General features: G+C 58.3%; 1 protein-coding gene across 4 annotated transcripts; it reads left to right on the forward strand.

The window, feature by feature from the left end:
- The first annotated feature begins 14,452 nt into the window (after nt 1–14,452).
- On the forward strand, nt 14,453–53,079 carry Ass1 (argininosuccinate synthase 1). Of its 4 annotated transcripts, none has more exons than XM_048345008.1 (15): nt 14,453–14,570; nt 16,471–16,583; nt 17,872–17,940; nt 20,464–20,652; nt 24,085–24,141; nt 25,579–25,653; nt 28,476–28,546; nt 28,982–29,012; nt 32,689–32,779; nt 34,815–34,899; nt 35,244–35,308; nt 43,924–44,055; nt 48,211–48,367; nt 51,995–52,060; nt 52,860–53,079. In XM_048345008.1, exons 2-15 carry the CDS (start codon nt 16,479–16,481, stop codon nt 52,903–52,905), a joined length of 1,239 nt encoding a protein of 412 aa, XP_048200965.1. In that variant the 5' UTR covers nt 14,453–14,570; nt 16,471–16,478; the 3' UTR covers nt 52,906–53,079. The 4 variants fall into 4 exon arrangements, with proteins under 4 accessions (XP_048200965.1, XP_048200973.1, XP_048200982.1 ...); XM_048345016.1 differs by having other exon boundaries at nt 14,467–14,617; nt 16,478–16,583; XM_048345025.1 differs by having other exon boundaries at nt 14,472–14,558; nt 16,474–16,583.
- The last annotated feature ends 16,147 nt before the right edge of the window (nt 53,080–69,226 follow it).

Below are 69,226 nucleotides of genomic sequence, written 5' to 3' on the forward strand. Positions count from 1 at the left end.
CGCGGACCCAGGGCCCTGCGGAGCCCGCCAGCGAGGCTGGGTGGGAGCCCACCGCTCCCCGGGACCCCTCAAGGGGGAGCCGGGCGGGGCCACAGCGCACCCCACCCCCACACCCCCGCTGAGAGGCCCTGGAGCCCGGGTGCCTAAAAATGAAGCATTCTTAACCAACTTGGCTGCCTCCAGTAGTTTTCTTTTTGCTTTGGCTGGGGTGCTCTGGGCGCCACCCCCCCCCCCAATGTCTCAGTATAGGGGGCCCTTGATCTGAATTAAATGCGCCACACAGCCATCTGCGGTACCAAAATTAAGCACATGCTCACTGCAGTTCTTAAGAATCATATTTAGGGCTGGGAATATGGCCTGGTGGCAAGAGCGCTTTGCCTCGTATACATGAGGCCCTGGGTTCGATTCCCCAGCACCATGTATACAGAAAACGGCCAGAAGTGGCGCTGTGGCCCAAGTGGCAGAGTGCTAGCCTTGAGCAAAAAGAAGCCAGGGACAGTGCTCAGGCCCTGAGTCCAAGGCCCAGGACTGGCCAAAAAAAAAAAAAAATCATATTTTATGTAAAGCTAGGTGCCCGGAGCTCACACCTACATAATCCTAGTTGCTCAGGAGGCTGAGACCTGGAGGGTCAAAGGCTAAAGCCAGTTGGGGCAGAGAAATCCCCAGGACTCCATCTCCATAATCAGCAACAAAAAGCCAAGCTTGGTGGTATGGCTGGGGGGGGGGAGGGGGTGCTCTCCTCTCCCCTCTCCTGGGCTGGCAGGGCGGCTCCCCCCCCCCCCCCCGGCTCAGTGGGGCACAGCCACGGCCTGCCCCCCCCCCCCAGTCTCCCATGGGTAAGGGAAGCCCAGGAGAGACCAGATAGTCCCCGGACTGCTAAGTGACTGGTTGAAAATGGACACTTGAGTGGGGAGGAGGGTACTGGAACTTGAATGCAGGGTCTCTGGTCTTCCCTTGGATTCTTGCTCTCTGCCACTTGAGCCACACCTCTATTTCTGGCTTTTTGGTGGTTCGTTGGAGGTAAGAGTCGTCCGTCTGGATTCCCAGCCCCCATCCTCGGGTCTCAGCCTCCAGTGTGTGGCTGGGATGGCGGAGGCGGTTCACGCGGCCCGGGGCTCTGCTTGTTTTTCTTTAGCAAAGGGTCGGGCGTCAACCGCTTGGGGCTTCTCAGAACGTCCAGTCTCTGTTGCAACGATTGCTCTGTCCTTGCTGAGCAGGGCGGCCACAGAGGACGCGCCACTGTATGGGTGTGGCCCCGTGCCAATAAAACTTTATTGGTGGAAGCTCGCTTTCAAATGCACGGTCATTTTCACACTCATTGATTCCCTTCTTCTCCCCCTCCCCCCACCCCCAGTCCCTTACAATCTCCCCCCCTCCCCTCCCCCATGTGGAGGAATTCCAGGCGGGGTGGAGGTGAGGTGGGGGCGGGGCTTACCAGGTTCTCCACGCCCATTGGTCCAGGCCCCACCTGTGAGAACTGCTCGGGCTCCACACTCCTCCTTGTGTAACCCTAGGGACCAGGGGTCAGAACTCTGCTTTCTGCTGGGCTGTTCATTCCTCTCCCCCCCCCCCCCCCCCCCCCCCCCCCCCCGCCAGACTTTGCAGCCCAAGACAAGAGATCCGATTGGCCCTGGGTGCCGCAGGAGCAGGAGGAGGGAGGAGCCAGCTTCCTTCTCCGGGGTGCTTTCTGGCTGGATGCTCTCTCCACCTGGGGGGGGGGGGGGCGGCCTTTCAAGTGTGTGACACACTTATTGGCTGACTGTCTAGCGTCTTAGGAACTTGATTTTACTCTCCCAGGAGCTCCAGACGCAGGATATAATGTCCCCATGTCACAGACAAGGGAATAGAGGGCTCAACCGGGCCCTCCTGGCCCCCAGGGACACGGCTGAACCCCCCGGCATTTGGGTGGCCCCCCCCAATCTGTCTGGAGCTGGGACACGCAGGCCAGGAGCTTGGCCTGGACCGCGGCGCACACTGGCGATGGCCTAGGCTAGACTCTGCCCCGACCCACTGTCCTCCCCCCCCCCCACCACGGGGGTGGCCGCCTGGCAGAGGCCCCGCCAGCCCTGAGGAGGTCATTGGCCGGGGGCGTGTCCAGCCGCCCCGGCCCGGGGCCACCCGGTCTCCAGAGCAGGAGTGGAAAACAGCTCTGCGTGCGGTCACTCATTAAACGCCCAGACGCAGCGTTTCCGAGAACCCGCCGCTGGACTCCGTGTTCTTCTGGGTGGGGAGTGAGGTCATCCCGGCTCCGGTCATTCTGGGGGGGCCCTGGACAGTGGGGAAGGAGGTTCTGGCCCTGACCGGGAGAGGTCAGCGGGGACTGCGTGCCCCTGGCGCCCTTGGGGCGGCTGAGGACAGTAGTTTTGCGCAGGGCACGGACGTCACGGGCCGCTGGGAGACGCCATGACATCGCATTGTTGAGGGGGTCCCTGGGCCGTTCGGACAGAGCCCGCTCTTCTTCCAGGAGCACCCCTCCCCCCCCCCCAGGCCAGCTGCAGTTGTGAGAGGCAATTTACAAGCTGCTTTTCCTGGGCTGGTAAATTAACTGAACGCTAGCACCCAGCCCCCCCCCCCCAACACACACACTTTGCATCCACATCCTGGGACACACCCCCCCCCCCCAGCCTTTCCCTCCTGAAGTCACTTTACAACCATCTGGGGCTCCAGGAAAGATGGGGTTCGCCGACAAGCACTCCATGACAGTCAAAAAGGCCTCTCAGACCAATGTTGCATTCGGCTTCAAGATCCCCCAAAAGCTACAGACCACCAACCAGACAGCCGAGAGGAAGATGGAGCTGAAGTCAGCGGGGGCCACCCCCTGGGCCCTGAGGCCATTTTGACTCCAAAGACCTTTCCACCCCTTCCCGCAACTCTCCCTGTTTGGCTGAATCCTAAAGAAGGCTTGAAGATGGGCTGCCAGGGAATAAATCTCTCTCTCTCTCTCTCTCTCTCTCTCTCTCTCTCTCTCTCTCCCCCCCCCCCCCCCAGTTGGTTGAACTCAGGGCCTCCGGCTGTCCCTGAGCTTCTTTTGCTCAAGGCTAGCAAGCTACCACCCTTGAGCCACAGCCACTTCCGGTTTTCAGGCGGTTGATTGATAACCGATAAGCCCTGCTGGACCGTCCGTGCGAGCCGGGAACCCCGACGATCCTCAGATCTCAGCCTCCCGCGCAGCTAGGATTACAGGGGGAGCCTCTCGCGTGGGGCTCGCCACGCCTCTTTCCAGGCCGAGCGGCTGGACCTCACACAGGACTTTGGGCTTGGGGTCTAAAATCCTAGTTTCACAATGAGGATCCGGCACTGGGGCGTGGGGAGGGCAGGCAGGAAGGTCACCGGATGCAGGTGATGTTAGGAAAATGGAGGAGAAAGGGAAAGGCCTGACTCGATCCCCTGCGGGGGAAGACAGTTTATTGCCAGCAAGGGGCACAGGCCTTCCTGCGTGTTTGGAGGTTGTACGAGGGACTGGATTATGTAGGGCCTGACGAGGAAACAGAATTTTTTTTTTTAATGGGTTATGGTCTCCTGGGGGCCCAGAATGGACTAACCTGCCCTGCGGTCAGGCATGCGGTTAGGCCTGTTCACGTGCACCCGGTGTCTTGCTTGACCTGGGGGAATAAGGTATCAATCAATCCTTCAGGTGAAGGTTTCCCTCTAGAAGTAAGGACGGTCACTTAGGGCCCTTGACTTCCGTCGCAGAATGCTTTCTGCACAAGTCATAATGGTAAGAACATTTGGCAGAGCTTTATTAGGTAATCAGGCAGACAAAAAGCAGACAGAAGGAGCAGAAAGGCGGAGTGAGGGCGCTCCCAAGAGAGACACAGAGCTCTTGGCCTTTTGTGGGGATTTACATGATAAGAGCAGGGGGGGTCTGACCTCAAAGTTATGCAATGGTAGGTGCTCTGAGCGGTGATCTTTGTTCTAATCATTCCCAGAAGAACTACTACTCTAGAGGTCCAGCTCTTTGGGACGTTTTATGGCATCCTGCCATAAAACAGATGCTAATCCTTGAGATAAGGAAGATGTTTCCTCATCTCTCTCAGAAGCAAAGAACTCTGCTTGTGTGTCTCTAACTACCTCCTTTCTCTGAGATGCCTTCTCCAGGTGTCCTTTCCTCTGGGCCTCATTTGCCCCCTAAAACAACTTGGGTCCCCTTAATCTTCAGCTAATGGGTGAAGATCAGGGCCCTCCGGTATTTGTCTGAGTTTTTTTGTGTCTTTTTTTATTCCTAGCTGTTGTTGACCACGCCTCATTGTTCTGCCTCTGGAACACAGGGAAGGTGTCCCCAGCTGGGACCGCGACGGCCAGGCGGGCAGAAGGAAGGAGGGAAGGTCTGTCCTGTGGGTGAACACATCTCTGCTATGGTGGCAGCAAGCCAGCTTGAGACAGGAGCTGATGAGGACAGGGAAGGGACCAGACCACAGGCTCATCTAAGGAACAGCAAGCCAGGAGACCACAGGGCGGGAAAGAGCCTGATAATGTCATTCAGTCCTTAGTATCTCTGGGTAGACACCTCTAAAATGGAACAGGTTTCCCCCCCCCCCCCCCCCCCCCCAAAAGTAATTACAGTATCATGCCTATTACACCTAAAAAAAAAAAAAATGAACAGCAGTTCCCTGACTATCATCAGTTGCCCTGTCAGAGTTTAATTTGTAGTTGTTCGTAAAGATGCACACTTAACGAAAAAAATACCAGCCAAGTGTTGGTGGCACATGTTTGTAACCTCAGTACTTCAAAGGTCAAAACCCGGACCACAAGTTCCAGAACAGCCTGAATGACATGATGAGGCTCTGTGTCAAACAAACAAAAGGCAGGATTCAATTAAGTCTACACAACCACAACATATCTAATTATATCTTTAATGTCTCTTTTTAATCCCAAAGTTTCCGCCTGCATGTTTTTTGTTATAAAAATATTAAAATTCACTTTGACACACAATTATTCCAGGAATGTAAGGTTGATTCAGTTCCTGGAAGCCAATCTATGTATCTCACCACATTTGTAGATTTAAAGCACAAAGTATACTTCCAATGAATGTAGAAATAGCACTTAACACATTTTAGCATCTACTTATGATAAAAGCTCAATAAACTGCGACCAGAAGTCAACTTAACCTAGTTTAATAAAGAAAAGATCTTTGAGTCCGGTGTTGGTGGCTCGCCTGTAATCCTATAGTTCAAAGCCAGCCTGGGCAGAACAGTCTGAGAAACTCCATCTCCAAGTAACCACTAACAAGAAGGCTATAAATGTGACTCAAATGGTAGTGTGGCACCTGAGGAGGCAAGTCCAGAGAGCCCAAGCCCCTGCGTCTAAACCGCAGTTCTAGCAAAGGTCTGTGAGAACCCTACACCCAACATCTTACTTGAAAGCAAAAGACTAAATGAATTCTTTTCCCAAGGTCACGTACAAGGCCAGGACAGCTGCCTTCACCAACCAATTCAGCCCTACTGGGAATCGGTACCACTGTAGCAAGGCAAGAAAAAAAAAAAAAAGGCACAAAGATAAGGGAAAAATAAAACTCTCTGTTCATATTATTGTCTACATAGAAAATCCTAAAAGGAGGCTGGGAAGGTGGCTTAGTGGTAGAGTGCTTGCCTAGCATGCATGAAGCCCTGGGTTCGATTCCTCAGCACCACAAACACAGGAAAAGCCGGAAGTGGTGCTGTGGCTCAAGTGGCGGAGTGCTGGCCTTGAGCACAAGAAGCTCAGGGACAGTGCTCAGGCCCTGAGTTCAAGCCCCAGGACTGGCAAAAAAAGAAAAAAAAGGAAAATCCTAAAGTAATTATTTACACAATTCTACTAGAATTAATCAGTAGAATTCAAGGCTAATATATAAAGTCCAATGGCAAGAAACAGTTACAAAATGGCGTTTAAAATTTCATTTGCAGCAGCACCCAAAAAATAAGAAGTAGAGATGTGGCTCAAGTAGTAGAAGTCCAGCCTTGAGTGCAAAAGGCCAAGTAAGAGGAGTGCAAGGCCCTGAGTTCAAGCCCCAGTACCAGCACACACGTGCACGCACGCACGCGCACGCACACACGTTAAAATATTTAGAAGTGAATTTGGAAGGAGATGAGCAGGAGCTGTACGCTGACAACCACAGAGCGTTGCTCAGCCAATGTAGCGCTGAGGTCTCTGGGCGCTTCCGTGGGAACTGCGGACTTCATAGCGCCATCAAAGCCGCCCCGGCACGCCAGGCCTCTGCCTGAGAACAGGTCTCCGCCTGTCAACCCACCCGCGGCACCCGAGGAAGCAGAACTGCTGGGTGCAACGTGCCTAACCCAGGAGAGTGCTGTCTCACGGGACCGTGTTGTTCACGCCCGCGTCACAGACCCCAGGCCTTTTCCGAGGGTGTCCACCCAGCGCGGTGGTCCATTTAGAGCACTCACGGGCTGAAGAAAACTTGCAAAGCCCCAGCTCTTCCAGTTCTGGATCTTTCTACCTTGCTTGCTGAGATGTGGGAGGCAAGTTCTTCATAAAGGGGTTTTGGATACATAAAAAAAGTGGGGCGGAGAGGGGAGACCGGGGGAGGGGGCTGGCGGTTGTCTTTCTGGCTGCTTCCTGCTGACATGGGGGCGTCGAGGAGTCCCTGGGGCTGGGGTCTTCAGGGTCCGGGTCTGCTCTGGGCAGGGCAGGGTGGTGTAAGCGAGGCGTCTGTGGCCTGCAGCACGGCCTCCACGTGCTCCTAGGTAGCGTCCCAAGTGCGGGCGGTCACCCTGCTAAAGAGAAACTTGAAAAAGGCGAGACCAAGCAAAAGGCTGACAAGGTGGCAGGACCAGGTGACAAGAATGACCCAGGCCTTGATCACTTCCTGCAAACAGCAGGTAACAAAGGCAAGAATGCCCCATTAGAAGGCTGACAGGTATGGACGCGAGATGGGCGAGCTCATTACTGCTTTCCTTTGGTCTCCCAGCTCTGGTTAATTTTTGCAAGGGCGACTCCATTTAGGAGGTGACACCATCCCCTCTTGCTCCAGGACTAGCTTTTGTCCCAAGGGTCTAGGTGCTTGTTGGTGGGATGGCCTGTCCCAGTGGGCACGTCTTGTGTCACTCATGGGGTTTGACTTGCGGGCCTGGGCGCTGGCCCCGAGCATTTCTGCTCAAGGCTAGTGCTCTACCACTGTGAGCCACAGCACGAGTTCTAGAATTCTGGCACAGCACCGCTTCCAGAAATTTGCTGGTTATCTAAAGATGAGAGTCTCTTGATTTGCTGGCTAGTTGGGAGATGGAGTCTCAGAGGGGTTTTTCTGCCCAGGCTGGCATTGAACCAGGATCCACAGATCGCCCCTTACTCCCAATTAAAGCAATGCGGAGATCAAATAGAAATACAATTTTCATTTTTATTCTTCATTGCATATAACATTTTAGGATACTAGTTGAAGTTAAGACATGGTAGGTGTCACTAAGCCTTTGTGATGACAACGGAAGAACGCAGGACTTGGTGCCCTTTACCGAGCTCCATACCCAACGGAGCTTACATATTAAACAGGGGGGAAAATGACATTTGAGCTAAAAGGTGTTCATTTGAAGGATCTTGACATAAACAAACACTCAAGTGAACTTGGTTTAGATAAGCAGTTACTTTCACAGATGGGACGTAAAGAATGAGATGCTGGTTTTCAGTGTAAATCGCAGCCAACTGAATTACGTATTAATTTTACTCATAAGCTCTATCTTTTAAGACATAGTCATACCACCTGCTACATACTCAAATGTTCTGGGGTTTGTCTTCCTCCCTTTTTTGGAACGAACATTTTAAGACATTTTTTACTTTCCAAATCCTTTCTTATCCAGAGGAAATCATTCTTGTTCCCTCAATTCCTTTCCCAAGGTTTTCCTTACTAACTTTCCTCTTTCTTTACCTTTCTCCTCACTGGTTTTTTCCATCACCGCTGGCTAGGAGTGTCTAGGAGCCGGTCTGGGTGTGTAGGGGACCCTCAGGCCCCTCCTCATTTCCCTGGAGAATTGTTTAAATCAGCAAGAGTAAAATCGAAAGTTCCTAACAGCAGGCCAACCCGACCATTGTTGACCAGATAGTGAGACCAGATTTTGGTAGATAAACAAATCAGTTTTCTTTGACTGTAAATCAGTCAGCTCAAGAGCAGTAAGATTAGTAGACCGCAGGCAAGCCGATGGGGTGTCTTTGGGAACAATTTGGAAAATCTAGCAAGACGAAGGAGCCTGTCCCATCGCTTCAGGCATCCCTGAGGCTTTGGGAGACAAACAGAAAGATCCCAGCCATTAGGAGAGGGTGTCCCCAAGGTCTTAACTAAAGGGTGTCAGGGGGTCAGCCTCTGGGGATCCCACAGGAAGGAGGGGGCTCCTGGAGTCCCTGGGTCAGGGTGGGAGGCGCCTCTTCCATGGACCCGGCTGGTTACCTTGTCGGGAAGGCGTTTAACTGATGGGTGGAGTTGGTCAAACCTCGAAGAGCCTCCTGCCTGGAGATCAAGAGTCCAGGGACAGGAGAAGGGGGGGGGGGTGGGAGGATGAGGCCTTTTCTGGATTTACACAGGGGGCCAATAAGACCTCAAGGCACGGGAGGTGGCCGTCCACCAGGCATGCACCGCTTACAGGAGGCAAAGGCCACCAGGTCGGTTCAGGCGGTTTAGCCCAAAGTAAGCTCGGAGGGCTCTGCGCTCCCGACGGAGAAAGGCCTGGGCAAGAGAAGGAAAAAGGCTCCATGAGAGGCGGCCAGGAGGCGGGCAGAGGGGACCCAGTCACTCCTGCCACTTCTCCTCTCCCAGGTGTTGGCACAGTGTGTTAGGAAAATGGACAATGGAAAAGGAATAGGCCAGACTCGATGGTCCATAGGTGAGGACTAGTTTATTGCCGGTGAGGGGCACAGATCTTCCCACGGGTTTGGCGGCTGTGAGAGGCACTGGATTTTGGGGTGGGCTTATATAGGGCTTAGCAGGAAGCAGAAAATAATAAATGGGCTATGGTGGGGGGGGGAGTGTTGTCAAGGTCAGAATGACCTGCCTGTGGACAAGCACGTGCTTTGCTTGACCCTGGGGAATTATGCAGGACTCAATCCTTCAGCTAGGATTTCAGGCATGTGCTACCAAGCCCATTTCAGTCCGTTAGGTATTTGCATGCACGTGCGTGTGTGTGTGTGTGTGTGTGTGTTAACTGGGGGCTTGAACTCGAGGCCTGGGTAACATCCCTTCCCTTTTTTGCTCAAAACCACTTGAGCCACTGCTTCATTTCCAGCTTTTTGCTAGTTAATGGGAGATAAGAGTCTCACAGACTTTCTGCCTCGATTGGCTTTGAACTTTGATCCTCAGATCTCAACCCTCTGAGTAGCTATGATTACAAGGCATGAGCCACTGGTGCCCGGCAGAAACCATTTCTGCAGCAAGGAATAAAGACCCAAGCACTCCAGAAACCTGGGGTTGGAATCTCAGCTCCATTCATTGAGTCTGAGCAGAGGCCAGAGGGCCAGAAAATGGACTTTAGTTCTGTTACACCACTTAGGGAGCAGGTGACCTTGAGAAACACACACACACACACACACACACACACACACACACCCATACTGTGGTTCCCACCTATAAGACAGGGATGATCATAACAGCTATTTCCTACAGGGTAATCTGGAGACAGGAGGTGCCTCCCTCACCCTGGGCCCTCGTGGTTACCACGTGGGGCTGGGCGCCCCTGACCCCTCCCCGCTCTTAGACGGCAAGGGCTGGCTGGCTGGGCCCCGCTGGCGTCCGCATGCAGTCTGACGGCGAGGCGGGCGGCGGCCGGGCCCGTGGGCCCCCACGGCCCAGGCGCAGGTGCCCGGTGCGCTGTGGGCGTGGACCGGGCCGTGGCCGGGGTGCGGGGGCCGCGGATCCGGGTCTGTCTGCCTCCGGTGGGCACAGCTCCCAGACTCGTTTTTAACAAGCCGGGCTCCGCCCCTGTGAGCCTCAGCCTCCCCCCCTCCCGCCCGTGGGTCAGCGCCGGCCAGCCTTAGTCACCACTGACTGGGCGCCCTGGGGCATCTGGGCAGATTGGGGCAGTGCCGGGCCCGGGGGGGCTCAGAAAGGAAGGCGCAGCTCGCCCGGAATAAAAGCGGGCGCGAAGCTCGCGCGGTGAACGCCTTCCAGTCTCCAGGGGTCCAATACGTCGCTAGACGGCTTCGACCGCTGCTAGTTACGCGGGTTCCGGGGAGCCATCGGACCCCCAGGCAGGGCCGCGGGCTCGCTGCGAGCGCCCCCGCCGCCCGTGCGCCCGAGGAGGCGGGGTGGGCACTGAGCCCCAGGCCCGGACTGGAGGGGGGGGGGGGGAGAGGCGTGGGGAGGGGCGGGGCCGGGCCGCGGAAAGGCCTGGCCACGCCCCCGGGCCTGGACTCCTGCTCTCAGCGGGAGAGGAAAGGCCTGGCCACGCCCACCCGGGCCTAGACTCCGGCTTTCATTGGAAGAGGAAAGGCCTGGCCACGCCCCCCGGGCCTGGACTCAAGCTCTCAGTGGGAGAAGGGGGCGGAGCCGGGCCGCCGAAAGGCCTGGCCACGCCCCCCGGGCCTGGACTCCGGCTCTCAGCGGTCCAGAAAGGGCTGGCCACGCCCACCCGGGCCTAGACTCCGGCTTTCAGTGGGAGAAGGGGGCGGGGCCGGGCCGAGGAAAGGCCTGGCCACGCCCACCCCGGCCCGGACTGCGGCTTCCAGCGGGGGCAGGGGGCGGGGCCGGAGGGAGGGAAAGGCCTGGCCACGCCCACCCCGGCCCAGACTGCGGCTTCCAGCGGGGGCAGGGGGCGGGGCCGGAGGGAGGGAAAGGCCTGGCCACGCCCACCCCGGCCTGCACTCTGAGAGGCTCCCCGCGGGGGCCCGGCCGGGGCGGGGCCTCGCGCGCGCGTGTCCCCACGTGTCCCAGCGCCCCCGCCCTGCCCCGGGCCCTGCTCTTATAATCCGAGCGCTTGGCTCTCTTGGCCTTGTTCTGCCGCTCTCCTCGGCCACCTGCCTCCCGGTAAGGATCCCTCCGGCCCCTCCGGCCCCTCCGGCCCCCGCCGGCTTCCCCTCTGCGCGACCCCAGCCCGAGCGGCGCGGAGGCCGAGGCTGCGCGCGGCGGTCCGCGGGGTGCGCGCAGGGCGAACCCCTCCGGGCTCGGGCACACACCTGGCACCTGGGTCCTGACGGCGCCCGTCCTGGGTGGGGGTCACGGGCCCCGGGGCTTGGGGAACAGGTGGGGCCACTGGTCCCCTGTGCCAGCCGGTCCTTTCTGGATCTTCCTTCCTCGGTGCGGGGTGTGCGTGTGTGTGTGTCCCCAGATGGAGGCCCTGGGGGTCCGGAGCGTGTGGGGGCTCCAGATTCCCACGCTCCCGCCCCCCCTCACCCTTGGTCCCTCTAACCCCCTCCTCACCCCCACCCCCCGCGTGAGAGCAGAGCTCCCCCATCTCAGCCCCTTGCCCTCTGGGGCTCGGGCGCAGTGCCTTCCCCTGAGCCTCAGTTTACCCGGGGTTTACGACTGGGCTCCCCCACCCCTCCCTGTCTCGGTGGGCTCCACCCGTCTGGTTTCCCGCCGGGCCGGGCCTGGCTCCGTGGGAGGGGCAGGAAATGTCCACCTCGGGGCTGTTTTTTTTGCTTTCCGCCCCGGGGCGGCTTCGCCCGCGCCCTCCCGGGAGGCCGGGACCTTGCGAAAGGAGGGAAAGCGCCCGGGCCGCGCTCTCCCCCCACCCCAGGGCGGGCGGCCGGCCTCGACGGTCCTTTCGGAGAGGTGGGGGTGCGGGTAGGAGCCGGACCCGTCCTTACCCCGGAGATGGGCCGGCAGAGCCGTGGCTTCCAACCCCACGGCTCTCCCCACGGCCCCAGGCTGGGGCTCTGTCGGGAGGCGCTGGGGCGGTGGAGAGCCGTGAACTGGACTGACAGCGTCCCCGGCTCTGGGGTAGAGCTGATGGAGGGGGGCGATAGCGCAGGCCGGCCGCCAGAGGTGCCGTCCAGCCGGAGCCTTGGGGAGCCCTGGGTGGAGTCAGCCCCAGACCCACCTGCTGTGCCAGCTCTTCACCGTGCACCTCTGCTCCCCCCTACCCCCCCACCCCCGGTCCTGGGAGGGCAGCCAAGGCAGCCAGGAGCCTTCTCCAGAGTCCTGAGCACAGTGACTGGCTTGCCTGCGGGCAGACACGTGCAAACAGGCTCCGCACTGGATTCTGGGTCTGAAAGGCTCTGTCATTTCTCTTGTTCATTTGCTTTGGGCAAATTAATCTGGCTCCCTCCCTCAGCAGATTTGGAGGAGGCCGGGCTGCCACAGGCACTTTGTGTATTAGTAAAATAAATAAATGAAGAAAGATCAAAGTGCTTTTCAAGCCAGGACCTGGAGGCTCACACCTATAATCCTAGGCTGAGATTTGAGGATCTCCAGTTCAAAGCCAGCCCAGACAGGAAAGTCTGTGAGACAGTTATCTCCAGTTAACCACTAAAGAGCTGCCAGTGAAGCGGGGCTCAAGTGGCAGAGCACCAGCTTTGAGTGGACAAAGCCAACTGAGAGAGTAAAGGCCCTGAGTTCAAGTCCCAGTACTGGAGGGAGAAAAAAGGATCAATGTGCTTTCCCTTTCTCCTGTTCCTAGGAGATTGTTCTGAATATCTCTCACCAGTCAGGTGACAGGCACCTGCTTAGTCTTCTTGCCTGCCACCGCGGGGCATTTCTATAAAGTTTGGTTAGAAGCCAGACTTGGTAAAGAGATGCAGTTCTTCCAAGAGAAAGTTTAGGATTCTTTAAGAATGGTCACATTTTTAAATTATCTTTAAGTAGTTGTCACAATTCAATGTGGTTACTATTCAGCACGTCAGTTTATGAATAGAATGCATCTTGAATCACATCACATTATTAGTATCACGGTATCCATTATTCTCTTACGCTGTATTCTGATAGGATGGTGTGCCTCCTTCTGGTCAGCGTTGGAATTGCAGCCTAGCTCTGTCAGACACAAAGGAAGGCACCAACCTTCGGTGCTAGGACTGATTTCCAAGAGGGACGGGGTTGGGGGCCTGGAAGATCGGTCTAGACAGCTGCAGTTCTGAGCTGGGCCCTGCAGGACCTACAGAGAAGCAGAAGACCATTGGTGACAAGTCATTCAGGCCTGGGCTGCGTGGCAGAGGGGTGAAGTGACGCGGAAAGGGCCAAGGCCTCCTCAGGACCGGGCCTGGGCACGCACCCCCCTGGTTCTTGTTTGCGACTAGGTGGCAGTGGGACTCTGAACCTGGAGGTGACATGCTTGTGACTCCAAACACTGCCATGCTATTGCCACGCCAGGAGAGCTTTCCTGGGTGCTGAGGAGCGTCTGGCACACATTCCCTGGGCACTGGCCAGGTGATTCTGGCAGAGGCCCCAGGAAATACCCCACCTTGCCAACTAGAGCCAGACTGGCAACTGTGCGCTGCCGGTGAGGGCCGGTGAGCGTTCTGCACCTGCCTGCGGAGCCGGGAAAACCCATTCCGGTCAGCAGTATCTCAGCCCCAAGGCTCCGCTTTGCCCGGCACTTCCCTTCCTGAGCCTCCCACAAAGGCGGGAGGGGCTTGTCCCTACGAGGCTGGCGAATGGGGGTTTGAGTCCTGGGTCTGCAGCCAACCAAGCAAGTTTCTTAACCCCAAGCCTCAATTTCCCCGTCGGTACAATGCAGATAATTCCAAATGGAAGGGCTGTCCAGATTGGGTATTCACAAAGCTTGCCAACAGGCTGGGAATGTGGCTTAGCGGTGGAGTGCTTGCCTAGCATGCAAGAAGCCCTGGGTTCGATTCCTCAGTACCACATACACAGAAAAAAAACAGAATTGGTGCTGTGGCTCATGTGGTGCTAGCCTTGAGCTCAGTCCTTGAGTTCAAGCTCCAGGACTGGCCAAAACAAACAAACAAACAAAAATCTTGCCAACCTACAGAGGGCTGGTGGCTCTCACACCTGTAATCCTAGCTATTCAGGAGGCTGAGATCTGAGAATCATTGTTAGAAGCCAGCTTGGGTGGGAAAGTCTGACATTTTTATCTCCAATTAGCCACTAAAAAGCAGCAAGTCGAGCTGTGGCTCAAGTAGTAGAGCACCAACTTTGAGCAAAAAAAAGCTAAGGGATAGTGTCTAAGCCCTGTGTTCAGTACTGCCCCCCAGCCCCCCAAAAAAGCCAAGTTAGACACTTTAAATAAAAGAGGCATGGCTTTACATGGTTCCCAGTGCCTCCTAGGGAGGGAGGCTGCACTGGTGGCTTTGAGGCCCTTGGGCCCCATGGCTCCCGGCTCAGTGAGATCCTCAAGATTAGGGGGGCCACAGGGGCCAGGCTCAGGGCCCCATGTCACTTAGCTGCAGTGCCGGGCTGTTAACTTTTTTTTTTTTCCAGTCCTGGGCCTTGACCTCAGGGCCTGAGCACTGTCCCTGGCTTCTTTTTGCTCAAGGCTAGCACTCTGCCACTTGAGCCACAGCTCCACTTCTGGCCTTTTCTGTTTATGTGGTGCTGGGGATTCGAACCCAGGGCTTCACGCATGCTAGTCAAGCACTCTAGCTAGCACTGAGCCACATTCCCAGCCCAGTTGCTTTGTTTCTGCAGAGTGGTTTGCTCATCCGTGAAGACAGACTCTGACACCAGGAACCCAGCTGTCAATCAAGCCCAGGTACTTCCTGCCTTGGTTCTTCCTGCTTCCTCCCCTCCTCCATCCATCTTCCAAGGCCAGTTGCCTGGCTGTTGTTGCCAGGGGCACATCTGCTGACCTGGCAGCCCATGTCGGGGCAATCTGACCCTGCTGGGGTGGGGACAGCGATTGTTGCCCCTTGGAGGGAGGGGGGAGCTGTCGGAACCAGCCCCTGTCCCAGCCTCTTTATTCCATCATTGTTTTCCCCTTAAGTCTGAAGGGCAGCGGGCCTGAGGCCCGGGGCTGGCTGGCAGGACCCATGGGCTCGGGCTCCAAAGTCCGCCTGCCTGCATGTCCAGGCCTGAGGCACCATATTGAGCACCCTGGGAAAGCCCTTTGACCCGGGGTGGCTTTGAGCTCAGGCAGAGAGAGGGGTACACTGGGCCGCAGCCAGAGCAGAAGTGGTGGCAGGTATTGAGCCTTCTAGGCTCCCGTAGATCTTCCCTAAGGAGCCCAGTTTTGGCCCTGCCCTTGTGCCCACAAAGTGGGAACATGCCTCAGCCGTACCCCCCGCCCTGCTGCCTGCTGACCTCTCTGACCTGTCTCCAGCAATGTGCAGCGTGAGGGGTCAGGGAGAGCCTTCTGGAAGCTTGTAAGGAGCTGTGGCACATCTAAATGGCTCCTGGGAAGGAGCCCCTCCCACCTCCTGTCCTCTCGGGGCCTCGGTTTCTCCATTTGCCTAGAGTGGAGCTACAAGGGTTCATGTCAAGGCCTCTGGGTCCCCCTCAGTCACTTGCATTTGAAAACACAGGTTGCCTGAAATTGCGGTCAGTGACCAGGTGGGAGACACAGCTGGGGTGTATGGCTCCGCCCCTTTCTGTGCCCCTTGCCAGGTGGGGGACATGCTGAGTAGGAACCCAAGCTTCTTTTCGAGGCAAGCACTCTTGCCACTAGGCCATATCCCCAGCCCCCACGCTTCTTTTCTTTCTGTTTCCAGTGGGGCTTGGACTCAGGGCCTTGGGGCTAGCGCTCTACTACTGGGAGCCACAGCTCTACTTCTGGCTTGCGGTTGGTTCGTTGGAGATGAAACCGTCCCATAGATTTGTCCATCTGGGTTGGCTTTGAACTGAGATCCTCAGGTCTCCGCCTCCTGAGTAGCTAGGATGGCAGGCCAGGTTTCAGAGCCAGAGAGACATTCACTGGGGCCTTGACCACCGGACCTCTGAGTCTGCGGTTTTCCTCCCAGCCCGATACTGTAGATGGGGCTGGGGCGGTTCAGGACAGGGCACCGAGGCCCCTGGGGCCCTGCCTGGCACTGCCTTGCGTGACATGGAGCACTTCCCAAGCCAGCCTCTGAGGCTGGCCACACCCGGCTGATGAGGACACTGAGATCTCAGGATTGTAGTTCAAGGCCAGCCTCTGACACTGGCTACCCATGGCTCACGCATACTCCTGGCTAATGAGCCTGAGATCTCAGGATCGTAGTTCAAAGCCAGCTTGGGCCGGAAAGTCCCTGAGACTCTTACATCCAATTGACCACCCAAAAAGCTGAAGTGGGGCTGTGACTCAAGTAGAACACTAGCCCTGAGTGCTAGGAACTTAGGGACAGCTCCCAGGCCCTGAGTTCAAGTCCCATAACTGGTATATACACACACACATAATTGGGCCTTTGATGCTAGTTAGCTGCAGCCCTGGGGATCGGTCTGAAGATGTAGGTCGCCCCTGGGGGCCTCAGACCGCGAGGGTCCTCCGGGACTTGGACAGCGCAGAGTGCAGGGTCAGGGCCCTGGGGACGAGGTGCGTGCACGAGGATGGACCAGCCGTTCCTGGCTCCCCAGGGGCGGCCTGACCAGGGGCAAGCTGCCCGAGGCCGAGGGCAGGGCGTAGGGCCCGGCCTTGTTCCTGTGCGAGGCCGGGAGGCGGCCCCAGGCATTCACGGGCTCCTCTCTCCCTTCAGGCAGCATGTCCAGCAAGGGCTCCGTGGTTCTGGCCTACAGTGGGGGTCTAGATACATCCTGCATCCTGGTATGGCTGAAGGAGCAAGGCTACGACGTCATCGCCTACCTGGTGAGCACTTCCTGCCATGCTGTCTGTCTGTCTGTCTGCCTGTGTGTCCTGCTGCCCGTCCAGCCTGCCCCTCAGTCACCTCCCCTCCCCGTGGCTAAGCCCAGACTTCTCTACACCTGCCTTGAATCAGAAGTAGGAAAACAGCTTCTCGCTGGGCTGCTCAGCTTCGTCATCTAAAAGATGGGTATTCTTGAGAGGCCTGCCAGGCTCGGGCCGGGACTGGCTTGCACGGAGGGGGTGCTGGACCCGCGGAGGGGGTGCTGGACCCGCGCAGAGCTTCTCCTCTCCCTGTTGGGCTCCACCCACCGTTGAATCTACTTCCCTGTCGTGAGAAAAGTGTGTTGCTTCCGAGCCCTGCTGTGGCCTGGTGGCTTGGCTCTTGCTGAGGGAAAGAGGAACTGCTTTGGGATGAGGAAGGGTTTTTGTCTTAAGCTGGCTTCTTTCCCAGGTGGAATTAAGACACACCTCAGATGGTTCAAGAAATAGCTGGGGGTATAGGCATGTTTTTTTGTTTGTTGTTGCCAGTCCTGGGGCTTGAACTCAAGGCCTGAGCACTGTCCCTGGCTTCTTTTTGCTCAAGGCTAGCACTATACCACGTGAGCCACAGAGCCACTCCTGGCTTTTTCTGTGTATGTGATACAGAGAGGAATCGAACCCAGGGCTTCATGGGTGCTAGGTGGGCGCTCCACCTCTTAAGCCACATTCCCAGCCCTGTGGATATGTTCTGAGATTGTGCTAGCACTGTAAATATTATTTCAAAGTTGTTTAATGGTCACCTTAGGTAAGTATATCCCTATTCAAACTAGCCAATCACTGGCAGATTGTACAGCCGAGCACAACCAATCGGAGCAGGGGGGCGGGGCCTGCAGTGTCAGGAATAAATAGGGAGCAGCCTGCCTGCTCTGTGTCTGTGCCTGGTGTCTTTTGCTGATGGCGCACCCTTCTGCAGCCGTAAATGTTGCCTTGCTCGGACAGTTCCTTACTTTCCTGTCTGTGGTGTGGCTCTAGCGGTTCTTGGAGAGCGTGTCTATACCAGCATGCAGCCTCTGAGTCGTCACCCACCCTCACCACAGGGAAGCCACTGCCCACCCAGAACACTGGGCTGTGCGGCCCCAGGCCTGCCCTGCCGCAGCACCGCAGACTCCGCGGGCCCGGCCTGTGCTGGCTCCTCCCTATCGACACCTCGCTGTCAAATGCAAGGAGCCGCTGGGTGTGGGCCAAGCAGCCCCCCCAAGGGGCTGACCTCCGCCCCGCCCTCAGCTCAGTGCCTCTCTCTTGCACCTCACAGGCCAACATCGGCCAGAAGGAGGACTTCGAGGAAGCCAGGAAGAAGGCGCTGAAGCTTGGGGCCAAAAAGGTATAAGCAGGAAGCAGAGCTTGGGGCTGTAGGTGGGGTGTGACATGGAGGATGGGCGGTGGGGACCCTTCCCCCGCTCCCTGTCCTCTGTCCATTGTCTTCGTGCTTGAGATCAAGTTTTGATTTTCAGGTGTGTGCAGACCACCCATATTTCATCAACCCATCATCCATCCATCCACCCATCCATTCATCCATTTACCCATCCATTCATCCATCTACCCATCTATCCACCCACCCATCCATCCACCCATCCATCCATTCATCCATGCACCCATCCATCCACCCATCTACCCATCCATCCATCCATCCATTTATCCATCCACTTATCCATTCACCCATTCATCCACCCACCCATCCATCTACCCATCCATCCACCCACCCATCCATCCATCTACCCATCCATTCATCCACCCACCCATCCATTCACTCACCCATCCATCCACCTACCCATCCATCCATCCACCCATCCATTCACCCTCCCATCTATCCATTCATCCACCCACCCATCCATCCATCCACCCATCCATCCATCTATTCACCCACCCATCCACCCATCCATTCATCCATCCACCCATCCATCCATCCATCCATCCATCTATCCATCCACCCATCCATTCACCCACCCATCCATCCATTCATCCACCCACCCATCCATCCACCCATCCATTCACCCACCCACTCATCCATCCATTCATCTACCCACCCATCCACCCATCTATTCATCCATCTATCCATCCACCCATCCATTCATCCATCTAACCATCCATCCATCCACCCACCCATCCATTCATTCATCCATCTATCCACCTACCCATCCATCCCTCCATCCATCCACCCATCCATTCACCCACCCATCCATCCATCTACCCATCCACCATCACTGATCTACTCATCCATCCATTCAATCATCTATCATCCAACCATCCACCCATTATCCCTCCATCCATACATCCAATCATCCACCCACCCACCATCCGTCCATCTTCTATCAATCCATGTCTTAACTATCTACACATCTATCCATCCATCAACCCATCAGACATCTACTTATCATACATCCATCTGTTATCCATCTAAACATCATCCATCCATCTACTCATCCATCATCCTGTATCATTCATCTATCCACCACTCATCCACTTACCTAGCCATCCCATCCATCAACCATCTAGCTATCCATTTACCCACAATCCAGCTGTCAAGTCAGATATCCATCATCCTTCCATCAGCCAGTCATTATCCACCTATCCATTTATCTACTTATCCATTACCAATCTATCCACTATCCATTCGCCATCTCCCATCCATCATCCATTTAAAGTATCTATCATCCACCCTTTCATCTGTCCTTTCACCTTTAATCCATTCAACAAGATCAGAAAGTTGACTTGGACTGGATGCCAATTTAATCCTAGCTGCTCAGGAAGCTGAGATGTGGAGAATCTTAGTTCAAAGCCAGCCCAGGCAGAAAAGTCTGAAATTCCATTTCCAACTAGCTAGCCAAAAGCAGGCTTGGAGGTGCGGCTCAGGTAGTAGGGCACCTGCCCAGCAAGTACAGGGCCTGTTCAAACCTCAGGACTGCGGGCTAGCCTTGAATCCCTTCCTCTAGGGAAGAATTTTGATCCTAGGACCCCCTCCCTCACCCCCACATATACACATGATTATTTAGGGTACACCCATCATTGCTGATGCATAGTCACCATAGGTTAAAAAAAAAAAAAAAAAAAAACAGCCGGAAGCTGGTGGCTCACACCTGCAATCCTAGCTACTCCCAGAGACTGAGATCCAAGGTTGGTGGCTTGGAGCCAGTCTGTGAGACTTAGCTCTAATACAGCCACCAAAAAGCCAGAAGTGAAGCTGTGGCTCAAGTGGTCGAGCACCGGCCTTGAGGATAAAAGCTCAGGCAAAGCAGCCAGGCCCTGAGTGCAAGCCCCAGGACACACATACACACCCACACACCCACGCGCAAATAACATCCGAACAACATTAAACAATGTTAACACACAGTCTCCCGGAAGGGTCTTGGGACCCTGGGGCCCGCATTTTGGGAGCCATCCTTGTGAGGGGTTTCTCAGCCTTAGCCGTGTGTGTGTGTGTGTGTGTGTGTGTGTGTGTCTGTGTGTGTGTCTGTGTGTGTGTGTGTGTGTGGCTGGCTGCCCTGGGCCTTGAAGGGCGTTGGGAGCGTCCTACCACATGTCCCAGACCCTCCCCAGGTTCAGTGCCCCCTGGGGCCCACGTGGCAACTGTCATCTGTCCTGTTGGGAAGGGTTTAGGAGCTACATCAGTTTCATCGGGATGGATGAGTAATGTCTGTCCGGAGTGCAGGATGGAGGGTAGTAGTAGCAAGGGCTGCTGGAATTGATTAGTGCTGTCTTCCTACGGCTGGGCTCGCTCGCTGTGCTCCCTTGCTCTGGGCCCCTGAGCCGTCTCCTGAGCGGTCTCCCCCACCAGGTTTCTGAGTTCAAGTTGGTTCCCCCCCCCCCCGATTCTTTCTGACCCCCGTCATGGGCCCCTCCCCCATAGGTGTTCATTGAGGACGTGAGCAAGGAGTTTGTGGAGGAATTCATCTGGCCCGCCGTGCAGTCCAGTGCCCTCTACGAGGACCGCTACCTCCTGGGCACCTCCCTGGCCAGGCCCTGCATCGCCCGCAAGCAGGTGGAGATCGCCCAGAGGGAGGGAGCCAAGTTTGTGTCTCACGGCGCCACGGGAAAGGTGAGGAGAAGGGTGGGCCGGTGACAGGGACCGCCCCCCCTCCCCTGCGTCAGAACGGAGCAGAGCAGAGGGGCACCCAGCCGTTCCCGCCTGTGATCCTGGGGCCCGGTGTCTCCCCAGAGAAGGCAGAGGCTCCATCTGGGCCGCGGTGATGGGAGGCGGAGACCGGGGAGCACTTCCTGTGGCTCCCATTTCCCCTGGTGCTCCGTCCTGCGTGACGGGGCGCTGGGAAACTGGACAGAAAGGCTGGGCTGGCTTTGTGGGGGTGCTAGAAGCAGAAGGCACTGGCGTGGCACCCTGCGCTCGGACTCCACACAGCCGAGGGACCCTAACGCCATGGCTTCCCCATGCACAGCCATCTTCCCATGAGCCTCTGCTCCTCCTCCTCCTCCTCCTCCTCCTCCTCCTCCTCGGCAAATGGGGATAAAAATAGCCCTGAGTCATGAGATGCTTAGGAGCGTGGAGCAAGAATAATTGGAAGAATGTGCACAGCATGGGGCCGCACACATGGCAAACGCTCCGTGTAGCAAGTGTACAAGACCTGCGATTATCAGGCAAGATGAGGTCAGTGCAGAAGAAAGCAAAACTCCCGAGGCTCGGTGCTGGTGGTTCACATCTATAATCTCAGCTACTTGGAGACGCGCAGATCAGGAGAATTGCAGTTCCAGGAGAGACCGGGCAAAAAAAAAAAAAAGTTTGCAAGACTCCATCTCAGTGGAAATGCCATTTCCGTGGTGGTGCGCGGCTGTCACCCCCAGCTGCAAATGGGAAGTGGAAATAGAGGGTTGCAGTATAGTGCAGGCCGGCGGCGGGGGTGGGGGGGGGTTAGGTTGGGTTGGGGGGGGAGTAATGAGACTATTTAAAAAATAACCAGAGCAGCCAGGGGCAGGTGATTCATGCCCATAATACTAGCTGTTCAGGAGCCTGAGATCGGAGGATCATGGTTCAAAGTCAGCCTAGACAGAAAAGTCCTTGAGACTATGTCCAATGAACCACCAAGAAGCCAGAAGTGGCATTGAAGAGAACGTGTAGAACACCAGCCTTGAGTGAAAAAGCTCAGGGATAGCACCCGGTACTGCACACACGCGCGCACACACACACATACACACACATGGTTAGGGGCCTGGCTCAAGTGGTAAAGTGCCTGCCTAGCAAGCACGAAGCCCTGAGTTCAAAAGGAAGAAAGAGGGGCTGGGAACGCGCTCGCCTCGCATACATGAAGCCCTGGGTGCCATTCCTCAGCACCACATACATAGAAAAAGCCAGAAGTGACGCTGTGGCTCCAGTGCTAGAGTGCTCAGGCCCTGAGTTCAAGTTCCAGGATTGGCAAAAGAAGGGAAGAGGAGGGAGGAGAAGAAGAAAGGAAGAAGGAAGTCGTTCCTGACTACACGTGTCCCAGTGGAAGGCGCCAGCGGGCACTGGGAAGGGCCCTGTGCCGGGCGGGTCCTCCACGGTGCCCTCTGGGTCCAGTTGAGCCACGTTCAGGCTGGAGGAGAGGCTGGCTGTGGTTCTGGCTTGAGCCGCTCTTGGGGTGCAGGCAGGGCCGCCCCTCCCCCTGGGACTGGCTGGCGGGTCTGCCCCCAGCTGTGTGCTGGGCGTCTGTGTGGCCACCAGAGGGAGCCAGAGGCCTGGGTTTGAAGAGGCCCCGGAGGCGGGGCAGGGACGGAGCTCCGCCGGGCTGGGTCCCTGGAGCTTCTCCGTTGGGGTGGTTCATACCAGGCAGCTCAGGCCTGGCGAGGTTGACAGGGCTGGGGCTCCAGGCACCTGGGGGGCGGAGGGGGGAGGGTCCCCTCACTGTGGAGGGACACACAGGCCATGGGGGTGCCGGTGTGGCCTCCAGGAGGTGGGCAGGGTCCAGCTGGCTGGGGAGCCGGGCGCCGGCCCGGACCCGGCCTTCTGCCCCAGGCGTGGCGTTTGCTGTTCTGTTCTTGTTGTTTGGGGTGAAGTCTCGCTGTGGCCGGGATTACAGGGTGGGAAGCCCTGTCCCGACACCTCGCACGGCTCCTGGCACACTCCTTGCACACCGAGCCGTCCCTGACCCCCCCCGCCCGAGAACACGCGAGCTGGGGACCCCCAGCCCCACGCAGAGTCAGAAGAGCCTGGGGTGGGAGGGAGTCGCTGTGCACACAGCGGCACCTGTGAGGAGCCGTGGGCAGGTGGGCGTCCCCCAGACACCCCCCTCCCGGCAGGGGCTCCCCACCGCCTCGCACACGCGTGTGCGCCTGTGCGTGTGGACACGCGTGAGTGACGGGCGTGGGACGCCTGAGGGTGGGCGTGCCGGCTGTGTGGCCCGGGATCGGGGCTCCCCTTTCCCGTGGTGGCCCGTGTGGGGGCGCGCAGGGGGTCCCCGCGGCGGGGACGGGGCTGGCGGGGCGGCGCGGAGGGGGGGCCGGGGCCCCGCCGGGCGGAGCGGGGCTGGAACCCGCGTCGCCAGCCACGCTGGGAAATGACATGTTATTTCCGCCGCCCGGCTGGGCCGGCAGTTTTCACAGTAGGTGGAGAGGCGCCTGTTATTTCTGCCGAGGCCTCGCTGGGCCCGAGCCGACAGGGGGAAGGCGGGCGCCCCGGGGCCCCGCCGGGCTGTGTGGCGGGGGAGGGGGGGGCCCTGTCCCCTCGCCCCCCACCCCAGCCCCGCGCTCTCGACCACCACGGTCAGCGTGGGGCGGGCCGGGCGGCCAGGACTTGGTCCTGTTGTTTGCGTGTGCTTGGACGAGGCCCGTAACCACCCTGGGCCTCGGTTTCCCTGTCTGCACAGAGGCCTCGTGACCCTTCCTGGTCACCTGGTCCTGTCCCTTCCCCCTACCAGCCACCATAGATTGGAGAAACTGAGGCTGGGAGGGCGACAGGACCCCCGCCCACACACACACACACTTGATGGGCATGGGGCGCAGAGCCGGACGATGCCCCGTGCGGACATGAGCTTGGTTTCTAGGTGGGGTCTCGGGGGTGGGGGGGGGGGACTGTGCACACCTGCCCTCCCCACATGCACACATGTGTACTTGCATGCACACACGCGCAGTCCCACACTCCCTGGGCATCCACAGCCCAGCTGTGGACTCAGAGGGTCCTGGGTTCGAGTCTCGTCCTCCCCTGTGGAACAGGAGTCGCTCCTTCAGCCTCCGTCTTTGTTTATGTAGCCAGTGCTGAGCTTGGAACTCAGGCCTGCTTGTTTGATGGGCGCTCTGCCACGGAACCACCCCTTCAGTCCAGCCTTTCGCCTGTTCGTGGAGGTGGAGGCTCAGACCTCTCTCTGCTTAGGCTGGCTTTGAACCGTGGTCCTCCAGATGTCAGCCTGCTGAGCGGCTAGGGTGACAGGCGGGAGCCACCAGCGCCCAGCAGCAGGGCCCCCAGCCTGCTGTGCACTGTCCCCCGGGGCCCCCCTACCCCACCCCGCCCCCAGCCCTGCCCTGACACTCCTGTCTTCTGTCCCAGGGCAATGACCAGGTCCGGTTTGAGCTCACCTGCTACTCGCTGGCGCCCCAGATTAAGGTAAGGTGTGACCCTCCCTCCACGGGGGGGGGGGCGGGGCAGCAGGCAGCCAGAGGGTGGGCTTGCTACACGGTTGTGCTGGGTTTGTTTTACGCCGGACCTGGGGCTTGAACTCAAGCTGTTTTACTTACTCCAGGCCAGCACTCCACGCTTGAGCCACGGCTCCACTCCTAGCTCTTTGCTGGTTGACTGGAGACAAAAGTCCTCGGGGCTTTCCTGCTCCGGCTGGCTTTGAACTGCGGTCCTCGGGTCTCTCAGCCCTGAGCGGCTGGGATTCCAGGCGTGAGCCACCGTTCTTGCTGTCCCTGTGGGGAGTTCTTCCCTAGAGCTGGACCAGCTCGGAGCGGGCCGGGCGGGCCTGCACCTCTGCCCATCCTTCCTTCACTCACCCACCCCTGCATGCAGTCAGCGCCTACTCAGTGCAGGCCTGGGCAGGGCTCCTGGGCCAGAGCAGGGGATCAAATGCCAACCTGGGGGCCACTTCCAGTTTTCCCTGGTAGACACATTCTTTTCATTTAATTTTTTTTTAAAGCCAGGCACCCGTGGCTCATGCGTGACTACTTGGGAAGCTGGGAATGAGAGGATCAAGGTTCTAGCCCAGCCCCGACCAAAAGGAAAAGGGGGGCGGGGGGGGAAGCAATGAAACTCAACAGGAGAAATGGGGCATAGTGTGTGGGGGGGGGCGCCTGTCACCCCAGAAGCTCTGGGGAACCTCAAATAGGCAGATCACAGTCCAGGCACACACTTGCGCAGGAAGCGAGGCCCTGTCTCCCAAAAATGGGACCACAAAACAAACCTAGTGCTTTTTCTTGTATCTTATTAGACCCCACATAGTCACCCCGTGACCTGTCGCTCTCTGCGTGGAAGTGAAGCCCCCCCCCCCCCTTGGTGGCCCCCGGCCCTCTGGAGCCGGCGGTGTGGGTTTGGGGGGCTCGTGTGCTGTGGAGAACTCGTGTCCCCAGCGGGGTTTCTGCCCTTGTTTTGTCCATGGAGGCCGAGCCGAGCTGCACCCCAGAGGCCGGAGGCCACACTAGTCTCGGGGCGCCGGGCCAAGGAGCAGTGGTCTAGCAGCTGTGTGTTCGAGGGCTGGGGGCTGAGGGTCACCCCTTGCTGAGCCCCTGCAGCCCAGTAACCACTCCCCTGTACCCCGACACCTGAGTGCGGCCAAGGTCCTTCCCCACCACCCAGAGCGGCCTGCAGGGGGCGCCCGAGCTCCAGCAGGGGAGGGGGCGACGGGTCCACAGTGCCTCGTGCCTGTGATCCCAGCCGCTCGGGAGCGGAGGGCGGAGGATCCCCCGCTTCAGGGCGAGGCAGGAAAAGTCCACAGGACTCCCACGAACCACCAAAAAGCTGAGCCCCAGTACCGGCACACACACGGGCCAGCCAGAGCCGGTCCTGACCCCTGACCCCTGACCCCCGACCCCTGACCCTGTCCAGGTCATCGCTCCCTGGAGGATGCCGGAGTTCTACAACCGCTTCAAGGGCCGCAACGACCTGATGGAGTACGCCAAGGTAGGAGTCTGCCTCCCACCCCTCCCTCCGCACCCCTGCCCGGGTCCTTCTCCCCACTGTGGGTGCAGGCTGGACCTCCCCCCTTCACCCCTCCAGCAGCCTGGGGTCCCCTGGGCTGGCCCCACGGGAGCCGCGGCCATCTGTCTGTTTCCCGAGTGGGCTCATCCGAGGGGGGAAGCACCGAGCTCCGATCTCCAAGGGAGGGGGTCAGAGGGGTGAGGGGGAAGCCCCTTCCCCTCTCCATCACCTGGTTGGTTGCTCGTGGTTTGCTGGGCTTTCTTGGCGAGGGGGTACAGGTAGGCATCCTGGGGGCCCCGAGACAGACAAAGCCTTTGGTGACGCCAGCCTTTCCCTTTTTCCTTTGAAGTACAAGTTGCAATAAAACATATTAGAAGTTTTGTATCAAGATCCTTAGCCTCTCCGCGGGGCACCTTTCTTTGGAGCCACTCCATGGCAGCATTTGACAAACGGGCTCAATCAATCAGCCGGGAGACAAGCGACTCGAGCGCACGCACCAGAAAATTGCCCGGGTTTTTAAATAGCAATCGCCAGGGCTGGCTGTGCGCGCTGCAGCCGGGGTGCCTCCCGGTGGCAGGGGACGCGGCCGGCCCGGCCCGCCGGCAGCCCATTAGGCACCGGAGCGCTCCACGGAGGCCCTCCCCCGCCATCTGTTGTTTTATTATTAAGAGAGGAGTTTACATGCGCAAACCCATATGTTACCAAACAAATTGTCACATAGGGCTGGCGTCCTTCCCCCCCGCCCGCCCCCCCACCTCCTTGAAGATATAAAATAGGAAGCCGTGTCTTAGCTCGGGGAATAATGGATGACCAACCCAGCGCCCCCTCTGCCCAGCTCTCTCCCCTTCAAGGCAGGCGGGCCCCCAAAGAGAGGGGGGTGGCTGACCTTCCCCTTCCAGCCCCCTGCAAAGATGGACTTTAGGAATCCTGCTCTTCCTCCTTGGATTTTGGATATATAATATGTGGGGGGGTTCTTGATTTGCCTTTTACCCCCAGATTTTGGATATATAATATGTGGAGGGGTTCTTGATTTGCCTTTTACCCCCAAATAACCTTTGCCATAGGAAAAGTTAGGGGAGGGGTGCGTATACCCCCCCCCCTTTTCCTTCCTGGGGGCTTGGATTTGGGACTGAGCAGTAGTAGGGCATCTGAGCACATTCTAGAAGGAAGGTAGAAGCACACTGGAAATGACCAGAATATCTGAGCAGCTGCCAGGCTTTGTCCAAAATTCAGAACCAGGCAGGATCCGAGACCGATGAAAGAAAAATCAATGGAACTTTGGGGGGGAAAAAATCTAGTTTTTAACTAGCTGGAGCCAAAATGTGCTGGCGCCAGTGGCTCCCGCCTGTCATCCCCGCTGCTCAGGAGGCTGAGATCTGAGGATCCCGGTTTGAAGCCAGCCCGGCAGGCAAGTCTGTGATGTGAGCCTGGTCTTGAATCACCAAAAGGCGGGAAGTGGAGCTGTGGCTCAAGTGGCAGAGCACCAGCCATGCGCCAGCAAGCTCAGGGGCAGCGCCCAGGCCCCGAGTTCGAGCTCCAGTACAGCACTAGCGTGGACGCGCGTGTGCGTGCACACACACACACACACACACCATCCATCCTCACCGTTGCTCCCATATTTGGCTTAAAGAAAGTGACGTCAGTGTTCAAGGAGGGGCCCTGGGAAACGCTGCCACCTGCCCCACAGAGAAGGGGGTACAGGGGTCATTGGGGGTGTTTGTGGTACTGAGGTTTGAGTACCAGAGGGACTTGTTTGCTTGCTTGGCGAGTACTCTACCTGAGCCACGCCTCCAGCCTGACTTTTTGTTGATGGAGTCCAGTGAGGTTTTGGGGTGTTGTTTTTTTTTTTGCCCCTGCTGGTCTCAAAGGTTGATCCTCTAGTCTTGCTGTTAGTCTCCTGGGTAGCTGGGGTGACAGATGTCATCACTTGAACTGGAGTGGGGGGAGAGCAAAGGGGGGGTCAAGAAACTGGGGACACGACACAGACATTTGGCTGTCTGTGGAGTGGCGGCCACCCAGCCTGCATGTCAGTCCTTCCTTTCCTCACCCCGTTCTGAGATACCCCAGCACCCAGGAGCAAAGTCTCCCAGGAGCCCAGGCCCCCCCCCCCGCCCAGGCACCCCCAGGGCTGTGCTGCCCAGCCCCGTCCCAGCCGGGGTCCTGACCCCGGCGTCCACAGGTAGAGAGACTACACTCGACCTGGGAAAGGTCGGGGGACACGTGCCCCAACATCGAGTAGCCTGGTTGCGTGTGCAGCTTAAACAGGGGAGCACGGGAAGTCCGCAGTGGCTCTCGGCCTTCCTTCTCCACGTGGGGGGCTCCGTGGACCACAGGACACCCCACCCCAAGGTGGTGCTCCCTTTCTGCCCCGTTGAGCCTCTTTTAGTTTCGAGGTGGTGAGGAAGGGAGGCTGGACACACAGACACAGACACAGACTCGGGCCTCCACGCCCCGGCGGGGCCTGGACGCCAGCCTGCCCGAGAGCCACACTGACCGCAGGACTCGGGGCCAGCGCACTGCCCCTGACCTTCAGTGCTCAAGGCTGGCGCTCTACCGCTTGAGTCACGGCTCTACTTCCGGGTTTGGGGTGGTTCATTGGACACAAGAGTCTCATGGACTTTCCTGCCCTGGCTGGTTTCGAACCTTGATCCTCAGATCTCAGCCTCCTAAACAGCTAGCACGAAAGGCGCCATTCTCCACGCCCATCAGTAGTGGGGTCGTCCCCCCCGGCAGGCTGGAAGGGGGGCTGAATAGGGACTGGAGTTCGGGGGGGCGTCTGACATCCCCTTGTGTCTCTCCTGCAGCAACATGGAATTCCCATCCCCGTCACCCCCAAGAGCCCCTGGAGCATGGACGAGAACCTCATGCATATCAGGTAGGAAGTCCCTACTGGCCGTGAGGCTGACCTCGAGCCCCACACCCAGGCCCTGCCCAGTGCCCTCAAGGAGGCTGATGGGGGCCCCCCAGCACCTGCAGTGACCATGGTTAGCTAAGCGTGAGTCCCAGCAGAGCCCCCAAACAGGGAGCATCTTGGAGAGCTTCTCTGAGGCGGATGAAGGCTGTGGAAGGTAGAGGGAACAGTGTGCAAAGCTGCCTGGAGGCTAACGCCCCCTTGTGTGCAGTCCTGGGACTGCAGTCTCATTTGCTGCGGGGGGGGGGGGGGGGGGCGCTGTACTGGGTTTTCTGGAACCTTCCAGGCAGCATTGGCCGGCAGGTGTTTTGTTGGACAGACTTGTGAGCACGTATCAGAGCGGTGGAGTGTGAATGGAATTGTTTCTCCCCATTTCACGCCATCTTTTTGCACCCACAGCTACGAGGCTGGTATCCTGGAGAACCCCAAGGTAACCCCCATTCTTCCTGCCCGGGGAGGGGTTGGGCATAGCCAGCCGGTGCTATTGTTTTGTTTGTAGGCTGCTTTGAAATTTCACGAGGGAGGGTTTGGGGGCGCTGAGCCGTGTCTGGACCCCCCCCCAGCCCCTGGCCTGTCCCCCCCACACTGCATTTGAAGCCCCCCCACCCCGTTATTCTGTCTAATTGCTGCGCGATGAATGGGGAAAGGAAATATTTCAGAGCAGCGAGCCAGTGTGTGTGATTATGAGACCATAAAGAAGTAATTAGGCAGATGAGCCACTTGTGGGAGGGCCCGGCCTGCGGCCACCAGCCCTGGCCGAGCTGCCGTCTGGGTGGGGGGAGGGAGCCAGACCCCCCTCAGGACTGCCCGGGCACCCTGCTCCTGGCCCCAGCCTCCCAGGCCCGGCCCCCGGCCCTGTGCGGAGTTTCCTGTTTCTTCCCTGGGGGTTTCTTTGTGTCTCCCCCTGGTCGCCGGGAGAAATGGAGGCAGCAGGGTGAGATGGGTCACAGGAAGAGCAAACTCCGGCCCTGGCCCAGCCCCACCCTCTGGGGGGGCAGTTTGCGGGGGGGGGGGGGGCTGATGATAGGAGCCTCAGGCAGCTGGGCCTGGGAGATACCAGAAGGCAGCTGGAGGGGGGGGAGGGGGTGAAGCCAGAGCACCGCTAGGCCTGCATGCCCCCCATCCTCCCCCCTGTGCCAACCCCAGCAGCCCCAGGCCCCCACCCTGAGGCAATGCCAGAGACCACCAGCCCTGGGCCTGGCTGTGGGTGGTGTGTGGGGAAACTGAGGCCCAAAGTCCTCACTCCTCACAACCGCAGGCAGGGATCAAGCCCTTGGCTTCAGTGCCCCCCTCCCCCCCCACACCACAGCCCCCTCCCCCTGCTCACCGGAGGGCCCGCGCTACCTGCGGCCACAGGTTTTTCCAGTTTATGCTCTGCTGACCCCACGACACTTGGGCCAGCCACCTCTCATTAGCCAGTCAGTCACACCGCCCAGGGGGGTGGGCGAGGCAGACCTGGGCCAGGCGGGGTGTCCTGCCCGCCCCAAGCCTGCAGAGGAAAGATTCCCACCTCCCTTCTTCCCTCTCTCTCCTCCTCCCCCCCCTTCTTTACAGGGAGGGGGGAAGTCACTCTACAGACAGCTGAGGCACTGAGACTTGTTACTAGTTGGGGTGTGTGTGGGGGGGTGTCGTTTGAACTCAGGGCCTCTCTTGCTTGGCTTTTTGCTCAAGGCTGGTGTTCCACCGCCTGTTGCTAGGTAATTAAGCCTCTCACGGACTTTTTCTGGAGTTGAGGTCCCATGGACTTTTTCTAGCCCAGTCTGGCTTTGAACCGGGATCCTCAGATCCCAGACTCCTGAGTATAGCTGGGCTGACCGGCGCAAGCCCCTGGCCCCAGCTCCACTGCCTTGTCACTTCAGTCAGGTCCTGGTCCTCTCTCGGGCGAGGGTTGGGCGACTGCGTAAGCACTGTGTCCCAGACACCCCAGTCCCGGCCCAGCGGCTCCTCGGCCCTCGGCCCTGCTGTCTGCTCCTCTAGCCACGGGGCGTCCCTCAGGGGCAACTGGATTCCAGGACCCGCGGTGTGGATCTCTAGCTGGCCTGTGTGGGGCAGAGAGCTTCAGGGAGCCAGTGCCCTTCCCCCTCTCCCCCAAAAAAGGCCCAGAGACCAGAGCCTTGCAGAAGGGAGGGACCGAGGCAGATGGCTGAGCCATTTTCTGCCTCCATGAGAGCTGATTGAAGGGCAATGAGGCAGCTAATGCGAAGAAAGATAGAAATTTACTTGCTTTAACTTCATACGGCCCACGGTGAAAGAGCTCATTCAGCCGCCGGCCGCCATATCTGATGGATGAATAAACCATTTTCAACATTGATCATGCCTTGTACATCATGGCTCAGTTCATGGTCCATTTGCTTCCAATTTCTCCTTCTCGGACCCTGTTCTGGGCTTTCTTTCGCCCTCTCTCCCCCCATACTCCCACCCCATTCTCGCTCTCTCTTCACCCCCCATCCCCCTACCCACAGCCCCCCCCCCCCATGACATTGGAAGTGAGTCCTCCCGCTGGTGTGGACACAGCACCGGTACTCAGGAACAACGATTTGTCATTTGAACTGGGCTTTTAGGAGGGAGGGAGGCAGGCAGGCAGGCAGGCAGGCAAGTGAGCCTGGCTACCTCAGAATGCAAAGCAACTGTCCTGTATAGTTCCATTTGATTATTTTATGTAATCAGTGCCGACAGCTAGCCTGCCTCCTCCTTTAAGTTGTGGAGTTGGGTAGATCTTCCTCCCAAATGCCAGGCTGCCATCTTCCAAGGAGGGTGGGACAAAGTGACAATGCAGCAAGCCGCGGCCAGCCGCGGGCAAGCCCAGGCCCAGCGCGGTGGCGGTGGCGGTGGCCGCGGTGGTGGTGGTGGGCGGGCGGTGGGCTTGGCAGAGAATGGCGTTGCGCCTTGCCTGCCCATCCAGGCCCGCGAGACGCTGCTCAGCCCGCTTTCCCAGCAGCCGAGGCGGGCTCCGGGGAGGGGGGGGTGGAGAGGCAGGCTGAGGACCCCTCCCAGCCTTCCTGAGTCTGTCTTTAAGGTCGGTCTAGGGTCTCCTTTCGCGCAGCACTTTGGGGGCCCCCCCCCCAGGCGTTTCCACACCCAGCAGCAGTCTGCCTTCTGTGTGTCTCTGTCCGCCGCCAGTACTCACGCTTCAACTCGGGGGGCTTGCTGTCCCCCCGGCTTCTTCACTCAAAGCTGCTGCTACTTTACCATTGGAGCCGCCTCTTCCTTCCCAGCTTTTTGCTGGCTAATTAGAAACGGACCGTCTCAGGTTGACCTTGGACCTCGATCCGCCATGTTTGTGCTGTGCCCGGGTGCTCAGCTCAGCACCGCAGGGGGACGGTGCTTGGTGCTCTGTGAACTTTGGGAAGGGAAGGCCTTCATGGGCAGGACCCTGGCAGGTGGACAGCACCCATGGGGGGGGTTCCCAAAGGGAGACACCCCCCCCCAGCCCCACAGTGAGTGGCAAAGCTCCAAGCTGCAGCCTGGGGGCTGCTGGGGCCCCCGGAGGCGGGAGGGAGTGGGGAGACAGTCCCCGGCAGCCTCCGCCTCCACGGGCACGCGAGAGACCCATTTTCCAGCACGCCCGAGAGGAAATATACATAAAGGTTGATGTGTTTTCAAATGGGTTTTTGCTTTGCTCTTCTCTTTTCTCCCTGTGAGTATTAACCTCGGGACCCCAGGGACGGCTGGCTCGCGGATGCACCTGCTGGGGTCATGCGCAGTCATTAGCTTTGCGGTCAGTGCAGAATAAACCCCAATTCCCGGCGTGCCGGCAAGAGCGAGCGGGAAGCCGGTGGAATGCCGCCGCCGCCACCCCGTCCTCCGAAGTCACACTTTTTTCCTGCCTGACTTGTCTCTCTCCTGCTATTCCACCTCCAGCTGTGGGGGCGTCAAAGAAAAAGATGAGATCAACTTGAGAGGAAAATTGTCTGATTTCTTGAGGCTTTTGTTTCCTAGGGTCCCCTCCCCACAAGTGGGACTAGCTGGGGGGCTGGGGACCCCCGTGGACTGAGACACTGGAGGGGCCTGGGCATACAGGCCCTGGAGTTGCTTGGCTTAGCTTCAGATGCATGTCTCCCCCCGTCTCCCCGCCCCCCCATCTTCTAACCCCTTTCTCTTGTCAGAACCAAGCACCTGCTGGCCTGTACACAAAGACCCAGGACCCAGCCACAGCCCCCAACAGTCCTGACATCCTCGAGATCGAATTCAAGAAAGGTACACGCCTCCCCAGCCGTCTTGAAAGGGGGCTCACTGGGGTGATTTGGGTGTCCGTCATGAGCTTGAACTCGGGGCCTCGGGCTCTTGCTTGACATTTTGTGCTGGTTAATTGGAGATAAGAATCTCACGGACTTCTGCCACAACTTTGGTCCTGAGATGATCTCAGACCCAGGTATGAGCCCTAGGGGCCAGGGGGGGTCCCCACTCCCCCTTGTGTCAGCGGGTGAGCTCATCTGCCCTGCAAGCCCCAGGCCTGGCCTGCATGCCCGGCCTCATTCTGGATGCAGTGGGCATCTCCTGCCCCAGGAGGTGGGCGATAGATACCTCAGGCCTAGGTCTGTTTACCAAGGGGGAGGGGGGGAGGCGGAGCCCAGAGCTGGAGAGAGCTCCTTCAGTCAGAGGGGAGCTGGCGTGACCTTTACCCCTCTGGGCCTCAGGTGCCCTGGCACTGTTAGGATTTAATGGCCCACCTGTTACCGGCCTTTGCCAAGAGCCCGGCCCACCAGTGGCCACCTCCATCGCTCTCGTGCAGCTGTGCCAACCCTTGAATCTCCCCCCACCCCAACCCCACCCCCCAGCTCCGGGACCCGTGAAGCCTTCGGAGGCCCCCGTCCTGGAGGCAGCTGCTGGCTCGGACGGACGGACGGACGGACGGACGCAGGCCCCGTGTGTGCCCGAGCTGGTGGCCTCCGCTCCCTCCCACCTCCGTGGAGAGGAGCATTGTGATCCAGAAACTGAGGGTGGGGGGGAGGGGGAGGAGCCCTCCCCCTTCCCTGATCCCATTCACTGTCTAGTTAATTTATTTGAAGTTTTAATCTAATTATTAACTATTTTAAAGGCTAAGAGGCTTTGGCCAGCAGCAGCCTCCACAATGTCCCGTCTTCCCGGGACAGACCCCATCCAAGGCCCCAATGGAGGCCCATAATAGGAGCAGGGAGGGAGAGAAAGGCAGAGGCGGGGGGCGGGGGGGGGTGGCGAGAGGAGCTTAAGGTTCATTATTGGGCAGACTTACATTTAATAGCAATTTACAACCAAGTTATAAAACCCCTGGAAATGGGGGTTAAGAATGGCGGGGCTGTCAGCGCCTTGAGCGAAGGCCTCCAAGAGGCGCCTGGCTAATAAAGACTCCAAAGCCTCTATTGAGGCCTGATTGGCACCCGATGGCGGGCGACATGGAAATGAGCCGGGCAGATGGGTGGGGGATTAGCGGACAACTTTGAACAGCTTTCCTTTGACACTGTTACCGCTCCCTTGTTAGTGTCCTAATACATTTATTGCTCATTTCACACCGCTCGAGAAAGTGCCCCTTGCTATTCAAAGTCAACCCCGAACCCACCCACCGCCCCCCCCCTCGCCTCCCACCACCACCACCACCCCCCCCTCCTCCCGCGCGGAGCTACGGGGGCCGCCTCCCCTTCTGCCCTCCTGCCGGCCCTGGACCCCACTTCTCAGAATTCATGGATGTCCTGCCTGCAGAGCAGACACCGGCTTGCTCCATCAATCACGCAGCGATGCGGGGGTCTGGGGTACAGGATCAGGGTTCAGGGGTCCACCTGACAAATGGAGCAGGGGCGGTGGAGGGGGGGGGCGTGCGTGCGTGTGTGTGTGTGTGTGTGCGCGCGTGTGTGCACACTCGGTTCGCAGGCCCCGGCGTAGCTGGTGGGACAGAAGGTACTCTCTGCTAAAGACAATGGCCGAGCGTGAAATTCAATTAGTTCAGGGCCTGGTTCCAATTTCACAGCCCCTAAATGCAAAAGGGGCACCGAGAACGCGGGGGGGGGGGGGGGGTGGGGGTGGAGGGGGAGGCGAGGGAGGGCGGATTTTTTTTTTCCATTGCATTTTCCTTCTCATTCCAGGGGGCTTGCTCCCCCCTCTGCTGCCCACCCCCCCCCTCCCCAGCAGGCCTCAACCTGCAGGCTTTGAAGGAGTCGTTTGTACTCTATATCTGTCACATCTATTTAAGGCGTTGCGGTGGAGGGGGGGGGCGGGCACAGCCCCAGCCCATTGCCTTCTCTCCCCCCCCCCCCACCAGGGGTCCCCGTGAAGGTGACCAATGTCAAGGACGGCACCACGCGCCAGACCTCCTTGGAGCTCTTCTTGTACCTGAATGAAGTGGCGTAAGTCCCCGAAACCACCAGAGACAGCCCCCCCTCCCTTGGCCCCCAGTGACAGTCTGGTGGACAGTCCCCATAGCCCCATCCAGGGTCTCCTGCCCTGCCCCCCCCTCCCTGGGACTGTCCAGGCCGGGACAGCTCACAATTCACAGGGTAGCATCGGACTCACCCATCCCTCCCTGGGCCTCAGTGGACCCCTCTGTACAAGGGGCGCCTGAAGTAGGTAACACAGCTGAGATGGCCTCTAGGAGCCATGGCCACTGATGGCGGCCAGCCCCGTGGGTGACCTCAGACCCCCCCCCCCCACCGCCCCGATGCTAAACCCAGGCCGCCCGTTGCTCCCACAGGGGCAAACATGGCGTGGGCCGCATCGACATCGTGGAGAACCGCTTCATCGGGATGAAGTCCCGAGGTGAGTGGGCAGTTCCCGGGGCGCCCTGTGAGCCACAGGTCCCCCCGGTCCGCCGTCAAGGGCGGCTGTGGGGGGGGGGGGGGGGCGGCAGGCAGGGCCAGGCCCAGGGTCAGCTTCTCTCGTGTCATGGACAGCCAAGCCAGGTTTGGAGGCGGACCATGCCAGGCCAATTTCGTGGTCATTAAGGCTACTGGTGCAAGATAGGCTGCAGGCCAGACGCCTGCCGGTGGGGGGCGCCGCGAGCTGCATGTGCCCGCCTCCGCCGCGGCTCTCAAGAGCAGTTCCGCTTCCCGCGGTTTCGTCCGGGCTGCTGGTCTGAGATCCACTTGCTGTCGGGGGCCCTGGAGGCAGAGGGCGTCCAGAGGCTCCGGCGGTCAGTCAGTCGCCATTTCATCCGTCTCACCCTCCTCCGGGACTCAGTTTCCCATCTTATGGGGGGAGGGGGGCCTCAGGTTGACGACAAAACAATGCTTTATTATTTGGGCGGGGGGGGGGGGGGAACCTGTAAGAGGGAGAGGTAAGCTTTGGAAAGGTCGAGCCTGCCACTTTGGGTATCTGATTTTCTTTGTCCAGGACTGGGGTTTTGAACTCAGGGCCTCCCGTTTTCTCAGCCTGCTCACCCTTGCTGGGACTTCAACACTGTAGCCACACTTCCAGTCTTGCTCTTTCTTGGTTGCTTTAGAGATGGGGTCTCACAGACTCTTCTGTCCTGGGTGGCTTTGAACCACAATCCTCTGGATCTCAGCCTCCAGAGTAGCTAGGATTATAGATGTGCCCAGTGGGCACCTAAGTCTTCTTTGTGCCGGTATTGGGGTTTGAACTCTGGTCCTGAGCACTGTCCCTGAGCTTCTTGCTTTCAAGGCTGGTGCTCTGCCACTCGAGCCGTAGCTCCGCTTCTGTCTTTTTGCTGGTTCATTGGAGATGAGAATCTCATGGTCGAGGACTTCTGCTCGGCCTGGCTTTGAACCTCAGTCCTCATATCGTAACCTCCCGAGTGGCGGCTGTGATTACAGGAGTGAGCCATCGGGTGGCCACAGCCCCCTGCTTGGGTAGGTGTTAATGTAGACGTGAAAAGATAACACAAACGGAGAAAACTGGAGCATGAACAGTGCTGGTCTTTCGTCCTTCAGGACATTCTTACTGCCTTGCCAAATGACTGTGGCCTCATTGTGCTAGAATTTTCTAGGAAGATACGGGGACCAGGGATGAGCAAGCCTCCTTGCCTCTTTCCCTGATCTTTTTTTTTTTTCTTCCTCTCCTCTGCTATTATTCCTGAGAAAGCACCTAATTGAAACACTCTTGGGAAGGCCTTACCAAGAACAATGTCACTAATTAGCTGTTGCTTTTCACCCTGGCTTACCTTTGTCCCCCCGCCTATTTAATATCTGATTAAATGTTCTTTTGTCTCCACTTGCCCTTGGGAGCTCTCACTGGGACTCCCTCCCCTGAGGCGGGGCTGGGGTAGGAGATGGCATCCCATCCCCTGGGGCGGGGTGGACTCTCCCCCCCTCCCAAGTCTAAAACATCAGTGGCTGGAGGGACAAGGCATAGTATGGAAAAGAGGCTTCAGAACCTGGGCTCTGGAGATGAACAGCTCTGGGTTGGATGAACCTGTGCATTGATAAAGGTGCATCATTGGTTGCCGGTCCCCATGAGATGCTGTGTGAGCACAAAGGCAGTCTGGGCCTTTTGGAAAGCCAGTGCAGCCGAGAGCTGTCCAGCACCTGTGGGCAGCTGTGCCCACGGCAGACATAACTAGTTGATTGTAGCACTCTCCTACTGACTCCAGGTGCGGCTTGGTCAGTACTGTCGGCAGACATTGCCAGTCAATTGGGATGGCTCTGTGTCATCCTGCCAGGCACAGACACAAAATTGAGCCGAAGGAGGTCTTTTGGTGTGAATGCTTGTACACCAGTTCTGGGGCTTGAACTCAGGGTCAGGGCACCAGCACCGAGCTTTTATGCTCCAGGCTACTGCTCCACTACTTGAGCCGCAGCGCCACTTCTGGCTTTTTAATGGCTCATTAGAGATAGAGAGTTTCACAGACTTTGCTGCCCAGGCCAGCTGCGAACCGTGATCCTCAGATCGCATCCTGAGTAGCTAGGATGACAAACAGGAGCCACCCCAAGATCTGGGCTGAGACCTCTGCAGGGGTGGTGGTGTAGGAGAAGGAGCCGTGCTGGAGGCGGGGTGGCCATGCTGACTGATTGATTGGTTGGGCCTGGCAGGCACTGGGCCCCCTGGAGACCCAGGAGAGGACCATGGATCCCGGGCACTGAGTCCTGATTGGTGGGCTCCACCACCATCGGGAAAGCAGTTTCTCCTCCCTGAGCTTTGACTTGTCTTGGGAATGGGCCGCGACAGTGTGTCCGGATGGTAGGCTGGCTCTCTTTATCCTGGGACTCGTATGGAGCCCCAAGCCCCAGAAGGCAGAGTGAGGACATCTGTCCCAACCGCCTTTGATTCTTCATTACCCACGAAAGAAGAAGAGCACCCCTAGGCATTGTGTGTGTGTGTGTGTGTGTGTGTGTGTGTGTGTGTGTGTGTGTGTGTCTGAGTGTGGGATTTCATCTGGGTGCTGTCTTGCTGTGTGCTCTTAGTCAGGTTGATTTCCCTCTCTGAACCTCCATCCTTCAAAGGAAGGGCCAGCGTAAAATGTCATCATGGCTCTCCAGAAGTTCTCTCGCTTGCTTATTTTCTTGCTAGATAATTTTAGGGTGGTTGCCTTGTGTAAAGGAAGATGGGAAAGAATAAATCAGGATGCGGTAGACTTCCCCACGAGGAGGAGGGGGTGTTTACGAAATGTACGATAATGGGAGAGGCTGTTAATCAGCAATTATACGGAGGGCAGAGCTAGCCACGGTCGTCCCTGCTTTCGAGGACAAGGGAAAATGTCATTTGTATTGATTTTACAAAGCTTGTAATTGAAATTCGTTAAGGGCTTGTGGCTGCTTTCCTGGGTGGGGGGCGGTGGTTGCAGGAGAGGCAGTGGGCAGCTCGGGGGCCGGTGGCCCGGTGGTCAGCGGCTGCGGTGGGAAGGGGCTTCGGGGTCAAGGGCGCGGCTGGGGAGGCTGCAGGTGGCAGGAGGCTTTGGCTGCGCTGCTGTAGCTGTTCTCGCGTCGTTATCACATTATCTTTTTAACTCTGGAGGGGGGCTAATTAAGTGAAGTAAATGAATCAGTGGGGAGGAGGGGGGCAGGCACGAGGGAAGCCAGGAAGGAGCTTGGCTTGTCCTTCGGCTCACCTTCTCTCTCCTCTGGGGGTGGGGGGGGCCCCAGACTTCGGGCGCTTACCCTCTCCTCTCCTCAGCCCTGCCCGGGCCGCCCTCACCTCTGCTCTCCATGCTTCTCTTCCTCCCTTCCGCCGGCCGCTCGCTTCCTTCCGGTCCCCCCTCCACACCTGCTTTCTCCTCTTCCCTCTCCTCTCTCACTCGCTCTTCTCTCTCTCTAGCGGTTCAGGACGCAGGGGGCAGGATTCCATACCACCCCTACCCAGCCCTGCCGGCCCCCCCCCCCAGAGGGGCTGGTGAGGGGTTCTGGGTCCCTGGAAGCCTTACAGATGCTACCCTGATCCCCAGGACTGATTTGCCTAGGCGCCAGGATGGCTAAGAGTCCCACCCAACTTGCCTCCCATCACCATGGCAACCGCCTCCAGCCATGGCCCTGGTACCCAAGAGGGGAACCAGGGGGCTCCAGCCAGCCTCTGACCCGGGTGTCCTCGCCTCTCGCCCTGGCCCCCCGCTGCCTCCACGCAGACTGGGCTGGCAGCTTCGGGAGCAGGTGAGAAGGAAGGACTCCGGGGAACCACAGAAGTTGGGGTCCCCACCTCCGCCCCTGGTCCGCTCTCCCCCTCCTGCCACCCCAAGGCTTCCTTCCCTGTGCGGCCCCCCCACACCTTCTTGGCGGTAATTAGGGCGTGATTGAAGCTGCTCTGCAGCGGGCTGCTGACACCCCTGTCTTCCCTGTAAACACGAGGAGATGAAAATAGACACTTGGCACTGCTGTGCGTGTCACTCGAAGATGCCTGTTGTCTCTTCCAGGGCAGCGCGGGGCTGGCTGTCATTTCCCTCTCCGGCACAGTTGTTTGTGTGCGACTGTCAAAAGCCCCAAATCCATAGTCTTTTAGCATCAGGTTTCTGTCACTGATTTTTTTAAGCCTTTTTTTTTACCCCCCCAGAAGAAATACACAGAAATCATCTGAACCCTCCCTTCCCGCCCCCCGGCTCCGGTAGAGAGGGAAAAGGCCTTTAGAATGCACACACACACCTGAAAACAAGCTTCTTGATCTGTCGCCATCCACTTTTAACACCTGCTAAGATAAGAGTGGGAAATGCTTGTTGGACGGCTGGGATTTGTGGCTCTGGTTTTGGTTTTAGCCTGGGACCTTCTGCTGGAGCCCTGGCCTGGCCCGGCTCCGCGCCCCTGTGTGCCCTCTGTTCCCGGACGGGCCGGCCTTGTTGTGTCCCCGGGCACCTGCAGCGAGGCGTGGCTCTATCTCGAACCCTGGGCCCATCTCGGGGATTTCCAGAAACAAGATGAGCAGTTCACGAGTCTCACATTCAAGGTTGTGTATCCGTATGCTAACCTTCCAGGCAGGTCTCAGAGGAAGTTAGAATAGCTTTGGAGGTTTCTAGAATTTTCCAGAAAGGAGTCCTTCGAAAGCCCCGATTCTTTTTTTTTTTTTTTTTTTTTTGGCCAGTCCTGGGCCTTGGACTCAGGGCCTGAGCACTGTCCCTGGCTTCTTCCGGCTCAAGGCTAGCACTCTGCCACTTGAGCCACAGCGCCCCTTCTGGCCGTTTTCCGTATATGTGGTGCTGGGGAATCGAACTGAGAGCTTCATGTGTAGGAGGCAAGCACTCTTGCCACTAGGCCATATTCCCAGCCCCGAAAGCCCCGATTCTGAGTACTGAGTTCCTGGCTCCGTCAGTCCCAGGGTGGAGACAGACAACAGGCTTTTGTGGGCATGGCGCTCGCAGAGGCTGATGGGAAAGGGCTTGACCTTGGGTTGCCCTCTGCCAGGCACTGGTGGCTCGCACCTGCGGTCCTAGGTACTCAGGAAGCGGAGCTCAGTGGATCCTAGTTCAAAGCCAGCCTGGGCAAGCAGATCCATGAGACTTTTGTCTCCAATTAACCAGGAAAAAGCTGGCCGTGGAGCTGTGGCTCAATTGGTGGGATACCAGCCCTGAGAGAAAAAGCTAGAAGGCTTTCCCTTGGCTTCTCCTTATTGCCAGGTTGGAGGCAGGGCCGTCGGGCACACATCCACACCCTCGCCACGTCTGTCTTTCTAAACGGACGGTGGAGTCCCCTGTGTGCAGTGTGCGTGTGGGCACCCACACGTGCCAGTCCCAAGGGTCTTGGAACTCGGGGCCCGGGTGCTGTCTCTGAGCTTTTGTTCTCAAGGCCGGTGCTCTACCACTTGAGCCACAGCTCCGCTCTAGGTTTTTCTGGCGGTTCGTTGGAGCTAAAGAGTCTCGCAGACTTTCCTGCCCAGGCTGCTGGCTCCTCGCCTCGATCCTCAGACCTCAGCCTCCTGAGCAGCTAGGATGGCGGGGTGAGTCACTTTCGAGGTGTCCTGGCACCATTGTCTTGAGGAACTTCTCACCCCGTGAGGCGCGGCCTCAGCTTCTGTGCTGAGGATAATCCTCTCTTGCTGAGCCGACGGCAATGGCTCTTATTACTGTTGTGAGGACTGATGATTGATTTTGGCGTTCTTTTTGAGGAACTAGGTATTACCTTCTACCCCATGAGCTAGGCCCCACCGCCCCCCACGTGGGGTTTTCCCAGCCATCCGGCTGTCGCCCTCCTTCCTCTCTCCCTCCTTGTCCAATTCTCGGTTCTGAGCCCCTTTGCAGAGCTGCACTGTGGATTCTGTCTGGACCGTTATCTGCCAATGCAACCAAGAGGTCCCTGGAGCTGAGGGCTTGAGCCCTGTGTATAAGCCTGAGGGTGTTGGACTGGGAATGTGGCCTAGTAGTAGAGCGCTTGCCTCGTATACATGAAGCCCTGGGTTCGATTCCCCAGCACCACGTATATGGAAAACGGCCAGAAGTGGCGCTGTGGCTCAAGTGGCAGAGTGCTAGCCTTGAGCAAAAAGAAGCCAGGGACAGTGCTCAGGCCGAGTTCAAGGCCCAGGACTGGCAAAAAACCCCAAAAAGAACAAAAACGTGAGGGTGCTGCTGGGCGTGGCGTGGTGATGCATGCCTGTAATCCCAGCATTCGGGAGATGGGGGCGTGAGGATCCGTGCTAGGCAAGCGTGCGGGATCCTAACTGAAAACAAACAAGCCAAGGGCTCTGCGGTGAGGCTCTGCGTTCAGATCAGTTCCCCTCAAAGCAAACAGATTTGGAGATGTTGTTGGAGACCTTTTTTTTTTGATGGTAGTTGGGTTTGAACTCAGGACCCCTTCCTCACAAGACTGGAGTCTACCACATAAGCCCAACCCTACCTTTTTTTTTGTTTGTTTTTGCTGGTTGTTTTGGAGATGGAGTCTAGCATAGTCTATCTGGCCAGGCTGGCTTCGAACTGCACTCCTCTAGATCTCAGCCTCCTGAGTCCCGAGGGTTACAGCGGTGAGCCCCCCTGCCCCTGGTTTGGAGGGGTCAAGAATAGACTTGGTTAGTGGAGACTGCCTGGAAGCTCCAGCCTCTGACCCAGCGGGTCGCCCCGGCCCTGCCCCTCACCTGAGGCCTGAGACCTGGGACTTGGTGTCTTCTTCCGGGTCTGTGGCGATTGGCTCTCGTGGCCAAAGGCCCTGAGAAGTGGCCGGGAGCCAAGCGAGAAAACTAACCTCCAGCCTAAGTCACCCCCGGAGACAGCCCAGTGCCACGTGGGTCCTGAAGGGTCTTGCATTTCCGAGATGATTCCCAGACCTTAGAAGACCAGAGCCGGGCTAAGCGCCTGCCCGTAATCCTAACACCCAGGAGGCCGAGGCAGAAGGATGGTGAGTTCAAAGCCAGCCTGAGCTTCAAAAAGGGAAAAAGAAGAAGAAGACGAAAAGAGATTTTTGTCTCACGAAAAAAGAAGGGAGGGAGAGAAGAAGGAAGTTAGATTTCTGTCACTGGCTTATTTCACTTAGCACAATCACACACACACACACACACACACACACACACACACACAATTACTGGAGATTTGGAAGTCAGGGCCTAGAGCTGGCTAGGCTGGTACTCCGCACTTAGTGAGCCGCAGTTCTGTTTGGGCCCACGCTGGCCGGGACCGTGACCCTCCTCCTTACCACCCCCCCACCATTGCTGGGATGACAAGCATAGCACTGAAGAGGAGACCGTGGGAGAGGTTCTTGTCTGGGCTCACCCCCATCTGCAGTCCTCCCAATCTCAGCCTCCTGAGTAAACTAGAATTACAGCTTGCCCCACCCATGTCCTTCCTTTTTTTTAAGGCTGAGTAATACTGGGCTGCATGGGCAGGCCTGTCGGTGTGTATGTGTGTGTCTGGCTCTGGAACAGTGTGCAGCCAGGTTGTGTTTGCTTTGGGCCGCTGTGAAGCTGGGTGTACAGATCCCAGCTCTGTGTGTGTGTGTGTGTGTGCACAAGCACATGCGTGTGCATGTGTGCCACTAACTAGAGCTTGAACCAAGGGCCTCAGACACGTGCATGGCTTTTCACGCAAAGCTGGCCCCCTACCACTGGAGCCACAGATCCACTTTGGATATAAAACTGTCACAAACTTTCCCTCGGGGGCTGACTTTGAACCTGGAGCCTCAGAGCTCAGCCTGAGGAGCTTGGCTACCAGACATGAGCCACCAGCGGACAGCTCTTCCTGTTTTGTTTTCCCTTGTTGTTCTGTTTGTTGTGGGGCTTGAACTCGGGGACCGGGCGCTGTCCCTGAGCTCTTTTGCTCAAGGCTAGCGCTCTACCACTTCAAGCCACAGCGCCACTTCCAGTTTTTGAGCGGTTCATTGGAGATAAGAATCGCGTAGGGACTTTTCTGCCCAGGCTGGCTCCGAACCGTGATCCTCAGATCTCGCCCTCTCCGCGTCAGTTCCCAGGCCATCTGCTCCGGGGAAGTTGTGACACAAACAGAAGAAGTGAGGGGAGGCGACAGGAAGGGACTCTGGGTCAGTGCTCCACCCTGCACCTCCCCGGAATCTCAGGAGAGACCCGGCCGCCGGGGAGGCCCCTGCTGTGGGCCGTGCGTGTGGTCACGCGTGCGCACGCGTGTGCGTGCGTGTGCACGACCGTCCCCCTCCCCTGGCTCCCTGGCGGAAGGCAGGAAGGGATATTTGGGGGCCTTGGGCTCCAGCGCCCGTCGGTTTAATTACAGGTTTTCAGTCGCGGGCCGGTGGGCCTGCCTTGGGAAGGGGGGGCGCTCCTCCGAAACCCTGTCATTTTCCCGTGTCTGAGGGCCTCTTCAAAGGGGGGCATCTAGACATTTTCTCCACAAGCCGCAGAGTGGACTGTCGCGGCCTCAGCATGAACATAATGACAGATGCATTTTACAGCAAGCTGAGAGTGAATGGGTCCGACCGGCTTGTCTCCTGTCAGACGAGTCATTATTATTTTTTTTTTTTGTCATTTGCTGACAGTTTGGGTTTCATACGTTTCTTTTTCTCTCTCTCTCTCTCTCTCTCCCTTTTCTCCTGCCTGGAAAAAATGGCCAGGCATCTACGAGACCCCAGCGGGGACCATCCTGTACCACGCTCACTTAGACATTGAGGCCTTCACCATGGACCGGGAAGTGCGCAAAATCAAGCAGAGCCTGGGCCTGAAATTTGCCGAACTGGTCTACACCGGTGGGTACCGCCCGCACCCCAGCCTCAGCCACAGGCTCCTCCCACCGCCGGACTGGGGGGGGGGCGGGGGGCCAAGGAGTCATGAGCATCATTCCCCAGGGCGTCAGGAGAGGCTGACCCCCCAGAGCAAGCCCCTGGGTCCCCCTTCTGCACGAGGCTCCGGCGTGCCAGGTGCTGGGCCCAGGGCGGGCCTCGCACCCGACACCCAGACGCTCGGGAGGGACTGTGGAGCCCTGAACCGGTGACATGGCCGGAGGGGACCTGGCTGGGTTTGGTCCCCAGGCAGGCGCCGGAGCCACGATGGGAACTGCCCGCAGCAGACGCCCCTGCACGCAGGTCTCGGCGACACAGCCGAGCGTGGCAGCTCGTGAACTCGCACTTGGCTCGCGCGCTCCGCTTCGCCACGGCTCCACTTCCGGCTCTCCGGTGGTTTGCTAGAGATGCGAGTCTCACAGCTCTTCCTGCCCAGGCTGGCTTCAAACTTAGGGCCGCAGATCTTGGCCTCTTGAGTGGCTAGGAGGACGTAGGTGTGAGCCACCGGTGCCCGGCTACGTGCCACATCTTGGCCGTGTAGCAGCTGGGGGTGACCACGTATAGACAGACCCATTGTGGGTGACATTAGACCCCAACACGGGGGGCCTGGCCTTGCAGGCACCAAGACTGACTTTCATACCTGCCCATTGCACTGGGCTGAGACTCAGGCTTGCTGATTCCAAACCAGCTCCGGCTCACCCCCCTCCCCAACTTGGGGGCGCCCAGGCCCCGGCCCCGGCCCCATCCATCCCATCGCCTGCTTTTATTCCGCCCTTGAGCTATGAACATTTTTCTTATTAATTTGCATTTTACTTTTTTCTTCTTTTTTTTTTTTTTTTTTTTTGCTAGTCCTGGGGCTTAGTTAGGCTCGGGGCCTGAGCACCGTCCCTGGCTTCTTTGTGCTCACTTGAGCCACAGCGCCACTTCTGCCTCTTTCTGCGTATGTGCTGCTGAGGAATCGAACCCAGGGCTTCATGCATGATAGGCAAGCACTGTGCCCCTAGGCCACATTCCCAGCCCCTATTTTTCTATTTTTAAATAGTTGGGGGGGGGGAATTAAAAAAAAAAAACACCTCAGAACACATGAAAATTCCATGACACTCGAACGTCAGTGTCCACAGATATTCCCGGTGGAATCAGCCACGTCCGCCTGTGTCCCCCGCAGCCCGTGGCCGCTCACTGTCCCAGCTGCGGGGGCACGGCCGCTTCTCGAGAGATGAGAGCGACTGGCCCGTGGCCACTGGGTGCTTTCTGCCCCCTTTTTCTGTCCAGTCACACGTCCCCGATTTGGGGACTCACATTGCCTCCCTGAGCTGCTGGGGCCCAGGCAGCTGCCTGAAGCCGACCCCCCCCACCCCCCACCCCACGCACCGAGGCTAGCTCTTGGCTGCCGCTGTTCCCCGTTCCGCTGCCAGGTACAGACAGGTGCTTGAATGCCATTGTCTCCTGCAGGCTCGGGAGGCAGCGTCATTAAGACGTGGCGGGGCGGGCGGGGCGGGCGGGAGGTGGACAGGTGGCTTCGTCGCATGGCGGTGGCAGCCGTGGCGACTTGCTTTGTCCTCCTGCTTCCAGTCCAACGCCGGGCTGGGCGCCTAATGGGTATCCCGTAATTGTAGCTGCAGAAAGGCGGGGAAACTGAGGCCCGGGCAGGCAATGGTAATCAATCATCCGGCGTTTCAGAGCTGAGAAGCCACAAGGGCCTTGCGCCCGGGAGAGAGAGGCCAAGTTCTTGATGATCGCTGCAGCAGGTCCTGGCAGGGCCGTTAACGAGGGGTTGTCCAGAGGCAGCGAGGCCCGGGGCGGGGGGTGGGGGTGCCCAGGGTGCCTGGGCACGGAGCGGCCGGCCTGGCGCCTCTGCACCACGCTGCCTGGGTTGAGTTGCGGCTCTGCCGGCCGGTGCCAAGCCCTCGAAATCCCAAAATGAGACGCGGTGATTAAGAGATTTAGAGGGAAACAAAACCGCAGTGCGGCGCGGGGAGCCGGTCTGACCTTGGGGAGTCGCTGCTAGTGTGCACTTTGCCCAGGTCCCCCCCAGACGTCGAGGCCGGCTCCCGCCGCCCACAGGCCGCTGGAGGGGGGACGCTGCTCGCAACCCCACTGCGCCTCGGGTTTCTCGTGGGAGGAGGGGGGCTCACACCTGTAACCCCAGCTACTCGGGAGGCTGAGATCTAGAGCATCGAAGCCAGCCTGCGCAGGAAAGTCCCCGGAAGTCTGTCTGGTTTCCCCAAATCCGGCAACAAGTAGGAAGTGGGTTTGTGGCTCAAGTGGTAGGGTCAGCCTTGGGCACAAAAAGCCAAACGAGAGCCCTCCGAGGTCCTGAGTTCAAAGCCGGCAGTGTCCATGTGATCATGGTTCAAGTTCATTCCCCAGCTAAACTTTACCCCTCTCCCTTTGGAGAAACCAAATGAAAAAAAGCACCAGACTAACACCATCCCAGAGTCCCTTCCCTATCCCGGGCCCTGGTGGAGAAGCCGCCATCTACCGTAGCTCCTGGCGTTCTCTGAGCTCCCAGCTTGGTAGAGCTTGGTGGCCTCCTCTCCTGACTTTCAGTCTGACCACGCCGTGTGTGTTCCCTTAGACTCTATCCTTCTGAGCCGCGTTTGCAGGCTCAGCCTGGCAGGACCCTCCGTTTAGGGGGACACAGCTCCCCTCCTTTCGGTGTCTTCAGCAGTAACCTGGGCATCATATACAACCTGCACAGAATTATTCCAATGAGAAGAGGTGGGGGGGAGGGCTCAGCTGTTCGGCCCCGGCCCCTCCCTCCCCCACCAGCACAGACACAGACTCCAGCCCCTGCCCCCTCTCCCCACCCCCACCCCCGCTGGAAACTTGAGTCCAGGACCCCTGTGGGTGACAGGGAGATAAAGCCAGGCCGGGGGGCCCCACCATGACCTCCACGACCCTCTGCCTTCCCCACCTCCAGCCCAGGCTCTGGTGTCTTCTACTCTGAGAACTTAAATGGGGTAATTATCCCAGCCCAGGACTGAGGGAGGAGGGCAGGTAGAGACCCTGAGAAACCGCAGTGTCCCCCCTCAGCAGGGTGCAAGGGTGTGTGGGAAAGGCCCCTGGCTGGGATTGGCAGTGGTCTTGCTGTGTGGTTTTCGACGGGTTCTTTCCCCCTCTGGGTCTGTCCCAGAGTCCCCGTGAGCGCTGGCCACGGGCCATGCTGTCCAGGCTGAAAGCAAAAAGGTTCAGAGCTTTGTGTTCATTCGGGGAAATGGGGAAACAGAGTCACCAGGGTGTCAGGACGGAGTGGTCATGTGAGCCAGACACTGGGGGGTGAGGTTGAAAGCGGCGCTCTCCCTGCTTGGCTCTCCCCCCCCCCCCCCCCCACCGCAAGCCACAGGAGCCGGCCCTTTCCCACGGGCAACTTCAGCTGGTCTGCACAAGCGCGCGGGCACGCACACGCGCACACACACACACGCGCGCGCGCGCGCACACACAGGGCCTGGGCCTCCAACAATGGCCACAGCCCTTTATCGGGCCTGGGGATCAGGTACCATCTGGCCCGCAGCTGCCCAGGTGGGCTCACCTTCCCGGCTCCGTTTCACAGAAACCCTACGCCTGGGCGGCCCTCCCCCCGCCTGGCCGCGGCCACCTGCCCGGGCCGGCCGGCTGGACTGGGCTCCCGGCCTGAAGGGAAAGGATGGGGGGGGATTGCTCCCTCCCCTCCTCAGGACAGAACCTGAGCCAGAACCTGGGCTGTGGAGGGCGGGGAGGAGGAGGAGGAGGAACAAAAAGCCGGGCTCGTGCAGGTCGATATCTTATGTCCACTTGAAATATTAGTATGCAGATACCAGGTCAGTGATTTTCCAGGGCTGGCCAGGATGTCAGTCCGTGCTCGCTTGGTGGTAGGGGCTCCACATTCAGTGCTCCTGGGTCCTACCTACTCAGCAGATGGGCGGGGATGGGGGGGGGAGGCACAGAGAGGTTAGAGCAATCACCGCCCCGTGTCTTCTCTCGAGTCCTGGCTGTGATCGGCCTTCTCCAGTGAGGTCAGAGCGGACCCCAGCTCGAGGCTGCGCCGGCCAAGCCCCGGGGTGCCCCTTCCCCGCTCCAGCCTCCCGTGCTCCGGCAGACGTCAGGTCGTCCCCCCCGTGACCTCTCGCTTCCTCCCCGCAGGTTTCTGGCACAGTCCCGAGTGTGAATTTGTGCGCCACTGCATTGCCAAGTCCCAGGAGCGCGTGGAGGGGAAGGTGCAGGTGTCTGTCTTCAAGGGCCAGGTGTACATCCTGGGCCGCGAGTCCCCACTGTCTCTCTACAACGAGGAGCTGGTGAGGTAGGGCCCCACCCCGGGCTGCCCCCGGCCCCTCTGATGGAAACACGCATTTCCTCCTGATCCCCGCTGGGAGAGAGGGGTCCAGAAGATGGGCGAAGAAAAGGTACCCCGGGGGCTGGTAATAATCCTCACGACTCAGGAGGCTAAGAGCTGAGGATCGTGGTTCGAAACCAGCCCAGGCAGGAAAGGCCGTGAGACTTTGATCCCCCATGAACCACCAGAAAACCAGGAGTGGAGCTGTGGCTCAAAGTGGTAGAGCGCTAGCCCCAAGTGCAAAAGCACTCGGGAAAGCGCCTAGAACGTGTAGTTCGAGCTCCGTGACCATCATCATCATCATAAAATTAATCACCAAAAAGTGGGAAGTGGAGCTGTGGCTCAAGTGGTAGAGCATCAGCCTTGAGCAAAAAAGCTAAGGGACAGCGCCCAGTCCATGAGTTTGAGCCGTAGGACTGGCACCAAAAAAAAGTGGGGTGGGGGGGGCTGGGAATATGGCCTAGTGGCAAGAGCGCTTGCCTAGCATGTGTGAAGCCCTGGGTTCGATTCCCCAGCACCACATATATAGAAAATGGCCAGAAGGGGCGCTGTGGCTCAAGTGGCAGAGTGCTAGCCTTGAGCAAAGAGAAGCCAGGGACGGTGCTCAGGCCCTGAGTTCAAGCCTCAGGATTGGTAAAAAAATAAAAAGAATTAGAAAAGGTAGCCGCGTGCTGGGAGGAAGGATTGGGTACTCTGACTACGTAGTATTTGGGGGTTTGGGGGACATCAGTCCCTTGCCATTTAAACCACAGCAGGAGTTAAGCGAGTGGAGGGGGCAGGGGGTCCTGCCGAGTCCGGAAGAGCCGGACACTGTCGGCACCGCAGGGCCCGGAGGAGCCGCGGGGATCTCAGGGAAGGGCGCGGCGAGGACGGGTCTGCACGGTAGCCGCTGGGGTCGGCGGACACCCCATGCGGCTCAGGAGAGGCAGGCAGGTTTCCAGCAGACCCTCCGCCCCGGAGCCGGCACCCCAGCCCTGAGAGGATGTTTTGGGGGAACACCATGCCTTTGGGTTTGGCTAGCTCGCAGGTGGGTTTTCTTGGAGATGGCCTGGAAGGGCGGTGGAGACAGAGCAGGGCCACACGCCCGGTCACAGGGGTGTCGCTCACGGAGCTGAGCCCCTCAGGGACAGTGACCCAAGCCAGGAGCCGGGGACGAGGGACCACCACACACCCTGGCCGCAGCCCCCCACGAAGCCAGGCACCCCCCTCTGGGGGGAGACCCCAGCTCCAGCCGGCTCTCCCCTCCCGGAGGCCCGTGGCAATTGAAGAACGAGTTTTGTTTGGCAGTCAATATTATTTTTCCCCCCTTTTCCTTCTCTTTGCCATGTTGAGTTTCTCGTCGTTCCCCCCCCACCCCCCCGCCTCCCCGACTTCAATCTTTCTAAACACTTTATAAGCCATAAATATAACCGAATCAGTTTAGATCAGTCGGGGTAAATGTCAAATTATCTTCTCTCTTTCTCTCTCTTGCACTTTCTTTCCTCCCCCTCAAAATCAACAGCCTCTAATAATCTGTCCAACCCTTCATTAAGTCTCAAGGTCTCACTTGGGGAGATTAAATGAATAAAGTAAAAAGGGAAAGGGGAGAAAAAAAGAGAGAGGAAAAAAAGCAGAAGCATTTATTCTCACTGTGTCCCCAACCATTTCCCTTTTCTTTTTGATTTCTACATCGCTGACTTGAAAGCCCTTGACTGACAGGCTCACGGGGACCAGCGAGGAGAGCCGCGAGAGGTAGTGGGCCTGGAAATGCCGCGGCACAGTGGGTAGAAAGTAACGTAATTATAGAGCAGGTCAGAGCCACTCCAATGAACAAAAATAAAAGCACAGAGGTTTTCGGGAGACCGTCAGGGGAGGTGGGGGGAAAAAAATCATTGTAAACTCCTTCTCCATCTCCCCCCCACCCTACACACACACACACACACACACACACACACACACACACACACACACACACAGAGGAGGTTTTAGAAAGAAGCACCTCCTGGGTGTCTCCTGCTGGAACGAGTCTGTCTCTGATGGGACCCCCTCTTAGAACGGGGCAATGATTTTTATTTTGTGTGTGTGTGTGTGTGTGTGTGTGTGTGTGTGTGTGTGTACTGAGGTTTTTCCTCAAGTCCTGGGTGGGCGCTGTCCCTTAGCTTTTTCGCTCAAGGCTGGCGCTCTACCACTTGAACCACAGCTCCACTTCCGGCTTTTTGCTGGTTCATTGGAGAGAAGAGTTTCACAGACCTTTCTGCCCAGGCTGCCTCAGAGCTGCCATCATCAGGGTCAGCCTCCTGAGTAGCTGGGGTGACGGGGTAGAAGCCCCGCCTCCTCCCTAGGTCTTTCCCAAGCCTGCCGGACAGTTTGGGGGTGTCAGGTTAATCCTGTGCAACCCCCTCTACTGCTTGCACAGGGAGGGGCTTCTGCCCCAAGCCCCGGCTTCTCTCTGTGGGAGCATGCTGGCCACCGGGCAGCTCCTCTTGCAGCCGGGAGAGTGCGGAGGGAGGGAGGGAGGGAGGTGGGTGGGGAGGGTGCGGCTGGCACACTCTAGGTGTGAAGGTCAGGGCCAGGGGGGCGGGCAGACAACAGACTCCACAGTGTACCCAGAGTACAGCAGCCCCTCACTTACCTCACCAAAGATGGCTCCCTCCCTCCCGTCTTTTCCCTTCCCCTCCCTCCCCCCTCCCTCCCTCCCTTCCTTCTTTCCTTCCTTTCTTTGTGGTGCCAGCACTCAGACATGAACTCGGGGGCTTGGTCCTTGTCTCCCTTAGCTGTTTCCAGTGCTTTACCGCTTGAGCCACAAGTCCATGTGTGGTTTTGGCCGGTGATTGGAAGTAAGCGTCTCAGACTCCTGCTGGGCCGGCTCAGCCTCCCGAGTAGCAGGGATTGCAGGCTTCTGCGGGAGGCAGGTCACCTCCTTGTCGCCGAGGAGGAGCCTAGAGGCTGCGGGAGAGGACAGGGCCGACTCTGAGGGGACAGCACGGGGGTGCCGGGGCCCCCAGGCCCCCAGACGGCAATGAGGGGGTCGGATGCCAGGGCTGGGCGCAGGGCGCTGGGCGATGCGCACGCCCTCTTGGTGACTCTTGTCACCCCTTGTTTCCCCGCGCCTGCCACCGCTGGCCTGCTTTTTTTTGTGTTTTTGTTTTTTGTTTTGTTCTGTTCGGCCAGTCCTGGGTCTTGAACTCGGGGCCTGGGCACCGTCCCTGAGCTGCTTTTGCGCAAGGCGAGCACTCTGCCGCTCCTGGCTTTTCCTGTGTGCGGGGGGGGGGGGGGGGCTGAGGAATGGAACCCAGGGCAGGACGCCCGCCCGGGGCTCCGAGGCCGCCTGGGGTGGGGGGGTGGGGGGGTGGGGGGGGCGCCGCCCTGCCGTCGGTCGGGCTGCCCGCCCCTCCTGCCTCCTCTCCGGGGCCGAGCTGGCCCAGAGGCTTCCGTGTGGGTGGCTTGGCGGGCCGCGCTGGCCAGGCCACGAGCCCACCTGGTTGGGGTGAGCTGCTGGCTCTGCTGGGCGCCGCCGGGGCCTTCCGTCCTCGAGGGTGGCCTGGGCCCCGCGGCGGCGGCGGGAGGGGAGGGGGAGGCCCGCCCCGCTCACGCGCCCGCCCCCCCTCCCCGCAGCATGAACGTGCAGGGCGATTACGAGCCCATCGATGCCACCGGCTTCATCAACATCAACTCCCTCAGGTGAGGCCTCCGGGGCTCTCCCGCCCCTCCTCGCCCCCCCCCCATCCCCCTCCACACACACGGAGGGTGGGTCGCAGGATGATGGGTGCTTCCAGAAGTCACTCAGACACACCCACCCCCCTCCACCAGTTCAAACCCAGTCTCTGCAGTAGACCCCCTTCAGGAGCTCCGAGAGCCGTGGGTGAGGGCGAGAAGGTTCCAGAAGGGCCTACGGGAATGGAACACATGGCCCAGATGCTGGGCCGCCTCCCACCAACCGCTTCTGGGCTCTGAAAACAGGCCCAGAGGGGTGGGGGGACCTGCCCAGGGTTGCACAGCTGAGAAGTAGGTTGACACGAGTCCGTCCAGTGCCGGTTCCCCGTCACCGAGGGTTAGGCGTGGTGACGGTCTCCATCTTCGCCCACCCCGGCAAGTTGCCTTGGGTCTGGGCCCGCCTCAGGTCTCCAGACCTATGGCAGGCCGCCTCAGAGCGACCCCTCTGGCCCCCTCCCCCCCCCCCATTATATTGCCCTCTTACACGGGGCTCATAATGGCATCTGCGCATCTCCCCTCGCCAGTCACAGGCTTTGTCCCCAACAATGACAAGGTTTTTTCCCCCCACAGATACATTAATTACATTGCCCTGATGGAGGGCAGGAGGGGCCGGGATGGGAGCGGGGTGAGAAGAAAAAGACAACTTACCCCACGTCTGAGCCAACAGCTGCCCTCCGCCCCGGCCTTGCCTGAATTAATTGAGCCGTAAGCGTGTTGTTATTGTGAATTTACATTTTCCTTTGTTTTCCCCCCGCGGTGTACACAGGCTGAAGGAATACCATCGCCTCCAGAGCAAGGTCAGCCCCAAATAGACCCTGACAATGAAGAGCTGGAGTCCCCTCGCCCCTCACCTCCCTGGCACAGGCGCTAATTGTTGTGATAATTCATAATTGTGACTTGTTCTTGCCTGGCGTTTGTTCCTGCAGCTTGCAGGAAGCCGGTCACCCAGGGAAGGGTGGGGGGGCAGCTGCCTTGGGGAGCTGTTGGGGAGAAAAAAAAAGACAATTAAAAGAAGATAGATTCCTCTTTTGTTTCTTTATTGCTGCCGAGGTGTGTGTGTGTGTGTGTGTGTGTTTAGGTGTGTGTGGATGTGTGTGAGCGCAAGTGTGATCATGTTTTCCTGAGCCCAACCTCTGGTTTCCTAGGAGCTCTGAAGGCCACCCTTTGCGGGGGGTGGGGGTGGGGGTGGGGGGGACCTGGTTATCCAACAGGAAACCGTGGGACTCCTGGAATCCTGTCACCCATAGAAGGCCTGTGGCGGGCCTGTGCCGGGGAAGGCAGAGTTGTGATGACAGGCTTTGGGGCATGGAGGACCCAAATCATTTCCTTTAGAGTCCCCCACCCCCACCCCCCATGGGGCAGCCATGCTGGTCAAGACACACTGAGTCACAGCTGTGTGATTCTAACCGTGGCCTACAGCAGCCTAAACTATGGAGGGGGCCTGGCTCACACCTGTAACCCCTGCTAGTCAGGAGGCTGAGATCTGAGGATCAAGGCTCGAAGCCAGCCCAGGTAGGGAAGTCCATGAGACTTGTCTTCAGCTAACCACCAAAAAAGCTGTAAGTGGAGCTGTGGTTCAAATAGTAGAGTGAAAAAAGCTAAAGGGTCAGTGCCCGGGCCCTGGGTTCAAACCCCAATATCAGCATTAAAAAATGATGAAGGGGGCTGGGAATATGGCCTAGTGGTAGAGTGCTCACCTCGTATACATGAAGCCTTGGGTTCCATTCCCCAGCACCACATATAGAAAAAGCCAGAAGTGGTGCTGTGGCTCAAGTGGCAGAGTGCTAGCCTTGAGCAAAAAGAAGCCAGGGACAGTGCTCAGGCCCTGAGTTCAAGTCCCAGGACTGGCAAAGAAAAGATGGAGGAAGAAGCATCTCCATTAAGAGGGACCTGGGCTGAGAAAAGCTAAGGCGGAATTCAGTGGAACTTTTGTAAGGTGTGACATACCTGGTTTCCCAAATAGCCGGTCCATAAATCAAGGCTTAGGCCATGTTTGTAGCGAAGCCCCACCCACTTGGTCATAGCTGATTGGGTGATAGCTGGATACTGACCTGAACTAGGCCAATCAGAACCTCACCCCCAGGAATTGGGCCTCTACCAAGGGAAGGGAAGTCAAGGTAGGTACCCTGGGATGACAGTGATAGGAGGGAAGGAGGTGGAGACAGTGTGGAGGACCAGATTTAGAGTCCCCTTTCCTATCCTGATACGTCATTCCTCTTCTTTTTATTTATTTTTGGCAGTCCCGGGGTTTGAGCTCAGGGCCCGTGCACTGCCCCTGAGCCTCCTTCGGGCACTACCACTTCAGCCTCAGCGCCGTTTCTGGCTTTTTCTGAGTGGTTTATTGGAGAGTCTTCCCTTCCCCAGCGGGCTTTGAGCCGCGATCCTCGGCTCTCAGCCTCTCTGTGTGGCTAGGATGGGGGGTCGGCGTGGTGAGGGAGTTTCTGCATGTTTCCTGGGCTGACGATCACTGACTGCTCGGGGCCTGGCCGGCTTCTGAACTTGACACCTGATCTCAGCGCTACTCGTTGCCTCTGTCAGAAAGTTTTGCCTCTAGTCCTTGTTTGTCTCCAATCAGGCATGATGGGTGTTGCCTGCCCAGGCAGAGTTAGCAAAAACAAAATGGAAGCAAAAGCCCTGCGCGGTGGAGCAGGTATCTAGGGTGCAGAAGCCTAGATACCATTCCCAGTGCCCCCCAACAACAACAAAAACCACCCAACAACACTGTTTCTCTGCTCGCAAAAGCCCACGGTCTGTGCTAGCCCTCGGCTCCACACACTTCTTATCTCAGTGAAACTCTTTTTTTTCTTCTCAGTACTGGGCCTTGAACTTGCTTCTCTGGCACTCTACCACTTGAGCTGTGCCTCCAATCCAGCGTTTTGCTGCTTGTTTTGGAGAGGGAGTCTCACTGACTTTTCTGCCCCAGCTGGTCTCGAACCTCACTGCTCTGCACCTCAGCCTCCTGAGTAGGTAGGATTACAGGTGTGAGCCACCGGCACAGGGCAGGCTTCGCGGAATCTTCCAAACATCACTGCGAGGTAGGCCCTTTGACCTGTCCTGCAGTGCAGAGAAACAGAATTGCCCAAGGCCACTCAGCGAAACAGAGCCAAGCCTGGCGGGGTCCCCAGATCTTGTGTTTATTTATACCTTAAAAAACAGAGAGAGAGAGAGAGAGGGGGCTGGGGATATAGCCTAGTGGCAAGAGTGCCTGCCTCGGATACACGAGGCCCTAGGTTCGATTCCCCAGCACCACATATACAGAAAACGGCCAGAAGGGGCGCTGTGGCTCAAGTGGCAGAGTGCTAGCCTTGAACGGGAAGAAGCCAGGGACAGTGCTCAGGCCCTGAGTCCAAGGCCCAGGACTGGCCAAAAAAATAAATAAATAAAACAGAGAGAGAAAGAAAGCCCTACAGAAACAGCGTAGCCATCATTCAACCACCGGTTCTAAACACTCCTTGCATTTCTCATACTCCTTTTTCTACTGCTTTCTTTGAATGTTTTCCTATGCCGGACTATGCCCTGACTGGTCACCCCTAGTAAAATCAGGTGTTTTGGAAGGTAACACTTTATTGGTCTGGGCTGACAACATTTTGATTAGTTAATTCCCAATCAGGTCCCTCTGCAAACCCTCTTCCCAAGGTCAAGGTCACAGGAAGGTTATTGAACCCTAAAAAGGCCAGGGAGAAAGAGAGACAAGATGTTCTGAAACAATGTCTCTTTTGCATCTGGTTCCAGCCTGCTAGGCCAAGACTCTATCCCAGAGGCTGGGTCCTAACTAATTTACTCTCCCTGGGCTTGAACCCAGGATCTTTACTTGCTAAATGTATCTATTACCACACATCCACCACTAATATTTTATATTCTATAGTATGTGGATGTATACTTGATGGTGAGTACTTTATATCCTGGTTTTTAAAAACTTAACATTGTGGGCTGGGGATATGGCCTAGTGGCAAGAGTGTTTGCCTCGTATACATGAAGCCCTGGGTTCGATTCCCCAGCACCACATATATAGAAAACGGCCAGAAGTGGCACTGTGGCTCAAGTGGCAGAGTGCTAGCCTTGAGCAAAAGGAAGCCAGGGACAGTGCTCAGGCCCTGAGTCCAACACCCAGGACTGGCAAAAAAAAAAAAAAAATACACCTAAATACGTCTCTGTCTACCTTCAGCTCAAATTATGCCACACGGAGGGCAATGCAAGAATCTTACAACAGAAGAAGCATTTCACTCTGTTTGGCTGTGATATGTATTGCTTGCAAGGCTCAGTGGAAGAGCATAGGCTGAGCATATACAAGGCCCTGGACTCAGCCCCAGCATCACACATATATTGCATGTATATATATATATATATATATATGAGAGAGAGAGAAACAACCAGCACACTAATAGGTCCTGAGGCATGGCTGGGTAGTAGAGCGCCTGCTCAGCAAATGTGAGGTCCTGAGTTCAAATTCAAGTACCACCAAAAAGAGTAAGGTGGGGGCTGGGGAGATAGCCTAGTGGCAAGAGTGCCTGCCTCGGATACACGAGGCCCTAGGTTCGATTCCCCAGCACCACATATACAGAAAAACGGCCAGAAGCGGCGCTGTGGCTCAAGTGGCGGAGTGCTAGCCTTGAGCGGGAAGAAGCCAGGGACAGTGCTCAGGCCCTGAGTCCAAGGCCCAGGACTGGCCAAAAAAAAAAAAGAGTAAGGCGGCAGTGGCTTACAGCCAGGTGGTGGGTCCTCTCGCTTACCTGATGGAGTTCGGGGCTGTGGGCTTCCACGAAGGAGTGAGGAAATGGATGGAGGAAGCTCTTCTCCTGAGATAGCGCACACATTCTGGGGCTCACACCGGCTCCGCTGGGGTGACGGCCAAGGGGAGGCAGGCATGGTCTCCGTCCTCGTCCTCGTCCTCGTGACGGGCTGACCCCCAGGTCTGAGGTCCAGGGGGCTCTCTCAGCCTGGGCTGGGGCTCCAGATGCACAGGGAGACACAGCTGGAGTCGGGAGCTGCCGGCAGTCCCCGCTGCCTGGGGAGGAGCCCGAGATGCAAGGTGCCAAGGGCAGCGTGTCCCTCCCCTTCCCCTCCGCGGGCCACCCCAGGGCATCCTCTCTCGTCCCCACCTTAGGCTCCATTGCAACGTTGCGTCCCATGACACAGCCAGGCCCTCCTCCCGGAGCTCAGAGGCTGCCGCTGCGCCGGCCATGTCTCATGTGCCCCCCCTGCTGCGCTCCCTGCGAAGGGCCCATGACGGCACATGCGAAGCCCAGGCCTCGGCTGTCCTCCTACCCGGGGTTCTAGCCCGAGCCCGGCCACCTGGGGCGGCCCCTGTCCATTCCACCGGGACCTTGACCTTCCGTGCGGTCTCGGGGCAGGAGGCCCACGGCCTTGACCGGGGCGCGGCGCGGCGCCGGGCTGGGAGCCCATCCTTCCGCAGGCCTTCCGGGCTGGGGAAAGGGCTCGCCCGGGTCAGACAATCGATATCTCATCTGCAGCTGGCCTAGCGGAAGTGATGGGTATTGGAACATGGTAATGGGTGTTGTCTAGTGGAAGAGACTAATCTCCCCAGCTGTGGCGGGCTCGGCAGGTGGCCCACGCGTGCCGGCAGGCTCACGCCGTGGCTCGCCACTGTCACTGAGGCCCCGGGGTGCTCCGGGCACTTTTAAAGCCACAGCAACCCCGCCGTGTGCTGGTGTCCGTCCCGGCTGCCCTGGCACCACGCTTCAGAGGTGATTCCATTGAACACAGGTGGAGAAACTGAGGCCAATGCTTTGCCCGGGGCTGTGGACACAGCCAGATTGGAACTTCACTCAGCCAGTGTCCCCCCAGAATCGGCTCTGGGGTGTGGGGGAGGGGTGTGCTAGCTGGTGGCTCACACCTGTAATCCTAGCGACTCAACACGCTGAGATCTGAGGACTGAGGGTCAGAGCCAGTCCAGGCAGGAAAATCCCTGAGGTTCTTACTACCCAATTAACCACCCCCCCCCCAAAAAAAAGTAGAGCTGTGGCTCAAATGGTAGAGCACCAACTTCGAGTGAGAAAGCAAAAGAACAGCGACCGGGCCCTGAGTTCAAGACCCAGTCCTGCCATTAAAAAAAACAAACACCAAAATAGTTTGTGCAGCTCTTGCCTGTTCAGAAACCTCTCTAGAACTTTCCTTCGTGCTGCTTCAAGGGACCCCAATCTCACAGAGGTTTGGCCATGGCTCCGAGGCCTTCACGGGCTCTGAGTGAGTTTGAAGGGGTGGAAAGGGCCTCGGGACTGAGCGCCGAGGCTTTGAACCGGAGACGGGCTGCATCTGGCCGCATCTTGCTTGCCGGCGTCCGTGACCCAGACACGGGCTCCCGGGGTGAATCCGGTGTCTGCTGACATTTCAGAGCCACAGACCTGCAGCGAGGAGGCCGACGGCCTTCACAAAAGAGGCAGCCCGGTACACGGTTCTAGAACCCGGGCAGACCACGCACCTGCCAGTGTAAGCAGGAGTGACCTCACAGGCGGGATTCCCCCCCCCCGGCCATGCTCCACTGTAAGCCACGTCCAGCAGCCTTCCTGGGGACAGCCGTCATCGCTTCCCAGGCCTTGGAGAGCGCGGTGCAGAGCCCCAGGCAGCCCGAGGCCGCCACGGCCATAGCACCCGCATGGACTCAGCCCCGGCCTCGTCTATGGAATGGGGCCGACCACAGCCCTGTCATGAACAGAAAGTTCTATCGATAGCCTCAACCGGGGGGACGCCCAGGGATGCCCTCCCACCCCACCCTCCAACCCTGGAGAGGGGGCAGGCATGGGCTGACACCGATTCTAACCTCAGTGTCCCCCCCCCACCCCCGCCCCACTGGACAGGATCCGCAGAGACCCACAGGGCATTCAGCTCAGACACCATGACAGAGCCCTGACACACGGGGCCCCCTCCATCTGGGCCCACTGACCCCATCCTGTTCACTCCCCCCCCCCCCCCCCCGCGCCAGCTGCTTGTGATCCTTTATTTATGTCCTTGTCACCCACTCCCAGGCCAGGAGCTCCTCCGGGGCTCGCCACCCACCAGGCCGAATCATGAAGACGGATGTCAGCCATGTTTCTCCACAGGGAGGAAGCCTCCCGGGGGTGGGGGTGAGGAGAGAGAAGTCGGGGTTCAGGGTCCCTTTCTCTGGGTGGACAAGGACCAGAGTCAGCACTCTCTAGCACTGGGCAAGAGTCCCAGGCCCAGTGAAGCAGCGAAGTGCTGGAAATGCAGGTGTGGCGACCATGGTGGACTGCTAGCTTGAAGGGAAAAAGCTAAGGAAAAGTGCAAGGCCTTGAGTTCAAGCCCCAGTACCAGCACGCGCGCGCACACACACACACACACACACACACACACGTCCATGCCATTGTATATCCAATTAACCACCAATAAAAGCCAGAGGAGGAGCTGTGGCTCCGATGGCCGTGTGTTAGCCTTGAGGGAGAACGCGAAGGGAGCGTTCCCAGGCCCTGAGTTCAAGAGCTACCCCCACCCAAACAAGCTTAGCTCCCCGAGGGGGATATTGGTGTCTCGTGGAGGCCCCTTCAGAGGGTTTGAGGAGCCTCCGAGGGGGGGGGGCAAGCACGGACAGATGTTCCAGGCAGAGAAAGAAAGGTGTTCCGAGGCCAGAGGCTCTGGAGACGAGGGGGGGGGGGGGGAGAGGAGGAGGGCGGGGCGGCGATCGGGACGTGGGAACTCGGTGGCTCTGCGGGGTCAGGACACCGTAGGTGCCTCGGGATAGAAAAGCCAAGTGGAGCGGCATCCAGGGTCACAGCCCCCACCCCCGTGATCCCAGGCCCCCCCCCGACCCCCCCCCCGTGTCCCCGTGTGCGCACCCCGGTGAGCCCCGAGGGGAAGCTTCTCCCAAAGAGGGGGCTCTCGGCTCCCCCCTGCGCCTTCCCAACAAGGCGGCTTTGTGTGGTGGCTCCGCGGCCCCCGGGCTGTCCCCCAGCCCCCCGCGGCCCGTGTCCAGCTCTGAAAGGAGGCTTTATCTGCGTCCTGGGCCGGGCCCAAGGGGCCGACGGCAGCCACAGGCCCGACTCCTGGGGCTGCAGACAGAAGAGGGGCTGGGACAAAGGGGTGCCCTGGGGAGCAGTCGGTCCAGACCCCACCCCAGAGGGAGACAAGAGGGCTACACAGCTCCTCTCCCAGGCCCTCCCACCCCTGCACTCGGGTCACTCGATCCCAGTGGTCAGTGCCGCTCCTTTGTGGGAAAAAAGCGGGCAGGTGAGGCTGAGCTGCCTGGGGGAGGGGAGAGGGGGATGGCCAGAGGGTGGGGGGGGGGTGCAAGGATCACCGGGCCAGGCCGGGAGGGAAGCGGGGGACACTGGCTGGCACCGCCCCGGTTCACGTGGGCAGTGGCAGCCACCATGCCATCGGCTGCCCCGGCGGGGATTTCTCCAACGCTGACCCAGGAAAGGGCAGAGGCCCAGAGAGGTCCAAGCCTCTTCCCAAGGGGGCCGGGCTGTGAGGGTCAGGGTGGGAGCCCCGAGTTCAAGCCCCGGGATCCGCAAACACGGGATCAAGAAGGCGAGTCTGTGAGTCCGGGGCGAGAAGAACGCGTCAACCGCATCGTGCGGAGTCCATGCTGGGCTGTTGCCATCGGGGAAGCAACAGCCATTGCTCAAATAAGGAAGAGAGGGGCCCGGGCGGAAGGGAGCAGCCCTTGCTGACACTGGGGTCTGCCAGCTTCTGGCTGTGTCACCCCAGGGGTGAGCAGGTGCCCCAGCCTGGGCAGCAGGGTACAGAAGGCGATGGGCGTGTGGCTGTGCCCGGCATCTTCGCCCGGCAGGGAAGGGCGCTGCCAGGCGTGGAGAGGCCCCGTCTCCCGGCCGCCTTCAGACGGACGCCCGGAGGAGCTCGGGGACAGAAGCCAGCGCCAGCCGGCGGCCAGGCCGGGCCAGTGGGTCCAGGTCGCAGGGGGCACAAGCGGCAACAATGGAGCCACCTGGGTCCCGGGCACCTGCTGGGGTTCCGCAAGCCACCCCTCTAGTGCGCAGAGGGGTGCAGGCTGGGAAAGCCAGCACAGAGATGGTACAGTCTCCCGTCCACACAGCAGGTGTGTGTGTGTGTGTGTGTGTGTGTGTGTGTGTGTGTGTGTGTGCACATGCACGTGGGTGTGGGCATGCCCATGTGAATGTGTATTGGTCCTGGATTTGAACTCAGGGCCTGGGCACTGTCCCTTAGCTTTTATTTTATTTATTTTTTTTTTGCTCAAGGCTGGGTGCTCTACCACTTGAGCCACAGCTCCACTTGTAAGCTTTTTTGGTAGTTAATTGGAAATAAGAATCTCTCCTATGTTTCCTTTCCCGGGATGCCTTTGAACCACGCTCCTCAGGTCTCAGTCTCCTGAGTAGCTAAGATTCCAGGCGTGAGCCGGTGGTGCCCAGCGCTCCAAAGCCACGAGAGCGTCCTGGGACTCCGACGTCCTCTCCTCCTCCACCCTGAGCTGACCCCCGCGGCTCCTGAAGGCTTCTGGCCCCCACTGAGGCCTCTGTGGGCCCCCTGGGGAACCCCCTGTTGGATCCATCCCATACTAGATGAACATATTGACAAGCTCTTCAAAGCACTGCCCCAGGAAGGGCAGGTCTGGAAGCTTCTGGGCGAAGAAGCGCACACCTGTACTCTGAGCACTCAAGAGGCGGATGCAGAAGGGTTGGGGATCCAGGCCAGGCTTATGTAGCTGTCCAAAAAAAAAAAAAAATCCATGCTATTTGGGAGGCAGAAATCAGGAGGACGGAAGTTTGAGGCCAAACATAGCACAATGTTAGCAAGATGTCATCAGCACATCAGGTAGTGTGGTGTGTTCCCATCATCCCTGCAGTGCGGAAGGCATAGGAAAGAAGGAGGAAGCCAGTCCAGGGCCAGGCCCTAGCAATAGCACCAGAGCCTATCCAAAAATCATAATAAATACACAACAAAAGCCATCAAAAGGGCTGGCGGTAGGGCTCAGCTCAAGCGTGAGATCACCTACCTAGCAGGCAAGTTCAAGCCCCGTTGCCCCTTCAAATGCAGAATAAACCCGCAGAGCACAGACCACACGGAGATGTGTGCCCCGTGGCCTAATGAAGGGGAGGAAACGCAACTCCATCCGCCCGCCCGCCCGCTGTGGCCGCCACCAGCTCCAGCGTGTCTTCCCTGGCACCCCCTGCCCCTGTCCTCACCATCCTCCCAGGGGAGAAGGACCCATCCCCAGACTTACTAGGGCATGTGAAGAACGTGGCTTGAAGCCCTCTTGGAGGTCATAGGTCAGGGCAGTTTCCCATCGATCTATTTGTCCCTCCCTGGGCCGGAGCTCTTTGCCCCTCACCAGCCCCCAGAGCCATATCAAACTTCAACAGCTTCTCCCCAGCCTCAAGCAACCCAAACACAGGACACTGCTTTCAAACACAGCCCCCGGGGCGATTTACCAGCTGGGCTGATGGACCCCTGACCCCGCCGAGATGTAATGCATCTCCTGGTTTAGCTGGGTCGATGGTGCTGGGGAAAACAGCCCCCAGGTGGACCAGCGGGAACAGCAGCACCGACACCTTCCTTACGCCAGAGCACCAGCCCCCCGCCAGCCGGACACCTCCATACACAGCTGATGTTCTGCGGAGACCTCACTGCGCAGACCTGCCGGAGCTGTCGTTCAAGTGGGGAAACTGAGGCTGGGGGGGCCCCTGGCTCGCAGGGCAAAGGCAATTGCTTGTGGGTAGGCTTGGCATTTCGGAGAGACAAGCTTGCCAGGTGCTGATGGCTCACCCCTGTAATCCTCGTGGCTTCAGGAGGCTGAGATCTGAGGGTCATGGTTTGAAGCCAGCGGGGGCAGACACATCTGAGAGATTCTTGTCTCCATTAACTAGCAAAAACACTGGAAGTGGAGGTGGGGGTGTGGCTCAAATGGTAGAGAGCCAGCTATGATAGGAAAAGACAAATGAAAGTGAGAGACGCTGAGTTCAAGTCTCAGCACACACACACACACACACACACACACACACACACACACAAAACAAATGTCTCTGGCCTCCTCCGCTGTGCTACCCTAAGAAGAGTAGAAGGGCCCTGTGTCCCCATCTTCCCGTCCCCTCGTGACCCCGCCCCAGCCTGGGCTGACAGGAGGAGCAGGTGGCTTGACAGCGTCCCCTCCCCCAAGCGGAGGTCGATGGAGCAGCGGGGTCAATGGTGGCGGCGGCAGCAGAGTCCCAGGAACAGAGTGCGTGCCCCTTGCCCAGGGCAGCTCCTCATCTGCACTTCAACCACATCTGGCCACGTTCAGATTTGGGAAGTTAGAGGAGGAGGAAGTGTGTGTGTGTGTGTGTGTGTGTGCGCGTGCACGCGCGCGTGTGTGTCTGTGTGTCACAACTCAGGTGGCTGAGGTCTGAGGATCTGAAGCCAACCTAGGCAGGAGATTCCTATCTCTGATAAAGTGTGGGAAATGGAGGTGTTCCTCAAGTGGGAGGGCACCAGCCTGTAGCAAGCGCGCAAGACCCTGAGTTCAAGCCCAGCATTCATTCCACGAGTGACTATTTGAATGGAAGTAGAATGGATCGCTGGATCGCCAAGCAATGGGTAGGTGGACACATGGGCAGATGAGAGAGATAAGTGGGTGGGTGAATGGGTGGAAGCATGGAATGGATGGAAGGAGGGTCAGAGGGAAGGACGGGTGGATGGAGGGATGGGTGGATGGGTCTATGGATGGAAGGGTGGATGGAGGAGAGGTGGTCAGGTAGGCAACATTTTTTTTCTTGCCAGTCCTGGGGCTTGGACTCAGGGCCTGAGCACTGTCCCTGGCTTCCTTTTACTCAAGGCTAGCACCCTACCACTTGAGCCACAGCGCCACTTCTGGGGCTTCATGTATACGAGGTGAGCGCTCTACCACTAGGCCATCTTCCCAGCCCCAACACATCCCCTGCTTTTTTTTTTTTTTTTTTTTTTGGACTAGTCCTGGGGCTTGGACTCGGCCTGAGCACTGTCCCTGGCTTCCTTTTGCTCAAGGCTAGCACTCTGCCACTTGAGCCACAGCGCCACTTCTGGCCGTTTTCTGTATATGTGGTGCTGGGGAATCGAACCTAGGGCCTCATGTATAGGAGGCAAGCGCTCTTGCCACTAGGCCATATCCCCAGCCCACATCCCCTGCTTTTAAGGAAGGTGGACCCAAGGTCCCCAGAGAAGCAGGAGCTAAGATGCCAAACTGCTTTAATTGGAAGCAAAAGGAATGCCTTTCCCCTGCGGGCCCTCCCCCCAACCCGCCCTCCAGTTGCCCCCCCACCCCTGGGACTCCCCTCTCCTCCCCACTCCTGTTTCTTACTCCTGGGAGATGGGCCTTTTGTAGGAGCCTCGGGGTGGCGGGGGGGGGGGGGGCTCCCTTCTCCAGCGCGCAGTGACTTTCGTCCTTGGACGGCCTGCGCTCCCGGGAGTGGTTTCCCTCGCCGCTGGCTGGGCGGCCATTAGGAAGCGCATTACCCTCTCGGGGCACAATGGTCGGCTCATTCAGCCATCCCATTTCACCTGGACCCCGAGCGAGCTCGCCAGGGCCTCCCCTCCGGAGCAGGGCGGACCCCATCTGGCCGACAGTTTGCCCCAGCGCCTGGCCATTATGCTTCCTTGCGTGGACTGGATGGTGTGGGCGAGGCGAGGAGGAAGAGGGCGCGTCGCCCGCCCGCCCGCCCGCCCGTCTCTTGTGTCTTTATCCTTTCCAGGGCCAACCAAGCCCAACTGGCTTGAGAGAATGATGTCAGCCGCGTGTGCAGCAGCCCTAATGCACCGGCTCCCTTTGTCCGCCCGCCTCTCCTGCCCGCTTCCCCCACTCAGAAAGCCACTCCAAACGCATCAGCGCCAACGCCACAAAACAGCCACTTGTTGGCTAATTGGGCTAAACAGCTGTGCGGGGTTGCGAGTGGGCTGCGGGGGGTGGGGGGCGGGGGGGGCCGGGGGGGCTCCGGCTGGGCCCTCAGCAGGCTTCTGAGCCCGGCCTCACTCTGCACCTCAGCCCCGCGGGGGCCTCCTTCACCCAGGCACCTCCACTTCTGCCCCTGGGGGGAGCGGGCCTGGGGCCCTGGAGGGCAGAATTCTCCCCCCACCCCCCGCAGCTCCCTGAAGAACGGTGGGAAGCCACTGCCCAGTCTCCAGTTCCCTCCGCTTCCTGTCTCCCCTGCGTGTGTGGGTGCTGGTACTGGGACTTGAACTCAGGGCCTTGCACTTTCTCTTAGCTTTTGACTCCAAGCTAGCAGTCGACCTTTGGGGCCATGCCCCCCATCTCTAGTATCTGGCTAGAGATGAGAGATCATCTCATTGGAGATGAGAGTCTCTTTGCTGTGTCTGCCCGGGCTGGCTCCAAACCACAATCCTCAGCTGAGCCTCCCGAGTAGCTAGGATGACAGGCTTCAGCTACCAGTGCCCAGGGAACCGTGTGACTGGGCGTGGGTGTCCGGGAGGAGCAGCAGTACCACAGCGGTGCCCGCCCTGATCTGTTGGGGGAACAGGAGAGAGCAGAAGCAGGGAGCTCTTCCTCCACCGCTCCGCAGCCCGGGCTGGGCGGCAGAAGTGTCCGTCCTCCCCAGGAGCCAATGATGTGGGCTCCGGGGCCTGAGATTACCTTTCCCACTGCCCCAGCCTGGAGAGGCAGGGGTTAAATACCACCGTCAGGGAGGAAGAAATCAGGGGATTATAGGTTTGCCAGTGGCTTGTCCCTTCTGTCAGGCACCCTGCTATCTGTGGGCTCAACTGTCACCAGCATCGGGACTCCATTAGGGAGCGTGCAATTCCCCGACTCGTGGGACTGTTGTGCTGGCTGGCCAGTGCGCCACAGGGCCAGCCGCTGCCCGCGGTCACAGGCAGGACGGCCACGGGCACGGCGGCCCACGCAGGACCGTGGCAGTGACGGTGCTTTCTCTCAGGAGGGGAACGAAGAGGCCGACTCCTCTTCTCTGCCCAGCCGTGTCCTTGCCGTTCCCCGCCCCCCTCCCCGTCCTGGGGTCTGGTGTGGGGAAGCTCGAAGTCGAGGTGACTTTCCCCAGGTTCCTGGGGGCACTTGCCACCCATTTCATTTGTTTGTTTGTTGTTGGGTTTTTTTTGGCCAGTCCTAGGTCATGAACTCAGGGCCTGAGCACTGTCCCTGGCTTCTTTTTGCTCAAGGCTAGCACTCTACCACTTGAGCCACAGCGCCACTTCTGGCCATTTTCTGTATATGTGGTGCTGAGGAATCGAACCCAGGTACTCTTGCCACTAGGCCATATCCCCAGCCCCCACCCATTTCATTTGTGCTTCAGATGCCTCCTCTGCTTCTGGTAAACTTTAGTGTGTGTGTGTGTGTGTGTGTGTGTGTGTGTGTGTGTGTGTGTGTGGTTTCTTTTCAGATCTCGCAAAGGAAAAGAACGTAATTGCTTCTTCTGATGTTCAGAGTGACATGCTCATTATAGGAAAAAACAAAACAACAACAACAAAAACACATTGGGACCTATACAAAAAGGTAGAAGAGAAGAAAAACAATGAGACAGCTTTTCACAGCCTGGAGTCTGGAGCAGAGCTAAAAGGAGGTCCCCACCTATCAAACGGGGTGCCTCCTGGGTGTCTTCCCTCTTCCACCCCCTCAATTCCAGCTCAGGATCTTGGTCACCACGGGAGTTCTTCAGCCCAGAGCCGACTCCTTCCGCTGATTTCTACACGCCTGTAGCGAGCATTTACTATGGGCCAGGACACAGGATCCAGAGCCCGGTGCTAGTGGCTCAGGCCTGTCATCCTAGCTACTTTAGGAGATCTGAGCATCTCGGTTCAAAGCCAGTCTGGGCAGGGAAGTCTGTGAGACTCTTATCCGACTAACCAGCAAAAAGCCAGAAGTGGAGAGCGGTGGCTCAAGTGGTAGAGCGCCAACCATAAGCAAAAAAGCTTAAGGGCCAGAAAGCAGGTCCTGAGTTCAAGACCCAGAACTGGCACGCGCGTGCACACACACACACACGTACACGCACACGCGCGCACACGCACACACCACAACACACATAGGTTCCTGCCATCTGGACCCACCCGTCCAGTCTTGTGTTTTTCTGCCTCATGTCTAGACGTCTCCTGGACCAGGCCTGTTAGGTACTTAGGGCGGACCCTTGGCTTCCTCGCTGTTAGCCCCCCCCCCCCGACCCCCAAACATCAGTGGTCCTCAGGGCAAGGTGCAGGAAGCAGCTGCTAGGGACCAGTGCACTGGACACCCTGGCGCGGGGAGGGAAGGGGAGCTGCTAGGTAGACAGGGAGAGAAAATGCAGACGTGACACACAGCAGACAACAGAGGGCCCACCGGGGTGCTTCTTGTTCCCACAGTGCTGCGGCGGGGGTGGGGGGGGGTGCCTGCTCAACGTGTGTCTCCTTCCCATAATGCCCTGGGTTGCCGCTCAAACTCCTACCTCAGTAGTGAGGTAATGCCTTGGAGACGCTCAGGCATGACCAATCACATCCACTTCCACACCCATGCACGGTCGGGCATGACCAATCAGACCCCGGAGGGAGGGACAGGAGTTGGTACAGGTGCCTCCCGGACCCACTGTGGCCTGGGTAGGAGAATTAATAAAGCACCAAGGCCATTTACCCAGGGGCGGGGGCATTCATGGCGTCTGAGGCTTCCCTACACAGTTTGCTTTCAATAAACTCGCTGATTTATTATTACTCCTTTGCCTCTTAATTCTTGGCCTGGCAGAAACGTAGCCCCAGACCCTAAACGGCACCACTGCCACGCCCTTGGCATGAATGATTTTGGCCACGTGGAGGTGAGCATGGCTCTGGCCCGTGTGGTTTGATGAGCCACCTCACATCAGACAAGACCTCCGGGGAAACCATGCAGGAGCTGAGCGCTGGGGTTTGAACCTGGTAACGCCTGGTCTTTCCACCATTGGAAAGGAGGCATGGAAGTTCCACTTGGAATGGACGGAGCAGCTGGCGAACGGGGCCACAGGGGGGACTCATCCTTGAGCAGGGGCACCACGGGTCACTGTAGGGGGTACTGGGAAGAGAAGGAAGCGGGGTCAGCTGGCTTTATGCACCTGGTCAGACACGGGCTCGAGCCTCTCTCTCTCTCTCTCTCTGGAGGAGCCTGGAGAAAGGCAAATAAATGAGAGGGAGCTGGGAGCTGAGATCAGAGCCAGCTCCCCCGCGCCGCCATGGCGGGCCAGGGCTTTCACTGGCGGTTTGTTCAGATTCCCGGGATGAGATTTCCCTTGGAGGCTGGTGCGGCAAACGTGTTTGAAACTGCCCCCCACGGGCTGGGGAAGCTCGCAGCCAGAAACGGCTGGACCCGAATTTTACAGTTCCTTTGTTCTTCAAAAGCTTTGGTTGAGTTCCACCCACTAGTGCCCAGCTCTGGGCTCTGAGGAGGGGACCCTCAACTCCCTCCTGTCCCAGAATCCCCTGTCCTAGGCCTGGACTCAGGATGCCTGAGTTCTAGTTCCAGCTCTACCTATGACTAGCGAGGTGGCATTGCGCAAGTCATCTTGTTGGAAATGATTCTGGCCCTCCGCTTTGGACTTGGTCTGAGCCTGCGCCCACAGATGATACAGTTTTAGCCCCAGCCAGTTCACTTACCCTGTGTGGGGCCAGGAGGCGAGGCCCCAGTACTGGCAGAAAACAAAGCTGCTTGTTTCCATTTACCTTGAGAAGTAGTTGCCATGTTTTGTGGGGGGCTTGAATTCAAGGGTCTCGCTCAGCTTTTTTTGTTGTTGTTGTTTCTTCCTTCAATAACGACTAGTGCTTTGCCATGTGAGCCACAGCTCCACTTCCGGACTTTTGCTTGTTAATTAGAGACAAGAGTCTTATGGATTGGTCTGTCCAGGCTGGCTTCACACCTGAGTAGCTAGGATTACAGGTGTGAGCCGCCAGCGCCCAGCCAGAGAGGTATTCTTTGTTTATTTGTTTTGTTTTTGTTGCCAGTCCTGGGGCTTGAACTCAGGGCCTGAGCACTGTCCCTGGCTTCCTTTTGCTCAAGGCTAGCACTCTACCACTTGAGCCACAGCGCCACTTCTGGCCGTTTTCTATATATGTGGTGCTGGGGAATTGAACCCAGGGCTTCATGTATATGAAGCAAGCAATCTTGCCACTAGGCCATATTCCCAGCCCCCCAGAGAGGTATTCTTGATGAGCAGTTGAAAGCTCATGAGCCGGCATCCAAAGGTCCTGAGTTTGAGCCCCTTGCAGTAGCTCGAT

This window comes from Perognathus longimembris, chromosome 1, assembly GCF_023159225.1.
Source record: "Perognathus longimembris pacificus isolate PPM17 chromosome 1, ASM2315922v1, whole genome shotgun sequence".
NCBI lineage: Eukaryota > Metazoa > Chordata > Mammalia > Rodentia > Heteromyidae > Perognathus > Perognathus longimembris.

Excerpts from the sequence above, each read along its gene's own strand:
- Ass1 (XM_048345008.1), top strand. The coding sequence starts at position 16,479 with ATGTCCAGCAAGGGCTCCGTGGTTCTGGCCTACAGTGGGGGTCTAGAT. Across the intron at positions 17,941-20,463 it reads TGAAGCTTGGGGCCAAAAAG|GTGTTCATTGAGGACGTGAG; the intron begins GTATAAGCAGGA and ends CCTCCCCCATAG. Across the intron at positions 25,654-28,475 it reads ACCTGATGGAGTACGCCAAG|CAACATGGAATTCCCATCCC; the intron begins GTAGGAGTCTGC and ends TCTCTCCTGCAG.